Genomic DNA, 72,089 nt, shown 5'->3' on the forward strand with positions numbered 1-72,089 from the left:
ATGTAGCAGATCCGGCAAGTATAATTTTGGTCAACAATTGGCTTTCCCAAATTGGAAGGAACAATAAAAGACGATTTTACCCCTCCTAATTTGGTTCAAATTTTAACTTAAGATTTTCCGGTCACAATTCGCCGGTAATTTGACCGGCGTGACCAAAATTGATAGAAATTGCATAGTCAATGTACTAAATTAACATTTTTGAAAATCAAGTGTTACAATTAACAAAACTCTAAGGGGGCGTTTGGTTCAAGTTATATAACATAACCAAGGGAATGTGACATTCCAAAGCTCACATTCCGGTGTTTGATTCATATTATCTTAGGGAATCTAACATTCCCAAGGAATGTCACATTCCCTCCACATACGATTTTGAAGGGAATGTGATTCCTTTCAAAATCTTAGGTAATGTAAGATAACCTTGGTTATGTTAGTTTATTATATATATATATATATATATATATATATATATATATATATATATATATATCTAAAAACATAATAAGTGTCAATACAAGTTATGTCCTTGATTTTTGTCATTTTTTATATGCTAATAAATATATACATTTTGCTTTAATTGTTGTACATTCATTTGCATTGGACAAAATCACCCTTACACCGTTATAACACCGTTAGTTTTTAATATATCTACCGATTTTACCATACACCTACATCTATCATATCTTTTTCCTATTTTTAATTATCATTTTATTAAAATTATCATATAACAATTAATTTAATTATAAATTATATTTTAATTAAATATTTATATGAATGTTAAATTATATATGCGTATCATATATATATATATATATATATATATATATATATATATATATATATATTATTTGTGTATCTATATATATATATATATATTATTTGTGTATCCATATCAATATATCATATATGTGAGTCTTAGCTTAGTATTATTTGTAAATTATTATTATATAAAAATATAATTTATTATTATTATTATTATTTTTGATTTGATTACTATATTATTCAAAAATATGATAATTCAAAAGTATCATCACTTTAAGAAATTGCAAAACATAATTTTAACTAATTTTTTAAATTTTGTTACTTACAAATATTTTAATATTGGGCATAAGTTTTCGCGCATCGCGCGTACAAAATGCTAGTATATATATATATATATATAATTATTTTTGTAATTATATATATTTTTTATTTTTATTATGTTATGTTAGCATATAAAATAATTTTATTTCTCAAGTTCAAGATTTTAGTTAATATTTTAAAATCATGTAATTATATATGATATCGTTATTTTATTTATTTATTTTAATTTTTAAATTTATTAAAATATATGAAAATATGTTAAGGATATTATAGTGTGTATAAAAGATAACTTTAAACCAAACATGATTATATTACATACCCCAATTTTAACCAAACATATGAATCTAACACTCCCAATTATCTAACATTCTCAACAATCTAACATTTCCTAAGTAATCTGACATTCCGTGAACCAAACGACCCCTAATAGTGAGTGGACTAAATTTGAAATTTTTCTCTGAAGCTTTTTATGTTTCTCTTTATTTCCGCCGCCGTTCAGCTCAACCCTTAACTTCACTCCTCAACTCTGTCTCACGCCTTGACTGCGACACCATCGGCCCTTAGCTGGAGTCTTTTGCGTCTCCGACCCTCAGCTTCTCACACCCTGACACTCTTAGTCGCGTGAGCCAATCTCCAGCTATCCGCTTTCCGGTAAGTCCCCTCTAATTCATTTGCGCTTTCTACCTAGGAAACCATATATTCGGGTAGATCTCCATCGAATCCTCCTAACAGGTGTACTGTACTGTTAATTTTTTTTTTTTTTTTTTTTTTTTTCCAGAAAACTAAAGTTGTGTGACTTAATAAAAGTTATTTGAAAACTCATTTGCTCATTCTCCTCTCTGGCTTTCTAGTTTATACAAAGGAAACCCTAGATTTAGGAAGATATCTTTGGCCATGAAGTAATAGCCTAATAGGTAAACTTCACTGATTTTTTTAATTTTTTTTTTTCCAGAAAAGTTTTATGACTTATAATAGTTTTTTGAAAATTTTTCCTTTTATGACTTCGATCTTAAACTCTATTACTGTATGCGGGTATGACTTATTAATTTGTATGAGTGTATAATCTGTATACAGTTTCATGGAAATTGAAGTTCTTTTTTTTTTTTTTTTTTTTTTTTTTTTTTTTTTTTTCAGAAAAATAATTTAAGAAGTTAACTGTAACTTGTTTACAGAAAATTTGTTTGCACTCAGAAAATTAGTTAATGTTTCCCGAAATTTGTAATATTCTTCTACAGTTTTATAACTATCATTACACATTGTCTCAATGCTTTATTTATAAATTGTTATTAGTGACTGGTTTTCATGGTTTTTCTTTTAATTTATAAAATTTAAGTTTTTTATACTTTGTCAGTCTCAAAAGCATAACTACAAAACTAAAGTTTCGTGTAGTTAAAATTTTAACACTCTCACTTCCCAGGGTTCCAGTCAACCATTTGAGACTCTACTTAAAACGGTTGAGAGGAGTCCAGACTTCCATTAGTTCCAGTTCAGATTGAACAAGGTAAGTATCCTCTATGTGTTTATATGGACACTGAATTGGAGAAATGTGATTATGCGTGTATATATGTAAAAATGTGATTATACGTGAGTATAATGTTAATGTCTTAAGTTTTGCAAAAAAACCTTAATAAATATTTTGAATTTTATGTAATGGATGCAAAAATAAAGGAATTTTCTAGTTAAAAACGCAAGTTTGGGATTTTAACATAGCCTCAAATGAAAGAAAGAACCAGAGTAGTAGTGATCGGGGTTGGCTCCAAAACAAAGACTGCAATTGTGTTCGAATGTTTTATTTATGGGCTTGTGACCCAATGCATGCTAACAATAAATGAGTCATAGGTTAGCGTTCATCAGGTTACCCACAAATAAAACATTTGAACCCAATCGTGGCCTTCGTTTCGGAGTCTACCATTCCACTCTCACCTGGAAGCTAACCCTGATCGCTGTTGCTCTAGTTTCATTTTGGTAATATTTTCTTATTTGATAAGCGTAAAAATTATATGTAGTAGGATTTTTAGGTGTAATTAATATATTTTCAACTTAGTTGATTTCACCGAGCCAACCTTTACACTGAGCCAACCTTTACACCAGTCCAACCTTAAAGCGGAGCTAAAGCTCTCTCCACCGATACAAATGGAGCCGAAGCTCTCTCCACCGATACACAAGGAGCCAAAGCTCATAACCACCGATACAAATTGAGTCAAAGCTCATATCTACTAATGCAATAATAATATAGTTCATAATCAAGGAAATATGTGTACATATACCAACATATATTACTCAATCCAAAACAATCAATATCAAGGGAATAGGATTCAAGATCGATTGACAACTAATAGCTGAAACAAGAGGTTTACAATACTCAATAATAACTCAGAATGCACTGATAACGAATCAACAATGCACAGAACAATTTAGGGACAAACACTGGAAATCACTCCGGACCTCACTGTCCATTGTCGCAGGGTTGAGAGACCTGCTGGCTACAAGTAAGAAGAAAACGGGCGTGGGTGGCCGGCGTGAACTCCCCGCCACTCACCCCTGCCGACCGTGTGGGTCTCTCTCACGGGGATGTCCCACCCGTGCGGCCAAAAACCAAAGCAGAAGCAGTAAACAACAGAATCCGAAGTTCAATGAAATAGTAGCTCAAACTCATCAACAACAAAGGCCAAAGCACATCAAGAACTTTATTCCAACATCAAGATTGTAAACTAGCTTTTTCTTTTCTTTTCTTTCTTTCTCTTTTGTTTTGTTTTGTTTTGTTTTTTTTTGAACTTTTCATTGGAATGAAGCAAACTAAACAGGAAACGAACTTCTTACAAACGATCAAGACCCTCACACTTAAACTTTTCTATCAAAGCTTGCTTTTAGGTATAAGCTCCATTGAGATCTCTTTTACAAGATTATCAAAGACAAAAACAACATTCTCTAAAGGGTGGAAGGATATGAATTTGACTAAAAGCTAAGGGGTTTATGATGAGGGTTATACAAAGAAAATCACAAAGAGGGGATTAAGTGCTTAACACTTATTTAACAATGAAAAATGTTCAAAGGGGACACAAGGGATAAACACATATGAGTTGAGCAGGTTTAAAGGCTTTGGGTATTCAAAAATGGCCTAAATCACTTCTAAACATGCAAAAATTAGACTACACTTGAGGAGTATTGAGACAAGTTCTAGTAAGCCAACAAATGTCGGAATTCCACATAATCTTTCACTAGCAATGCACTAATTACTAGATTAAGAATTTAGTCCAATTATTAAATGGTTAACAAGAATATTGACAAGGGAATAGTTCAATCATGTGTTACACTTTGATTTCATCCATGGCACATTGAGATGCAGCAAGTTCCACCAAAACAAACCACTAACCAACATGAGAGAGCAATTATAACTAAGTGCTATGACAAGTAATTCATCAACCAAAAGAGTCATGAATCATCCAAGCAAACACTCAAGTGGGGTACTTGCAATCTAAAGAGCACATGTTCGAACACTTAAGCACAGATATTTCAAAAACCTAAGGGATGGAAGTTAGGGGTGAAAGGTCAATTATCAAAACTAAATACTAAACAACAAAAAGAAAAGCAAGATTAAATAGCAAAGCAATGAAAAAGCAAAAACATAAGGGAAAATACTCTAATCCTTCCCCCCACACTTAGAGAGTTACATTGTCCCAATGTAACAAAATAAATAAGGGGAAATATATTGAAGGATCTCCCTAAACCTGCTACTGGGGATCGGCATCCGGAGGCGGTGGTGGTGGGTAATGGCCTCGGTAGAACTCTAGAATGAACTGAGGGTCTTGAAGCCAATGTGGTGGTGGTGGTGGAAATTGAGGAGTGAAACCAAGGAATGCTTGGTTTTGCTGGTGCACGGACGTACCCACAAACCAATCAACTTCGTGACTCATCCTTCGTAATTCTTGTTGTTGCCTCCTCTCTTCTTGTTGTAGCCTCATTTCTTCTTGGAATTGCCTCATAAAATCCTGCATGTCATAGGGCTGGGCTGGGGCAGGTGCAGCAAGCTGAGGGGCATTTTGATCTTCCCCCATAGCTTCATCCTCATCATCATCATCCCCTTGGGCAGGGGGCTGACCAAGTTTGTATTGGGTGGCAATGTACCGTGTACTGTTGGGAAAGATAAGATTGCGGTAGAACTCGGGCTTCCTGACTCTCATCGATAGGCACTCCTGCCAACTGACAAAGGTGTGTGATGAGGTAAGAGTGGCCAAGGTAGATCCGCCCTTTCACATCAGCAGTCTCTCGGATGTTTCTGTTTATGATGGCCCCTATGTCAATAGTTTTGTGCTCTTTGATGCAGTAGGCCAAAAGGACCCGATCTCTGCGGACATTGCCTTTATGCGAGTGAGGGATGAGCTTAGCTTTAATGAAATCAAGGATAAGCCCGGTCAGAAGGTTGAAAGTACTTGTAATCCATGTGAGAGACCAGACCGCCCCTGATGTTCCATTCAGCAGTTGGGTTAAAAGAGAGGGCAATATTATTCAGTCAGTCCTTACCTATCCTGCCAACACTCAAGTCCCTGTGATAGTAATCATCCCCATTGTGATCAATGGTACCATAATACGGATTGATGGCTGCACAGGAGAAATCCACTTGAACACCCCTGACAGTGCATACATTATTTTGAAGTCCATTTTTGGCATTAGCATAGAACTCACGGACCACAGTGCCAAATGCATCTCCTTGCTGAGCCAAAAATCGAGGTCCCCAATTCCATCTCGCGGGAACCTCAATTTCTAAGCCCCTCTCTTGTCTAATCGGCCTTGTGGACATTAGTCTTTGATATATGTCAAAGCTCCAGCGGTTTGGAACCGCTCAAATGTTGGGGCTTGGGTAGCTCCCTAGCCTGAAATGTCTCCCCTCTTTGCTGTTTGCTTGATGCTCTTGATTTGGGGGCCATTATGAAAAGCTACAAAGCACAATTTAGAAACACGATATGCAACCATTATTAGATAGAGGAATCTCAGTTAAGATGTCACATTTGAGGCCATGGTTCCCAAATTCATCGAAATTGGGCAAGGAAGAATTATGAACTTCATAGAGGCATTTTAACAAACACTTGACGGGCATGGATATGAACAACAAGATGTGATGCAATTAAGCACTTCCTAAGTATCCCATAAGTGCACAACATAAACCAACACCACACTACAATCTCCAATAGCCATTACAAAAGAAAATTAAACTAAACTCAAGAATAAAAATAGAATAAGTATGCAAGAAACTATCAAAAGGAAGTAGAATGCTAAACTAGTATTCTAGAATCAAAATTCGAGTGCATGGCAATATAAACATGTAAGAACATCAATTTGAGCAATAACAAGTGAAGAAACACTAACCCAAAGCAAATTAATTCTCAAACACCAAAGATAGCATAAATTCGTGGGTTAGGTTTCTTGCCCAAAAATTAAGAATTTTCCAACAAATATTGAAGAATTAGATGGCAAAAATGTTTTTAAATGTTACCTTGAAGTCTTGGAAGAAGTTTGGAGTGAAGAGGATTTGAGTGTAGGAGGGTTGGGAGGTGCTTGTGCGAGAAAGAAGAATGAAAGAGATTGGGAAAAATTGGGTTAAAAACGGACCGGTCAGAGGGTTGACTGTCGTCTCGACGCGTCGAAATTTTTCACCCCATAATTTTTTTTGCGACCTGGGCGACTTGGAGATGATAAAGTGGAATTTAATGTTTTTGAATTGGCTAACAAATTTTCTTGTCTTGATGCTTGTTTTTATGTAGATGAAATCAATTCATGTGTTGATGAAGCATTTGAAAGGAGAAATTGGATTGCCAATGATCCTTTGCACGTTGACTTGGGAGACATAATTGAGAAAGGACACTCGGATGATGGCACAAGTGGTGGTGATGAGCCTTTGGAGGTATATGAATCGCTGGAAACACCACTAGTGTCCACTGCATGTAGCCTTGATGGTAATTCCACTTGTCAAAAAGAAAAAGATCCTCCACAGGTAGAATTGAAACTTTTACCAACAAATTTGAGATATGCTTATCTTGGTCCTAATTCTACATACCCAGTTATTGTGAGTGCTCACTTGCATGATGATGAAACTGAAAAATTGTTTGCATGTGTTAAGAAAACATAAGAGGATCATTGGGTGCACTATTGATGATATTGTAGGCATTAGTTCTTCTTATTGCATGCACATGATTTATTTGGAGGATGGCCATAAGCCTAGTATTGAGCACCAACGTAGGTTGAACCCAAACATGCAAGAGATTGTGAAAAAAGAGATTCTTAAACTGTTGAGGGCTGACATTATCTATCCTATCTGAGATAGTAAGTGGGTTAGCCCTATCCAAAGAAAGGGGGACAACTGTAGTGCGGAATGAAAACAATGAACTTATCCCTACTAGGTTGGTCACTGGGTGAAGAATGTGTACTGATTATAGGAATCTGAACAAAGCCACTAGGAAGGACCATTTTCCTCTTTCCTTTTATTGCTCAATTGCTTGAGAGGATGGCTAAGCAGTCATACTTTTGTTTTCTTGATGTTTTTTCGTGATTTTTTCAAATTCCTATTCATCTCGATGACCAAGAGATGACTACCTTTACATGCCCTTATGGTACATTTGCATATTGAAGGATGCCATTTGGGCTATGTAATGCACCAGCCACATTTCAAAGGTGCATAGTAGCCACTTTTTCTAATTTGATTGAGGAACTGAAGTTTTTATGGATGATTTTTTGGTTTATGGTTTGTGTTTTGATAATTGACTTTCTAACCTGGATAAAGTATTGGGTAAGTGTCAAGAGGCTAACCTAACCCACGAATTTTTGCTATTTTTGAAATGTTGAGAACTAAATTGCTTTGGGTTAGTGTTTCTTTGCTAATTATTGCTATAAGTGTTGTTCTTACATGTTGATAGTGCAATGCACTCAAGTTTTGATTCATGAAATTTGGTTTTACTATCTATTTGCTTTTGGAATTTTTATGTCTAGAAGTTCAATTTTTATTCATTGATTAGTTTAGTTTTCTTTTGTACATGCTATTGTGGATTTGTCTATTTGATGTGGTCTTTGTGGTGAATAAATGGATGAATTGGAATCTTCAATTGCACCAAACCTTTTTGTCCAAATTCATGCCCATAAAATGTTTGCTAAATTGCATAAATGAGTTTCATGTCTAATCTTGAAGAGTTTGGGAATCATGGCCTCAATTTTGACATCTTAATTGTGATTGTGATTGCTTTATCTTAATACATGAGTATATTGCTTTCACCTTGTGCTTTGTAGCTTTTCAAAATGGCCCCCAAATCAAGAGCATCAAGCAAACGGCAAAGAGGGGAGACATCTCAGGCTAGAGAGCAACCCCAAGCCCCAACATTTGAGCGGTTCCAAACCGCCGAAGCTTTTGGCAGATATCAAAGACTGATGTCCACAAGGTCGATTAGACAAGAGAGGGGCTTGGAAATTGAGGTTCCCGCGAGATGGAATTGGGGACCTCGATTTTTGGCTCAGCCAGGAGATGCATTTGGCACTGTGGTCCGTGAGTTCTATGCCAATGCTAAAGATGGACTTCAAAACAATGTATGCATTGTCAGGGGTGTTCAAGTGGATTTCTCCTGTGCGGCCATCAATGCATATTATGGTACCATTGATCACCATGGGGATGATTATTATCACAGGGACTTGAGTGTTGGCATGATAAGTAGGGTCTGGCTGAATAATATTGCCCTCTCTTTTAACCCAGCTGCTGAATGGAACATCAGGAGCGGTCTGGCCTCTCACATGGATTACAAATACTTTCAACCTTCTGACCGGGCTATCCTTGATTTCATTAAAGCTAAGCTCATCCCTCACTCGCATAAAGGCAATGTCCGCAGAGATCAGGTCCTTTTGGCCTATTGCATCAAGGAGCACAAGACTATTGACATAGGGGCCATCATAAATAGAAACATCCGAGAGACTGCTGATGTGAAAGGGCGGGTCTACCTTGGCCACTCTTACCTCATCACACACCTTTGTCAGTTGGCAGGAGTGCCTATCGATGAGAGCCAGGAAGCTCGAGTTCTACCGCAATCTTATCTTTCCCAGCAGTACATTGCCACCCGATATAGACTTGGTCAGCCCCCTGCCAATGGGGATGATGATGATGGGATGGAGTTATGAGGAATGATCAAAATGCCCCTCAGCTTGTTGCACCTGCCTCAGCCCAGCCTTATGCCATGCGGGATTTTATGAGGCAATTCCAAGAAGAAATAAGGCTACAACAAGAAGAGAGGAGGCAACAACAAGAATTCCGGAGGATGAGTCACGAAGTTGATTGGTTTGTGGGTACGTCCGTGCACCAGCAAAACCAAGCACTCCTTGGTTTCACTCCTCAATTTCCACCACCACCACCTTGGCTTCAAGATCCTCAATTCATTCCAGAGTTCTACCGAGGCCATTACCCACCACCACCGCCCCCGGATGCCCATCCCCAATAGCAGGTTTAGGGATATCCTTCAATATCTTTCCCCTTATTTATTTTGTTACATTGGGACAATGTAACTCTCTAAGTGTGGGGGGAAGGATTGAAGTATTTTTCCTTATGTTTTTGCTTTTTCATTGCTTTGTTATTTAGTCTTGCTTTTCTTTTTGTTGTTTAGTATTTAGTTTTGATAATTACCTTTCACCCATAACTTCCATCCCTTAGGTTTTTGAAAAATCTGTGCTTTAATTGTTCAAACATGTGCTCTTTAGATTACTAGTACCCCACTTGAGTGTTTGCTTGGATGATTCATGTCCCATTTGGTTGATGAATTATTTGTCATAGCACTATTGCTCTCTCATGTTGGTTAGTGGTTTGTTTTGGTAGAACTTGCTGCATCTCAATGCGCCATGGGTGAAATCAAAGTGTAACACATGATTGAACTATTCCTTTGTCAATATTCTTGTTAACCATTTAATAATTGGACTAAATTCTTAATCTAGTGGTTAGTGCATTGCTAGTGAAAGATTATGTGGAATTCTGGCAATGGTTGGCTTACTAGAACTTGTCTCAATACTCCTCAGGTGTAGTCTGATTTTTGCATGTTTACCTCAGGTGTAGTCTGATTTTTGCATGTTTAGAAGTGATTTAGGCCATTTTTTGAATACCCAAAGCCTTTAAACCTGCTCAACTCATATGTGTTTATCCCTTGTGTCCCCTTTGAGCCTTTTTCATTGTTAAATAAGTGTTAAGCACTTAATCTCCTCTTTGTGATTTTCTTTGTTTAACCCTCATCATTGACCCTTTAGCTTTTAGCCAAATTCATATCTTTTCACCCTTGAGAGAATGTTGCTTTTATTTTTGATAATCTTGCAGAAGAGATTTCAATAGAGCTTATACCTAAAAGCAATCTTTGATAGAAAAGTTAATGTGTGTGGGTCTTAATCGTTTGTAAGAAGTTCGTTTCTTGTTTAGTTTGCTTCATTCCAATGAAAAGTTAAAAAAAAAAAAAAAGCTAGTTTACAATCTTGTTTGGTTGAATGTTTGAATTAGACCCCCATTTCATTTGAGTTTTGCGCCATTTCTGAGTTGCTTTTTGCTGCCTGGATCAATTTATCTCTTCTAGGATTTAACGATGATAGATAATTGTGTTATTCTCTCTTTTTTTGGTAATATTCTATACCCTTTCTTTGTTTACCCTTGACCCTTAGCCCCATTACAAGCTAAATGAAGACCTATTTGATCTTTGCATGCAAACTTTAGGTCTATACTATGAGGAGTATGAAGGGCAAGCTTATAGAATGTTTTTCTGATGTCAAGTTTTGCATAAACCTAACTGAGTATAAGTGCACACTAGATTTCTCACTACTAATAATCTTGGCGCTTGGATATTGGCTTGAGAATGGATCTTGTGTGCCAAACTGAGATGATTTTTGAAGTATGTTATTTTGTAGCAAGTTAGTTTGTGGTATGCAGGTTGTGCATGAGAGAGTGGGGTGATTTTTGTGCTTGACTTGTGATTTATTAAATTGTTTTGCTTGAGGACAAAAGTGTGGTGGATGATATAATCTCATTTGTACATGTTTTTTTTGGTAACTTGAATCAATTTGAAGGCTTAAGTTCATTAGATTGTCATGTTCAATACCTATTTTCTTTGCTTTCTCATTAGCATATGGTTTTAGACTTTGCTTTGAATGTTTTTAAATGTTTGGTAGTGTTTTTAATCCATTGTAGGACAAGTGCAAAAGTAAGAGAGGTCTTTCAAGCATAAGTGGAGCCAAAATGAAGTGGAATTGAAGGCATCGTAGGTTCGACGCTTCGAGCCTAGGGCTCGACACGTCCAAAATTTCCAGCAACCAAGTCAGAAACCTGATCGAAGGTTTGACGCGTTGAAAAATTTCGGTACGTGGCCCTGAGGACGACATTGAAGGCTCGATGCGTCGAGATCGCGTATTCCAGAATCCTTCTTTGGTGCCGAAGTCTCCTAATTTACCCCCATTTGGTTCTTGGTATAAAAGGACTACCTTCCATCAACCCTAGGAAGTCAGGCTGCGTTTTTGGAGGCAAAAATAGAGCAAAAAGCAAGAAGAACCACATCAAGAACAACAATTGGTTTTGGAGTAGAGAAATCGCTAGGAAAATTTGGGAGAGTTCGTTCTCTTTTTCTTTTACTTCAATAGTTGATAGTTGATAGTGAATTCTCTGAAATGTATTGAATGCTGTTATGGCCGAGTGGCTAAAACACTTTGGAAATTTTTGGTCGAAAGTGTTTATGAATCTATGTGCCTAGAGCTTAATTTCATTAATATATTTACATTTAGATTTATTATTTGTGTTGCAATTGTATTTCATACTGTTGTTGTTAGTAATTAAAGGTCTAAATTACTTGCTTCATTGCCATTTTCATGTCATAACAGGAGTTAGGCATAATTTAGGGTACGTACGATTGCACTTAATTATTGCACATTGGAAAATGACATTTGTTGAGGAATTTATTCTTGATTATTGCACATCGGGAGATGGTAGTAGTTAGGAATTCATGAATGCTTGTTCTTAATCTGTTCCAGTGTTTATATTGCGGGAGCGATTATTCACTTATTTTAGGTTGGAGTTACGAGAGTGATTTCCATCCCTTCTTTGCATTTTCACACTCGTCTAAACCCAAATTAAATATTGTATCTGATGGGGAATATGCCCCGGGTTCAGGCTCTCCGTAGCTCCGTGCTCCTGTTGTGTTTGTTTGACAATTTTTTAAAACATAATTATGGGATTTGATTGCCCTTCAATTAAAAATCTCATTTATAATTAAAAATGGGTATCATTCCATCTTATTTGTAATCCAATTTTAAAGTTTGGATTAGTACTTTTAGATTTTTGTTCATATTGGTACTTTGGATGTCATTATCTTAGGATCAATTGCCTTAATTTTTAATTTTTGTATTTTTAAAATATTTATTCTTATTATAGGGTCATACACAACCAACCATCAATATTGGTAATCATTCCAATTTTACCCTACTAACAAACATGCAAAATACTTTTCCCAAAACTCATTATTATTACCAAATATTTGATTTTCATTCCGATTCCGATTCTCATGTGCGAACCAAACACACCATTACTTTTATGAAAAAAAAGTTAATAATCTTGCGTTGATATATGTCAGGATACCGAATGATACTTTGATAAATTCTAAAACACTATTTTGAAAATACACATTGACCATTGGACTATTCGTGCAATGCGCATGTAGTAACTATTATATATATATATATATATATATATATATATATATATATATATATATCACACAATCGTTATACCCTGCATCACGGCGCGCGCAGTATTGTGCGCCTCGTGCCTTCTAAAATGACGTTGTTTTGAGAGGCGCGAAAGGGAATTGACGTGATTATGTGCATTTGTTTATACAATTATGTTTATTTTTTATACAGTTATGTGTGTCTGTTTATACAATTATGTGTATTGGTTTATACAATTATGTGTATTTTTTTATATACAGTTATATAAAACGAAGTCGTTTTGCAGCAGGGTGCACAATGCAATGCGCGCCCTAGTGCACGATATAAATTGCCACTAGCACATGTGAATTGTTCATTTGGGCCTTTCTTCAGGGTTTCAGGCCCAATAAACCCATTTTGGCAAATTATTGGTCCACACAATATTATGTGGGCCATAACAAAAAGTACATTTTAATATACTAAATGTATATTATTTTTGTAGTGAATATACATTATATAATATAATATATACTCAGAATAAAAATAATGTACATCCCCTTAATAAATTGTACATTATTTGTGTACTGAATATACATTATTTTTGTACTGAATGTACATTATTTTACAGTAGATAAAATATGATCCACATAACTTGTGTGGACCATGTCCACACAATAATGATTGACCCATTTTGATCTAAGTCATCTAACCGCAAATTATGCTGTGCAACCGTGTGTAGGCCTGTGCACGGTTCGATTTCGGACGGTTCGGTTTCTGGATTAGTCCACCCGATCGGATTTCGGTTTTCTGAATCCAAGTCCTATCCGACTATTTTTGGACTATACTACTTTCAGATTTTTTTGATTCGGATATAGGACGGTTCAGATATCGGTTCGGGTAACTTCAGATTTCATATTCAACAAATTTAAGTAAAAAACTAGCTAAAATTCCATATCATTTATGTCAAAGTTACTTAGTTACAACTAGTTACAAATAAAAAAAATGCAAAATGATTTACACAATCATTGAATCATACATTCTGACATTCATACTCATACATGATAAACTGATAAATGATAATGACAAAAAGTTCAAATATCAGCATTCAGCAATCAATCCAATCATCATCTTCCTATGAACAAAAATACCATAATGCCTATTCAGCCTTCATCTTTCATGATCTTCCTGTACAAGTGTGTAAAGACAAAACACAAGTTAAATATAACCAATTAAATAGTTTGGGGATTGGGGTTGTTGGGCAGAAAAATGGAACTATGGAAGGGCTCAGATTGCTATGTTTTCATGTCAAAGTAGGATTGGGGGCAAATTGCTACTTTTAGTATTGGAATGCAATTATGCAAACCAAAACTAATGAGCAACATACCAACCCAAAACCATTTCAGACAATGGTGGAAGCATCATCATAGCCAAATCAGTAAAGACTAAAGAGAAATAACATACTGAGAACTTGAGAATAAGGGACTAAGGTAGAGTGACTGTTATTACCAGATGAGATGACATTCATATAGGCTGTAGGCTGATACAGTTATATTCACTCATACCTGATGGGGTCATACTTATCATAGGCAGCAACAAATCCAACAATTGAATTGTTAGTTAGTTACCAAGCCATTAATCCATAACCTTGCTCCTTAATCCAATTTTCTCCATTGAAAATAAAATCAGAATTAAGTGTAAATAAAACATTACAGGAATGGTAGGAAGGGGAAAACCAGCAACCCCAGATCCTGTGATTCCAAATCGACTTATTCCAGTAGCCAAGCCTGCAAAGTGCAAAGTGCAAATAGAAACAAATAAAATAGAATTTGAATGCAAAGTTAAAAAGGTAAAAACAGAATGAAAAATTTAAATAAATTACCTTGTTCAATCTTTTCAACATCATCAATATTTTCCTCAACCTTAACTGGTTGATTTGATAACCTCATCCAGTCTTGTGCACATACTAAGGCCTCCACAATTTTAGGAGTTAAAGAACTCCTAAATGCATCTAATACCCTCCCACTAGTACTAAATGTACTTTCTGAGGCAACAGTGGAAATAGGAACTGCTAGGATATCCCTTGTCATTTTGGAGAGAGTAGGAAACCTCTCACTATTTAGCTTCCACCACCTAAGGATATCAAAGTCAGGAGTGTCTTACACAATTTTTTCACTTAAATAGACTTGAAGTTCTGTTTCTTTATAGCTTCCACTAGCCTCCATTTTTTGCCTTTTTAGTTTGTTCTTTAACATATTTTGAGGTCTACCAATTGTGGTATGAGACTGGACAAGAGGCACATCTGGTTGGCTACCAGAAGATGAATCAGAAGATGATTGTTGCACATTGACAGAGTAGGTTGCTGCATAGTCACCAAACAATTCTACCATGGCAGCTTGGACATTCTCTAAACACGTCTTCCCATTATCTTTACCATACAGTTCCTCAAACTGGTATGACATATATTCCAACTTATCTCTTGGGTCCAAGATATTGACAAAAAAGATCAAGGAATTCATTTTTCAAGATCTCCCCAATAGTTTTCAAATTTAGTTTTCATTTGGGATCCCATAACCTAAGAAAACAATGAATTAAATACAAATAGCCAAACACAAATTCATAAATAATCAGATTAACCACTGAAAATGATAAAATCATTACCTCTGTAGCACTACCAGCAACAATCATGCTACTCAACATGCAACTCAAATCAGATATCTCACTGAAGAAACTGTTAGAGGTGACATATAGAGAACCATAGATTCTAATTGTTATCTCATAAAACCCTTCAACAGAACTACCAAGCATTCAACAGATGTCCAGTAAAGAAAAGAAGGGACAGAATCACCCAGATCAGCAGCAAATGAGGGCTCATTCAATGAATATGCATCAAACACAACCTTGTATTGTATGGCAGTGCTAAGCATCATGTAGGTGTTATTCCATCTTGTTAGAACATCTAGTTGTAAAAAACTTTTAGCTTCCACCCCAAGTAGTTCTGCAAGATCTCTGAATTTTTTGAGTCTTGCAGGTGAGTTCCTCATCCATCTAACAGAATCCCTCACCTTCTTAACAGAACTATCTGCAAATTTAACCCATCCTGGACCACCAAGTTTAAAATGTGGGCTATGCACCTCATGTGAATGTACTTACTCCTAACAGTGGTTGCACGCCATGACAACAATTTTGACTTAAAAAAACCCATAGCAGTATCATTGGAAGAAGCATTATCTACAGTGACAGAAAAAACATCCCTAATCCCCCAGTCAATCAAACAACTGTCTAATGCCTTAGCTATATGCTCATCCTTGTGAGAAGAAATAGGGACAAAGGATATGATTTTCTTATTCAGCTTCCACTGATCATCAATGAAATGGGCTGTAATGCACATATAATTGATCCTCTGCACAAAGGTCCAGGTATCTGTAGTCAAACTAACCCTTTGAGTGTTAAGCTTAAACAGTTTCTTAAGGTTTAATCTCTCATCAAGGTAAATTTGGTAAATGTCCCTTGAAATTGTCCACCTAGAAAGTATACAAAATCTAGGGCAAGCAACCAAAATAAACCTTTTAAACCCTTGCCCCTCCACAAACCTAAATGGAAGCTCATCATTAATAATTATCATCTCACATAATGCCCTCCTAATGGCTTCCTGATTGAAAACCCAAGTCCCTAACTCCCCAACAACCCCTTCAGAACCCCCCTGTGTATCAAATGTTGTCACAGCAGTGAAAGTAAGCAGTGACTGCCTAGTCTCCTTAGAATGTGAATTTTTTAGACAGGCAAACATATGATTTCTTAAAGAGGTAGTGCCATGCTTTTTACTCTCACATTGATAGACTTTAGCACAGTATAGACATTTCAGCTTTATTACTTTGTTTTCAGAATCAAAGATCTTTTCAAAATGTTCCCAGACTTTAGATCTAGACTCCACATTCTTCCTCTTTTTTGCAGGAACAACAGGATTAACCTCAGGCTGCTGAGGAGCATTTGTCTCAGTGCCTTGGGTTACTCCTCCAAGCCCCTCCTTAGTTGAGGGTGGAAGTCCAGATTGAGTCATTTGAGTGGCACTTTCCATCTACAAAGATGGGTACCAGTTTTCACTTTTCAGTTTGTGTGAGTGTGACAGAGCACTAGAACAACCACATAATAAACAATTAAACATACAAAGAAATCCAGAATCAGACACAGTAGTTTGTGTCATCATTTTTCCAGATTTAACAAATAGCAATTAAGGGTCATACATCCATAAAATGATAAACATAATAACATATACAATTATACAAACAAATCCAGATTCAGGAACACACTCCAGATCATCATTATCTGGATTTGAGTTAATTGTTAAGGGCTTCCACCAATAAATGGAAATTCCAACACTGGAGATTTCACATTTAAGCCTTTAACTCGGATTGGGAGATTACAAACTTACAAGGCAGAAAATCCAGAATTCACAAAATCAACACTCAGAAATCAGTTTCTAAAAGGCTTCCACCAATAAATGAAATAATGGCATAATATATGAATATATCACCAAATATTCATCACACTCTCACAGAGTAACAGAGTTACAAAAGACTAGAAGAGACAGAACACAATACATCTCAGTATCTCACATAAATCAAGATACATAAAACTAGGGTTTTCAATTTCGCAATGCTTTCTCAAAATATTGACCACAGATCATCATAATAATATAATATAACACAAAGTCACAAACATTTCTTAATATAAACTAGGGTTTACGATTTACTTGATTTCTCCCAAATAATTCCCGGAGAACAAGGGCTTCTAATCACCAGTTCACCACGGCTTCCACCACTCAGACTCTCTGAGACAGAGAGTAAGAGATTAGAGATTGCAACGCTGAGATTCTGAGAAGCCTGAGATTAGAGATTAAGAGATTACAGATTACAGATTAGAGAGTAAGAGATTAGAGCTTAGTAGCTTACAGATTTACAGAATCGGAGATGAGACTTGAGAGAACTGAGACTCTGAGAGAGTGAGAGTCTGAGAGAGTGAGAGTCGAGAGATGAGATCTCAAACCCTAGATCAGCTGCGCAAATGGGAGAATGAAGACCAACTTGGTGGAAGGCATATATATATACCTTGATGGAACGACGCCGTTTAGTACATAGCTTTGTGAACCCTAGGATAGTTCGGATATTCGGACGGGTCGGTTGGAAAATTAGCATACCCCACCCGAACCCTCTTAACTGACGATGTTTTGCATAGCGGATCGGGTATAGAGAGTCGGGTTCGGGTATTACCGGGTTGGTCTCTCTCAGTCGTCGGGTCGGACGATTTTGTCGGGTGGGTCGGGTTGTGCACAGGCCTAACCATGGTGCACACGGTTGCAAAACGACACCGTTTTAATATGATGGAGTAACGGTGCCATTGGCACCGTTTAACTCCACCAATCAATTTTTTTATTTTTTTTTTTAAACAAAAACTCCAATCGACGTGCAATTCTGAATATATAGTTATGAAGTTATGAATATATAGTTATGAAGTTATGGATATATAATTATGAAGTTGTGGATGTATAGTTATGAAGTTACGGATATATGGTTATGAAGTTGTGGATATATAGTTTTGAAAATTATGGATATAGTTCTCTGTGAACAATCACTTTAAGAATTCTGAATATGAAGTTATGTAATTATAAATGTCTAGTTGTGAAATTATGAATATATGGATATGAAATTATGAATGTGTAATTATTATTTTTGAATGTACTGTTGTCAAATTATGAATATATAGTTATATAATTCGATCTGGATATATAGTTATGAATTTGTGAATATATAGTTATGAATTTGTAGATATATAGTTATGAATTTATGAATATATCCTACTGTTTGAATACGAAAGGAAACCGTCTAATGCTGTTAACTACAATTCGAACGTGATTTTTTTTATTGAAACGGCGTCGTTTTGCAACCGTGTGCACCATGCATGGTGCACACGGTTGCACAGCATAACGATTCGCCATCTAAGTGCTCTGCACCAAAACCTCTTGGGCCATAAGTGGGTTCTTGTATTCTTCATGTTCCGTGTTCCTGGCAATGACATTTTGGCAAATTATATCGTGCACCGCAGTGCATAATTGATTATGCACCGCGCTTCAAAACAACGTCGTTTTGTTTAATGAAAAGAAACAGTACCCGTTTTGCGCCGTTCCGCAAAAAACACCTGACCCGCGAAAGGCTTCTTGGTGGCTTCACACTCTGGAGTCTAGTACTTCGTTGTGCCAGGAGAGATGTTGATAACACAGCCTGTTGAGCAGGGTTCATCTGTAGAGCAGTGAAAAGTTATTAATACAAAATGTTGGAAACCGATTAGGATCTTAGGTTTGAGCCATTATGCACTCCTATTGTGGGGTATTGACCAGTTTGGCACATTCGAGAACACGTAGTGGCACACACGCCGCATCTGGGGCATAGATTTGGGTTTCATCCCTAATTGGCACGTATCTGAGCACATATGTGCACACATGCTACTCTGTAATTACGAGAGTAGGGCACATACAATGCTCCGGAATTGTACATTAAAATTAGTCGGCACACAGCAGGGGGTGGCGGTTTCCGTCTGTGCACTTTAGTGCCTCAGGGTGTGCCGTTCCACTCATCTGCCGGCTTGCATACCAAAAATCAGCAGTCCAAATTCTATTTAATTCAATAGTCGGATGACAAACACCGTAATGGGGTTTCAGGGGACTTACTTTCGTTGTTGTTTGTTGCCGCCATTGTCTCCAATGAGTTTCTTGGTCGTTCCACGTAGTTTGCCGGGGTTGGATGCAGTGTCCGTAATTCGCAGGCGACGGGTGTAGCGCTGGAGTGGGTGTGGAGAGCGTTGAATTAGAGTCCGAATGTATCGTTGAATTAGAGTCCCAGTAAATTCCTTCTTGTTGGCCTAAATTCTAGGGATCTAATCAATTTTATTATTTAAGTCAAAATTATTAGGGTGCTAAAATTACTCTTAAAACCTTTTGAATCTTTTATATTAATGATTAATTGACTTAGATCCAAAGGCTGGGATGGGTTCTTATGTTCTCACCTATTGAGTAGTTCCTACTTGAAGGCCACCCTAGATTAACAATCGTATAGGAACTCATTGTTAGATAGGAACATGAGAATTAATCTAAGCCATTCATTTAAACCAATCTAAGGTGTTTGTTTGTTTGTTTGTTTTTTTTTTTTTTTTAAAGTTTAGTTTTTACCGTAGATTAGGATTGATTTGGGCGGCTAGGGGTAGTATGGTCAATGTACGTGGGCGCGTGTAGGGGTTTGCCTATATTTGTGCTTGTTTTTCGCTATCTCGCTGAAGAAGCTCCCCGCGCTGTAGCTTTTTTTCGAAAATCTCACCGAACGTTGTCTTGGCTGATCGAAGTCCCTGACGTCGTCCTTTCCGATCGTAGCTTCCTCTGAGATGGCTGGCACCGATGGTCGGAACCCTAAGCGCCCACGGCGGTAGACGAGGTTGACCTCTACTCCAGGTCGGTTTTCTCCTCTTTTATATATATATATATATATATATATATATATATATATATATATATATATATATATATATATATATATATGAGTTGTGTAGTTGTTTGATGCTAGTGTGGGTTTTTTTTAGTTTGATTTTGGTGTTTTTTCGAAGCCGGAGGGATAATATTTGGCTGGGGTTTTCTTGGTTTTGTTGGGTGGTGGTGCCGGGGGACTGTGGTGGTGTTTTGGTGGGATGGCTTTCTATGCCTTTCGGATGGAGGTGGGGTTTGGGAGGGGATGGTTTGGCCGAATAGCTGTTGCGGTGTTTGTTTTTTTGTTTTGTTTTGTTTTTTTTTTTTTTTTTCACTTGATTCGATATCATCTTTCATTTGTTTTACAATTACAATTGAACAACCAGAATGTTAATCAGTGGGAACGAATCTATGGACTTAGTATAATTAGAGGTGTCAAAATAGGCTGAAACCTGCTAACTAACCCGCACCCACCCTGCGATGGGGTAGGTTAGGGCCATAGGAAAGATGGCCCGCGAAAATGCCGTATAATTATATCAAACTTCAGTTGATATGAATCTGGTGAAGTATCAAAACCATTTAAATCCATAAAATATACTCTGGATTAAATAAAACAAAAGAGGAATGGAGAAAATTTCCAAAAGGTTACAATTTTACAATGTGAGTTCTTGATGTAAAGAGCCTATAGTTAGTCATCAAAAACTTTTCTAGCATCAAAAAGTTCTATGAACAGTGAACTTTGTCGAACCTGACTTGAGGAAGTGTTAACAGCTTTTATTTGGTATATGGTGGGTGCACATTTGCTTATTTGTTTGTGCCATCTTGGTTTAGTGGGTTTAGTTGATTAGTTTCTGGCTGCTGCATTCTTTATTTCTTTATAATTTTTTTTTGATATGGCCTCCGTGTTTCTAATTGCGTGATTTTTTGTTCTTGTTTGGTGTAATGCATTGTGTAGGTGATCAACCTCAGGGTGAGGGTGGACTGCCGCATGGGGGTCGTGGTACAAATGCCAGGGGTGGTGGTGCTATGGGTGCACGGGCATTCCTTTGAAGGCTGGAGGCTGAACCTGATTATGAGTGGACTCCAGAGGAGGAGGCCCGCTTTCCAAGCATGACAACTAGGTGTTCTGCTAGGGTCCTTGTCGAGGGGTGTCAGAAGCTAGGTAGATGGCAACGCCGGGCAGTTTGTGAGTTGGGATTTGGGAAGTTGTTGGACTTGGAGATTATGGAGACGCCCGGTAGGTTGGGACGGTGGTTGTTGCAGAATTTTGATCCAACAACGATGAAGTTAGGATTGGGCAATGGGGTTTCAGTGAAAATCCATGAAGAGGATGTGGAGGCTATACTTGGGCTACCTAGGGGTGAGGTGGAGATTACGAAGCGAGGCAATAATGATGTTAGTGACTTATTGCTTGCTTGGAGGGGTCAGTTTTCTGCATCGTCGCATGCTATTACACCCACACGGATATCTGATGAGATGGGTTTGTTAGGTGCGGGGTGTGAGTGGTTCCAGTGGAATTTCACAACGTTGATGGTTAGCACGTTGATGCGGTGTATGCATAATGGGTATGCCTACCAGATGATCTTGGACGATTGTGAGGAGGTTGGGAGGATTAAGAATCTGAATTGGTGTAAGTTTTTGTTGGATAGTTTGGTCGAGACGCGTGAACAGTGGTTGGTAAATACGAAGCAGCGTTTCATTGGGCCTATCTTGTTCTTGACGGTAATAATAACTTTTTTTCCATTTGCTTATTGTGTTGTTTTTGCACTAGCGTGTTTGTTTTGATGTGTGTTCCTTTCTGTTGTGCAGATGTTTTATGTGGATCGTGTTGTGTGGATGCGTAGGGCTGTACCTAGAGCTTCTCCAGCTTTTATTGGTTGGACGAGCAAGATGCTCCGTGAGTGGGAGTTTGCTGAGATCCGTGGTGGTGGGTTTGGGTTGGGGACTTTGGTGCCACGGTTCTGTGCAGTTCCACTACCTGGCGAGCCTAGTGATGATGTTCGGAGGGAGGGTGATGGCGTTGAAGGTGGTCCGTCTGTTGGTTCTGTAGAGGATGATCAGGCAAGGTATCTTATCTCTCTAGCTATTGCATTTTTTCCAGGTTTCTTTGTTTGGGCTGTGTATTGGTATGTGCACATGGTGGGGTAAGATGGCACACCCTGGTATGTGCAATGGCACTGGGGTGCACAACCCGCATTCTGATTGGCTCATGTTTTATTTTGTGGTTTTGGTAGGGGGGGGGGCGGGGGGGGGGGGGAGGTGTTGTGTGTTTGTGCTGGGGTTTGTCTGGTGGAGCCGAGTCTAGTGTACGGACGGATAGCTTCATCCAGGTCATGAGCGCGTCGCTTTTGATGTTAGGGAGGGGCATACAAATGTCTGGTCAAGGTGGGGATTCTCAGGAGTCTACACAGTCGTTGTTCACGCCGACTCAGGATGCTTTTTGGGCTAACCCGGATAACGTGCGTGCACTTGGAGAGATTGAGCGTGCCATTCAGGAGCGTAATGCGATGTTGGACATGCCATCTTTTAGCCTCGGGTTGTCTCAGGATTGGCCTTCGCAACGGTGGGATGATTTTGTGGATGTGGTGCGCGAGTATGATGATGCTGTCGGGGTTGTTGATGTTGCCCGAGTTGATCCGCCGAATGTCCTTGAGAGTGATGTTGATCCACCTGTTGTCCGGGATCGAGCTGTAAGTATGCTTGTCTACAAGCGTAAAAAATTTAGGAAGGCTGTAGTCTAGGCTAGCACTCTTGGATTTTTGGGTTTTGTGCGATGCTGTCGTTGTGGTTGTAGTACAGATATTGTGTATTGAAGGCAGTTTATTTATTTATTTATTTATTTATTTATTTATTTATGTATTTTTATTTTGTTTAGGGGACTGCGTTGTATTAATTGGTTTGGTAAGTATGGTGATGTCTTAGGTTGCTGTGTTATTTATTCCTTTAGGCTGTCACATTATGTAAACTCTAGAAAGATATGATCTTCAGTTGTACGATTTTGGTTGGTTAATTTGCCTTTTCGGTATTGCTGTATAGTATGGCACACGCAGTTAAACCTATGTGCACATCTGTATCTTTCATGTTCTCCGCGTAACGAACTCGGTTTCTTTAGTCGTATGGGTTGTTGGTGCGGTTGTTTAGTTTTTATTTTTATTTTTTTTATTATTTTTTTCATTTTGGTTGTACATACAGATTTTTAGGGTGGTCTCACTATCACGCATGCACACTCTTTGCTACGCAGGTGCACACTGCGAGTTTGGTGAACTTTGCGTTTAATTGTTAAATTGTTTTTTTTGCAGTCTTTGTTGAACATGCCATTGCAAACCCCCACCGGGCCCACACATTTTGGTCGGGAGGTAGCTGAACCTCTAGATGGCAATGCAACTCTTGAGGACGGATGCCGAATTGGTTTCGGGCTGCAGTGTGTGACCCCTGTCCAGGTATTGGTCCTTCTTTAATTGTCAGCGTATTGTTTATGTTATGTTGGTTTTTTGTTGATAAATCCGTGTTCGTAGCCGGGTATGTTGCGAAGTGGGTCGGCGTTGTGTGCGCCTGTAAAAGTGAAGCGTCCTCGTGGAGTTGGGGTTCGAGATGGTGGTACGAGTTTGATGTCTAGGTATTTGCCAACTCCCCTCGGGGACCATGTGTTTTACAATTGGGTTCTGGGCCACCCACATGCTAATACGTAAGTATCTCGTTTCTCCGATTTTTAGGTAGGTGATGGTGTTTGTTGTGTTTAAATTAATGTTGTGTTGTTGTTTCTAGTCATGAGGAACTATTCAACTTCAATGGGTGGGCTGCGACACGTGAGGATATGTTTTCATTTTCAGTTGGGTCTCAGTTGCGGGTGGCTGTAATTGATGTCTGGTGTTGCATTCTGAACGTTAGAGAGATTTATAGGCCCGAGGGTTCTCCTCGGAGGCTTTTTGCTGGAATTCAAACCACAGTATCTTCCCTTTTGTCCCTTTTGCCTTTTGTGTTAAATATAATGTAGTTAGCTATGTGTTTTAGAATTTTACTGTGTTCTTGTCCATTTTTGTAGCTCAATACAGTGGTGGAACGAACTCAGTCGCGTGCACGCCGGTTAGATTGGTTCTCCGAGAGGATGGAGATGGGTCTGAAGATGTCTCCTCATGAGTCGTGGCAAGGTGTTGACATGGTATTCAAAATTGTCGGTTTAAGTTTTTGTATTTGATGTTCATTTGGCGTTTTATAAGAGGTCTTTGGTTGTTATGGTCGTTTGTTTCGTATGTTGCACGTGTGCAGTTTATTTTCCCGATTCTACAAAGTGGGCACTACTATGTTATTAGTCTGGACATGGTGCGGAAACGAATTGACATAATTGACAATTCCTCGGTTAGCATGACTAATGTGGACAATTATGGTGGGGCTCCTGAGGTGTTGGTATGTGGTTTTTAATCATGTGTTTTTTTCACCCACGGGACACTGTATGTTTATTATGGTGGGTGGTTATCCTGTTGTTCTGTCCAATACGGGTCACTCATATTTTCGTAAGTGTACACCTGTATCGTATGATGGCTGCTCGGACAGTATGGCACGCCCGTGTCTACCTGTGTGCACACTTGTCTTGACCTTATTGGTGGTTTATCCATATCATTAAGTTAACCTTGTTTCGTTGTGCTCTTTTTGTGGTTGCAGAAAGATTTGTTGTCTGTGTTCCTTGATGATGAGGTTGATTTGCGATATGGGGCTGTTGTAAGGAGGATTATCCCGAGAAGGATGTAGATGCGCTGGCGTGATGCTCGTAACAAAGTGGATTGTGGGACTGGGGTATTTGCAATGCGACATATGGAGTCTTTTTTGGGCCAATCGGTGAATGCATGGGATTGTGGTCTACAGAGGGGTGATACTAGGGGTCTTGAGTTGTTGAGGATGTCTTATATGCGGCAAATTTTGGCGAATGACATTAATGCTCACCATTCGAAGAACATTCGGAGTACAGTCCAATACCATGATGCAATCGAACAAAGATAGTTTATGCTTTATGTTTCTTAGCAACGAGTTGATTAGTAGTTTAGTTTAGTTCACTTGGTTATGTTCGGTGAATATGTTTGTTGTTACCGTGGCCTATTTTAATTTATATTGTTTTTCTGCGTCTATTTTTCCGTTACGAGTGTTGGTTGATTCTGCCGTTACATGATGGCACACAAATTGTTAAGCCAGTGCACATGAGCTTGAGTGCTCCATCCGTGCTATGACACTAGTTAGAACACTTCATGCTTGTACATTAGTTGAACTCATGTGTATACCAACTAAAGTTTGCTCTGTAGAACTGTTGTGGCTCAGTCAAAACATAATGACACATACTGTTGAATGTGCGGGCACATAGGGTGTGGCTACAACTATACAGCACGTTATGGCACACAAGTTTGGTATCTAGTGCACTCAATACAGTATTAACAATTCTTGGTGGTTGCATTTGGCAGATTGGCACACACACGTATTCTCGTGTGCACACTATAATTTCTATTCCTTGATTATCGTATCAGCCTCGGTCGTGTGGGTATGCGCTGTGAATATGTTCCTTATTAGTGTTTCTGTATACGAAATTTATATTTTTCTGGGTGCTTACTGTTCATTTAAGAGTGGTGCTTGTTTTGGCCAGTCCCACCGAGCACTCTGGCACACGTAGATTTACGCAATAGCACAACTACTGTAGTTTTGGCCGCTTTGGACAGTCTAGCCATAATGGCACATACTGTTGACTTTGGTTGCACAGATGGTGTGGCTACAACTATACAGCAGTCGTGATGGCACACAAGTTTGGTGTCGAGTGCACACGTTCTAGTATTAACAATTCTTGGTGGTTGCATTTGGCAGATTGGCACACACGTGTGTTCTCGTGTGCACACTATTATTTCTGTTCCTTGATTAGCGTATCAGCCTCGGTCATGTGGGTATGCGTAGTGAATATGTTCCTTATTAGTGTTTCTGTATAGAATTTTCTATTTTTCTGGGTGCTTACTCTTCATTTATGAGTGGTGGTTGTTTTGGCTAGTCCGACCGATCACTTTGGCACAAGTAGTTTTGTTCAAGAGCACCACAACTTTAGATTTGGCCTTAACGGCCGTTTTGGAACGGTGTGACCATAATGGCACATACTGTTGAATGTGCGGGCACATAGGGTGTGGCTACAACTATACAGCACGTTATGGCACACAAGTTTGGTATCCAGTGCACACAAGACAATATTAACAATTCTTGGTGGTTGCATTTGGCAGATTGGCACACACATGTATTCTCGTGTGCACACTATTATCTCTGTTCCTTGATTATCGTATCAGCCTCGATCATGTGGGTATGTGCGGTGAATATGTTCCTTATTAGTGTTTACGTATACGAATTTTCTATTTTTCTGAGTGCTTACTCTTCATTTATGAGTGGTGCTTGTTTTGGCCAGTCCCACCGACCACTCTGGCACACCTAGATTTACGTAGTAGCACAACTACTGTAGTTTTGGCCGCTTTGGCACGGTCTGGCCATAATGGCACATACTGTTGACTTTGGTTGCACAGAAGGTGTGGCTACAACTATACAGCAGTCGTGATGTCACAAAAGTTTGGTATCGAGTGCACATGTTCTAGTATTAACAATTCTTGGTGGTTGCATTTGGCAGATTGGCACACAAGTGTGTTCTCGTGTGCACACTATTATTTCTGTTCCTTGATTAGCGTATCAGCCTCGGTCATGTGGGTATGCGCGGTGAATATGTTCCTTATTAGTGTTTCCGTATACGAATTTTCTATTTTTCTGTGTGTTTACTATTCATTTATGAGTGGTGCTTGTTTTGGCCTGTCCCACCGACCACTCTGACACACGTAGATTTACGCAACAGCACAACTACTGTAGTTTTGGCCGCTTTGGCACGGTCTGGCCATAATGGCACATACTGTTGAATGTGCGGGCACATAGGGTGTGGCTACGTCTATACAAAACGTTATGGCACACAAGTTTGGTATCCAGTGCACACAAGACAATATTAACTTTAGTTTTGGCCGTCACGTTTGCTTTGGCACGGTCTGGCCATAATGGCACATACTGTTGAATGTGCGGGCACATAGGGTGTGGCTACGTCTATACAACACGTTATGGCACACAAGTTTGGTATCCAGTGCACACAAGGCTGTATTAACTTTAGTTTTGGCCGTCACGTTTGCTTTGGCATGGTTTGGCCATAATGGCACATACTGTTGAATGTGCAGGCACATAGGGTGTGGCTACGTCTATACAACACGTTATGGCACACAAGTTTGGTATCCAGTGCACACAAGACAGTATTAACTTTAGTTTTGGCCGTCACGTTTGCTTTGGCACGGTCTGACCATAATGGCACATACTGTTGAAGGGGCGTGCACATAGTGTGTGGTTACAACCATACAGCATGTGATGGCACACAAGTTTGGTATCCAGTGCACAAGTTCTAGTAGTAACCATTCTTGGTAGGTGTATTTAGCAGATTGGCACACACGTGTATTTTAGTGTGCGCACTATTATCTCTGTTCCTTGATTAGCGTATCAGCCTCGGTCATGTGGGTATGTGCGGTGAATATGTTCGGTTTTATTGTTTCTGTATTCTAATTTTCTATTTTTTTGGGTGCTTACTCTTCATTTATGAGTGGTGGTTGTTTTGGCCAGTCATACTGACCACCGTAGCACAGGTAGTTTTACGCGATCGCACAACAACTGTAGTTTTGGCCCTAACGACCGCTTTGGCACAACAATGGGTGGGCTGCGACACGTGAGGATATGTTGTCATTGTCAGTTGGGTCTCAGTTGCGGGTGGCTGTAATTGATGTCTGGTGTTGCATTCTGAACGTTAGAGAGATTTATAGGCCCGAGGGTTCTCCTCGGAGGATTTTTGCTGGGATTCAAACCACAATATCTTCCCTTTTGTCCCTTTTGCCTTTTGTGTTAAATATAATGTAGTTAGCTATGTGTTTTAGAATTTTACTGTGTTCTTTTCCATTTTTGTAGCTCAATACAGTGGTGGAGCGAACTCAGTCGCGTGTACGCCGGTTAGATTGGTTCTCCGAGAGGATGGAGATGGGTCTGAAGATGTCTCCTCATGAGTCGTGGCAAGGTGTTGACATGGTATTCAAAACTATTGGTTTAAGTTTTTGTATTTGATGTTCATTTGGCGTTTTATAAGAGGTCTTTGGTTGTTATGGTCGTTTGTTTCGTATGTTGCACGTGTGCAGTTTATTTTCCCGATTCTACAAAGTGGGCACTACTATGTTATTAGTCTGGACATGGTGCGGAAACGAATTGACATAATTGACAATTCCTCGGTTAGCATGACTAATGTGGACAAGTATGGTGGGGCTCTTGAGGTGTTGGTATGTGGTTTTTAATCATGTGTTTTTTTCACCCACGGGACACTGTATGTTTATTATGGTAGGTGGTTATCCTGTTGTTCTGTCCAATACGGGTCACTCATATTTTCGTAAGTGTACACCTGTATCGTATGATGGCTGCTCGGACAGTATGGCACGCCCGTGTCTACCTGTGTGCACACTTGTATTGACCCTATTGGTGGTTTATCCATATCATTAAGTTAACCTTCTTTCGTTGTGCTCTTTTTGTGGTTGCAGAAAGATTTGTTGTCTGTGTTCCTTGATGATGAGGTTGATTTGCGATATGGGGCTGTTGTAAGGAGGATTATCCCGAGAAGGATGCAGATGCGCTGGCGTGATGCTCGTAACAAAGTGGATTGTGGGACTGGGGTATTTGCAATGCGACATATGGAGTCTTTTTTTGGGCCAATCGGTGAATGCATGGGATTGTGGTCTACAGAGGGGTGATACTAGGGGTCTTGAGTTGTTGAGGATGTCTTATATGCGGTAAATTTTGGCGAATGAGATTAATGCTCACCATTCGAAGAACATTCGGAGCGTAGTCCAATACCATGATGCAATCAAACAAAGATAGTTTATGCTTTATGTTTCTTAGCAACGAGTTGATTAGTAGTTTAGTTTAGTTCACTTGGTTATGTTCGGTGAATATGTTTGTTGTTACCGTGGCCTATTTTAATTTATATTGTTTTTCTGCGTCTATTTTTCCGTTACGAGTGTTGGTTGATTCTGCCGTGACATAATGGCACACAAATTGTTAAGCCAGTGCACATGAGCTTGAGTGCTCCATCCGTGCTATGACACTAGTTAGAACACTTCATGCTTGTACATTAGTTGAACTCATGTGTATACCAACTAAAGTTTGCTCTGTAGAACTATTGTGGCTCAGTCAAAACATAATGGCACATACTGTTGAATGTGCGGGCACATAGGGTGTGGCTACAACTATACAGCACGTTATGGCACACAAGTTTGGTATCTAGTGCACACAATACAGTATTAACAATTCTTGGTGGTTGCATTTGACAGATTGGCACACACACGTATTCTCGTGTGCACACTATTATCTCTGTTACTTGATTATCGTATCAGCCTCGGTCGTGTGGGTATGCGCTGTGAATATGTTCCTTATTAGTGTTTCTGTATACGAAATTTATATTTTTCTGGGTGCTTACTCTTCATTTATGAGTGGTGCTTGTTTTGGCCAGTCCCACCGAGCACTCTGGCACACGTAGATTTACGCAATAGCACAACTACTGTAGTTTTGGCCACTTTGGACAGTCTAACCATAATGGCACATACTGTTGACTTTGGTTGCACAGATGGTGTGGCTACAACTATACAGCAGTCGTGATGGCACACAAGTTTGGTGTCGAGTGCACACGTTCTAGTATTAACAATTCTTGGTGGTTGCATTTGGCAGATTGGCACACACGTGTGTTATCGTGTGCACACTATTATCTCTGTTCCATGATTAGCGTATCAGCCTCGGTCACGTGGGTATGCGCGGTGAATATGTTCCTTATTAGTTTTTCTGTATAGAATTTTCTATTTTTCGGGGTGCTTACTCATCATTTATGAGTGGTGGTTGTTTTGGCCAGTTCGACCGATCACTTTGGCACACGTAATTTTGTTCAAGAGCACCACAACTTTAGGTTTGGCCTTAACGGCCGTTTTGGAACGGTGTGACCATAATGGCACATACTGTTGAATGTGCGGGCACATAGGGTGTGGCTACAACTATACAGCACGTTATGGCACACAAGTTTGGTATCCAGTGCACACAAGACAATATTAACAATTCTTGGTGGTTGCATTTGGCAGATTGGCACACAAGTGTGTTCTCGTGTGCATACTATTATCTCTGTTCCTTGATTATCGTATCAGCCTCGGTCATGTGGGTATGCGCGGTGAATATGTTCCTTATTAGTGTTTCCGTATACGAATTTTCTATTTTTCTGGGTGCTTACTCTTCATTTATGAGTGGTGCTTGTTTTGGCCAGTCCCACCGACCACTCTGACACACGTAGATTTACGCAACAGCACAACTACTGTAGTTTTGGCCGCTTTGGCACGGTCTGGCCATAATGGCACATACTGTTGACATTGGTTGCACAGATGGTGTGGCTACAACTATACAGCAGTCGTGATGGCATACAAGTTTGGTATCGAGTGCACATGTTCTAGTATTAACAATTCTTAGTGGTTGCATTTGGCAGATTGGCACACAAGTGTGTTCTCGTGTGCACACTATTATTTCTGTTCCTTGATTAGCGTATCAGCCTCGGTCATGTGGGTATGCGCGGTGAATATGTTCCTTATTAGTGTTTCCGTATACGAATTTTCTATTTTCTGGGTGCTTACTCTTCATTTATGAGTGGTGCTTGTTTTGGCCAGTCCCACCGACCACTCTGACACACGTAGATTTACGCAACAGCACAACTACTGTAGTTTTGGCCGCTTTGGCACGGTCTGGCCATAATGGCACATACTGTTGAATGTGCGGGCACATAGGGTGTGGCTACGTCTATACAACACGTTATGGCACACAAGTTTGGTATCCAGTGCACACAAGACAATATTAACTTTAGTTTTGGCCGTCACGTTTGCTTTGGCACGGTCTGGCCATAATGGCACATACTGTTGAATGTGCGGGCACATAGGGTGTGGCTACGTCTATACAACACGTTATGGCACACAAGTTTGGTATCCAGTGCACACAAGGCTATATTAACTTTAGTTTTGGCCGTCACGTTTGCTTTGGCATGGTCTGGCCATAATGGCACATACTGTTGAATGTGCAGGCACATAGGGTGTGGCTACGTCTATACAACACGTTATGGCACACAAGTTTGGTATCCAGTGCACACAAGACAATATTAACTTTAGTTTTGGCCGTCACGTTTGCTTTGGCACAGTCTGACCATAATGGCACATACTGTTGAATGGGCGTGCACATAGGGTGTGGTTACAACCATACAGCACGTGATGGCACAGAAGTTTGGTATCCAGTGCACAAGTTCTAGTAGTAACCATTCTTGGTAGGTGTATTTAGCAGATTGGCACACACGTGTATTTTCGTGTGCGCACTATTATCTCTGTTCCTTGATTAGCGTATCAGCCTCGGTCATGTGGGTATGCGTGCACTACTGGAAATTATTGAATTTCCGACCACCTGAAAGTGATCTTAAATCAAGTTGAAAGCAAAAAGTGGTCGGAAATAGCAACAAGGATTTTTCCGGATACCAAAAGTGGTCGGAACAAGGCTTTCAACTTGATTTAAGATCACTTTCAGGTGGTCGGAAATTTCAGAATTTCCAGTAGTGGTGGTGAATATGTTCGGTTTTATTGTTTCTGTATTCTAATTTTCTATTTTTTTGGGTGCTTACTCTTCATTTATGAGTGGTGGTTGTTTTGGCCAGTCATACTGACCACTGTGGCACACGTAGTTTTACGCGATAGCACAACAACTGTAGTTTTGGCCCTAACGACCGCTTTGGCACGGTCTGACCAGAGTGACACATACGTGTGCCACAGGGTATGCACAACATAATTTGCCCAAAAATGTTGATTTAATTGTTGGTTGAAATGAATGGTTCATATTATTTTGATTTTAGTATTTTTTTTTATTTTTTCAATTTTACCCTTTATTATATCATTTACTTTTCCTAAATACTCTTGTATTCCGTCAGTGTAAACTTTAGTAACAAAATATTCCGTTTAACTATTTATTATTCTTAACTTAATCATTGATTTTTATAAGGAATGTCTTAGGTTCGAACGCAATCGTTATGTTTTGGAACCGTGTCCACTTTGCAAGGTGGACACGATTTTATATTCATAATTACTTAACTATATGTTCATAATTATAAAGCTATATATTCATAATTTTTGAAGTTCATATTCATAATTAGTGAACTCTATATTCACAATTACAGAATTCTATGTTCATAATTACTGAATTATATGTTCATAATTATAAAACTATATATTCATAATTTTTGAACTTAATATTCACAATTATTGAATCTCTATATTCATAATTACAGAATTATATGTTACTGAACTATATGTTCATAATTATAAAGCTATATATTCATAATTTTTGAACTTCATATTCACAATTATTGAATCTCTATATTCATAATTACAGAACTATATGTTCATGATTATGTTCACAACTCTATGTTCATAATTATAGAACTATATGTTCATAATTTTTGAACTATATATTCATTATTCTGAACAATTTTGGAACTGTGTCCACCTTGCACAACATAATTTGCCAACCCCATCCCAATCAAAATTGATATAATTGTTAAACATATTCTATGAATATGTTAGAGTGCATTAAAAATTACAATATAAAATTTATCATAAACTTTGGTCAATTAATTAGAATCACGCATTGGCATTGATGAAACGGTCACCTAATTTACAGTATATATTCAATACAGATGAGAAACTATGCATATTATTATTGTCTTTTTGGGAAAAGAGGATTTGGTTCTATTTTTTAAGGTGTATTGCGTCAAGGCACTAAAATTGCAGTGAAGCACACCAAGGGACTAGATCAAATCAATAATTCATTTTTAGCAGAAGTGGTAACAAGAGGAAGCATGGATCAGGCCAATTAATAAAATTTTGTGTTGCAAAAACTATGCTTATTATGGTACTATCCAATGGGAGTGCTCCCCTCTAAAATTACTACTGCACCAGTTAATTCAACATTTCTGCCACAGATCATAGTTATGCAGGGTCGGCCCTTAGCATGTTTGCCCAGGGCCATTGCACCGGGCCCCCAATTTTTGGGGGCCCCATAATATTTAACAATTGGCCCCCAAAACTTGGGGGCCAATTGTAAAATAATTTTATATACAAATAATATTGTGATTATGAGGCTAGAGCAGTATTATAGTAACCACACACTCATGCAAGACAACAAAGCATCAACATAATCTTCTATTACTTTGATATTCTGGTAATTCAATCCCTAATCTCTATTTTCCCTAATTCCTTTTCGTATTTTTTAAACTCTTTTCATATTCCTTAATATTAGGGCTTTCTACGTACACAAGGAAGACCAGCTACTGCTTATGATGAGCAAGGGTTTGTTTTTGCAATTGCTTTTGGTGGATACATAAGAATGTTTGATGCACGCAAGTTTCAAAAGGTTTGCAACTAAATCCGAAAATGAGTCACATTTTTCAGTACATTATTTTGCTTCTGAACCTGAACTCTTAGCATTTATTAATTTGTCAAAAGTTGCATTCTTGAAGGGCCCATTCGAAATAATTTCAGTTGGTGGAGATGTATCAAATGCAAATGTTGTCAAGTTCAGTAGTGATGGCAAACTTATGCTTTTGACAACTCTAGATGGGAAAATTCATGTCCTTAATTCATTCCGTGGCACAAGCAAGATATGAACTTTTATGGTCCTGCCTTCACATTTTTATATTATTTGTAACTGTATTGGGCTGTTTGGTTCACAGAATAGGTCTGGAATGACATAACATTCCCAATAATAGGCATATTACTCTGTTTGGTAACCACTTGTATTCCCAGAAACATTGTTCCCGGGAATGACCTATTCCCCTTGCAAGGGGAATAGAGATTCCTTGGGGGCCCCAGGTATTAGGCTATTCCTGAGTTCTCAGGAATAGCCTAAAGTTTTTATTTCCTATTTTACCCCCCAATTAAATTTATTTCCTATTTTACCACCACCACCACCACCACCATTGTCACCGCCGCCACCACCACCATTCCAGCACCGCCACCACTGCCACCAACATCACCGCCGCCACCACCACCACCGCCACCATTGCCACCATCACCGCTACCACCCCAGCAGCACCATCACCACCGCCCACCGCCGCCGCTGCCGCCACCACCGCCCTCGCTGCTGCCAACGCCACTGCCACCACTACCATCGCCACCATCACATATTTTTATAAGGGTATTTATGTCTTTTAAAACATATTTCATTTCCCCCTTAAATCAACCAAACACTGTAATATAATTCCTAAAGTCTATTCCTTCTACGAACCAAACAATAGAATACAATTCCTATTCTATTCCTTGCCTATTCCATTCCTTATGGAATAGCATTCCTATTACCTCAAAATTCATTCCATGAACCAAACGTGTTGTATATGTATTAAGTGTTTCCAATCTACTGATCCTAATTTGCAGAGAGTCCGTAGCCATGAAAGTAGTGGCGTTGAGCTAGATGACTTTGGTTTCAATGATTACCCACGAAGGATTTTCCAAATACCCATTATGGACGGAAAAGTGGTCGGAAAGGGTGTTTCCGACTGGATTTAGGGCGTTTCCGACCACCAGAGTGGTCGGAAATCCTGTGATTCCCTGCCGTGATTCAACCTATAATATATAAATAATAAATGTGTTATTAGATTATCAACTTTACTATTTTAGTTAAAACTACATTCTTTAATTGAGTAAATTTCATTTTTAGTCTTCGACTATTGTGGCATTGCCAAATTTAGTCCTACTCTTTTAATTTTGTCATATTACATCTCTGACTTTAATTTGATTGCTACTATTGATCTACCGTTAACTATAAGATTAATAATATATATATATATATATATATATATATATATATATATATATATATATATATATATATATATATATATATATATATATATATATATATATATAACAATTTAGTATGACTATTATTTGTTATTATTATTTTATATTGTATAGTCATAGTTTGTGTGGTATTAGATTAGTTGACTTAGTTTACTCTATTAGTTAGGATTAGTTAGAGTTTTATTCAAAGATATACTCTGTAATACTATCATTGTGTAAACTATCTGAGGAGACTTTTCTAATCTGGTATCAGACAGGTTATCCGATCCTCTCCAACCTCCACCGCAAAATTACCCCCTTCTCACTGCACTTCCTCTGGCATGTCGACCTCCTCCGAACGCACTGTCTCCACCGGCGGCAATCCTTCACCGGTCGCTGGCAACCCACTTGCCGGAGCGCTTCATTATGTCACAATGAAGCTGACGCTCAAAAATTTTCTATTCTGGCGAATGCAACTCGTCCCCTTCCTCCGCGGCCAGGAGCTCCTTGGTTTCATGGACGGCAGTCTCCCGTGTCCTCCGGAGACGATCCCCGACGTACCGTCCACCGACGATTCCGCGACAACCACGGCTGAGGCAGTGGCGGTCCCCAATCCGGCGCATCACGCCTGGGTCAAACAGGATCAAACGATCCTTTCTCTACTGATCTCCTCCATGTCGGACGAAGTCCTTCTCCTCACGCTCGGCCGGGAATGTCTTAGGTTCGAACGCAATCGTTATGTTGTGGAGCCGTGTCCACTTTGCAAGGTGGACACGATTTTATGTTCATAATTATTGAACTATATGTTCATAATTATAAATCTATATATTCATAATTTTTGAACTTCATATTCATAATTAGTGAACTCTATATTCACAATTACAGAACTCTATGTTCATAATTACTGAACTATATGTTCATAATTATAAAACTATATATTCATAATTTTTGAACTTAATATTCACAATTATTGAATCTCTATATTCATAATTACAGAATTATATGTTACTGAACTATATGTTCATAATTATAAAGCTATATATTCATAATTTTTGAACTTCATATTCACAATTATTGAATCTCTATATTCATAATTACAGAACTATATGTTCATAATTATGTTCACAACTCTATGCTCATAATTATAGAACTATATGTTCAAAATTTTTGAACTATATATTCATTATTTTGAACAGTTTTGGAATTGTGTCCACCTTGCACAATATAATTTGCCAACCCCATCCCAATCAAAATTGATATAATTGTTAAACATATTCTATGAATATGTTAGAGTGTATTAAAAAATACAATATAAAATTTATCATAAACTTTGGTCAATTAATTAGAATCACGCATTGGGCATTGATGAAACGGTCACCTAATTTACAGTATATATTCAATACAGTTGAGAAACTATGCATATTATTATTGTCTTTTTGGGAAAAGAGGATTTAGTTCTATTTTTTAAGGTGTATTACGCCAAGGCACTAAAATTGCAGTGAAGCACACCAAGGGACTAGATCAAATCAATAATTCATTTTTAGCGGAAGTGGTAACAAGAGGAAGCATGGATCAGGCCAATTAATAAAATTTATGCCGGCCCTTGCCGTGGGGCGAACAGTGGTGGTGGCAGACAGACGCAGTTCCCGCAGCAGCGAGGTGGCCGTAGCAGTCGTGGTGGCCAACACCAGGGTGGACGTGGTGGTCGAGGCGCACCGAGATGCTAGATATGCAGATCGCACGAGCACTCGGCTGTGTATTGCTACAAGAGATACACAACGCAACCTCCGCAACCTCAGGCACACGTTGCAGTTTCCGGCGAGATTCCGGCAGACGGGTGGTATCCGGATTCCGGAGCCACCGCGCACGCCACCCTGGACGTGAACATGCTAGGCCAATTGGATGAGTACGGCGGTCCAGACGTCCTCCGTGTGGGTAATGGCGCAGGTTTGGCTATTTCGCGAATCGATCGTGCATCTATCCCGTCTTTGTCTAAATCTTTGTGTTTAAATGATATTCTACATGTTCCGAGTCTTTCCGTTCCTTTACTTTCTGTCCACAAATTCGCAGTAGATAACAATGTTTTTTTTTTTGAATTTCATGATAATTGTTTTATTATGAAGGACTCCACAACCAAAGCAGTTCTACTTAGAGGTCCTACTTCAGGCGGGTTGTACAAACTCCCGGTGTCAAGGTCTAATTTCGCGTTCGTCAGTTCCCGGGCCACTCCCACTACATGGCAGCGCCGGCTTGGTCACCCGCACAAACAAGTTCTAAATAATGTCCTTCGAAATTGTCCCGTCACGCCCAATAAAGCTGAATCTCTCGAGTCCTGCGCATCGTGTCATCTTGGAAAGTCATCTCGATTCAAATTAGATAGCGTACCACATTCTAGTCAAAATGTATTAGACTTGATATTTACTGATATTTGGGGGCCTTCCCCTGTATTGTCGCTTGGTGGGTTTCGCTACTTTTGTTTATTTATAGATGATTACTCCAGATTCTGCTGGTTTTATCCATTACAGGTAAAATCAGACATATATAAAGTTTTTGAGTCGTTTCGTGTATTGGTAGAGCGCCAGTTTGCGCGTTCTATCAAGTCAATTCAATCCGATCTAGGGGTGAGTACCGCAAGTTACATACTATGTTTCAATCTTTAGGCATAAATCACCGGCAATCTTGTGCCTATACACACAAACAAAACGGTCGGGTAGAGCGGCACAATAGACATATTGTCGAAACAGGCTTGGCTCTACTCGCCGAGGGCAAAGTACCCCATCAATACTGGAACTATGCTTTTGAAACACCCAACACTTTAATCAATTACTTACCCTCATCTGCCATAAACTATGAAAGCCCATACACCCGCCTATTCAAAGTCCCTCCCCCCTACAGTTTCCTTCGTGTCTTCGGGTGTCGGTGTTATCCATATCTACGACCGTATAATCGGCACAAGATTGAGTACCTGTAACACCCCCGATTTCCATACCAATTTAAACTTAAACATGCAGATAATTCTAACCATAAAAGCATACACAACGGAAGACTAGATATGGAATATATGGAAAACGTAGAGTGCTATGCCACGCTCACTCAACAGTGAACGCACAGGCGTAAACATCTGCACAAAATCCATTATCCAAAATAAAGTCAAGGACAGAAGGACTAAAGTCTAACATCGGCGCACAAGCCAAAACATAACAAAGTTCAAGGGGTCTAATCTAATAGGCTCTAGACCGCGCTCTCGTCTACTCAGCACCTTAAAGAAACACATAAAATAAGGGACGACGCCCGGTCAGCGAATGATGCTGGTAACCCACCAATATATGTGAAATAACATATATAGATAGTTTATATATACAAAATCATTTGCGAAATGGGATATAGTATATTTAAGTTCAAATCCAAGAGTAGAAGTCAACACAAGACTCTTGCACTCACAATAAAGATAAGGGAACACATCCCAATACACCAAGAAGCAATAACAACTCATAAGAACGGCTCAAGGCATAATCTAACATCACACAGTAGATTAACACCTGACATGCATAACACAAGAGAATAAGGACACAACCATTGCCAACACATGCCTTTGTGACAACACATGTCACAAATAGAGGAATACACAACAACGGCTACACAAGCCTTCGTGACATCACCCATCACGAATTGAGATGCCTTGCTTATGCCCGGTTCCAACCTTATGGCTACTCCCAACCTTATAGCTAGTTCCAACCATTACCTCTAGGACCCTTGTACATGCAAGTCCAACCTTTTCCCTCCGAGGACCGTCGTCCCCATCCGCCGACAAACCGCCAACAAATCCACCAATTTCATAATACACGAGGGTATCGATCACACACATGGAAACACATGCCTCCTAAGAAATACGTGAACCCGACACACAGGTCACAAACTCCATAATCACGTCATGGCCACCACGAGGACCACTGCCATACCTTGGTGACTAATGTCCCATACCATTAATCGTGCAATCCAGGTACAGCCACACACGCCACACCACAATAGGAATCAATCAACGGATCACAACGAATATATGAAACCATACTCAACAAGGAATGGATCACAGTCCAACAACAACGATGATTAACACAAGTCATCATCAATCAATAGGAAAGGACAAACAACACACACGCTAGCATTTAAACACCGAACTAGCATACTTATCAAACGGGTAAACCAAACATAGTTCCAAAGAACACACAAGACTCATCACGGTTCAACGAATCACAATGTTGAACACTTAGCACGATTCAAGACACCAAAACCTACATGGATTCCTACCATATAGTTATAGACATACGAAACATCAAAAAGACGCTCAAATAGTTCCACAAAAGAACATCGGGAAGTCAAAAGACCAAATACCGAGTCAAAAGAATCACGGGGAACAAATCCCCGCCCAACTCCATATATGTACCCGCGGGTGGGGCCACGGGTGGACCACCACCCGTGGTTCCACCCGCGGGAACCCCTTTGTCCCACGAGTGTGGGGCGGCGGGTGGAGCTCTACCCGTCGTTCCGCCCGCGGGTACATACCTGCACAACAAATAATCCCTTCGGGGATTTTCAACACCAAGCTCAAATTCAAGTCCAAAACATGCCAAAACTCACCAAATACAACAAAATGACTTGAATAAAAGGAATAGCCAAGCAATGGCATACAAGAACCCTAAACACAAGCTCTAGATATGCATTTTCACGAGACAATGCATAAACACTCACATTTCATAGCAAAACACATGTAGAATCCAAGAAATCATCATATATGTAAGCAAAATAGATTTTGTAGAGCATGGGTTACCTCTTGTAGACAAAAACCTTCACTTAACACTTCACCAAGCTCCTAATAGGGTTCACCTTCCACACCCACTTCAAGAACACACCAAAAGATCATAAAGATTCTACCTTTAAGGAAAGACACCTTAGAAAACACTAAAAACACAAGATAAACATAGATCTTACCCTCCTAGATCCTCAAAGGTAGGAAAGGTGGAATCTTGAAGACAAACTTTGAGGATTTGGCAAAGCTTCAACTTGGCTTGGAAGAAAAGCTATCTAACTTTTAGAGAGAAGGTGGAGCTCAAATTTAGGAAGTGTAAGGGGAAAGAATGGGGAGTGTCCTCTAGGTTAACTTGCAATTCTAACATAGGGTGAAATGTCTTTATTGCCCTTACTAAAATGAAGAGCTGTAAGGGAACAAGGAAACCACTCACAAAGCTTTAGGTATAACACTTGACTTTTGGGTTGACTAGTCAATTACTAGTCCCCGACTATTGAATTTTCAGAAATTTAAGGAATTAAATTATCAATTGGATTAGGATTAATTACTTAATTAATCCCTTAATTGAATTTGGATTACGGGGTGTCACAGTACCGCTCCACCCCGTGTGTCTTCCTAGGTTATCCAGCTTCCTTCAGGGGGTATAGATCCACTGATCTAACTAGCGAAAAAACCTACATCTGTCGTCATGTCCGCTTTGATGAATCTGTGTTTCCCTTCTCCGCAGGTTGTTCACAACAAGTATCACCATCACCAGCTTTACCTTGGGCAGCTGCACCAATTGTCCCACCGGACCCTACTGTCGCACCGACTCCGGCCCCGTCACCGGCCCCCTCCGGCACTGAGCCGGTACCATTGGCCCGTGAGTCTCCACGACTAGCCATAACATACACGGCCCCAGTAAGGACACGTAAGCCGTGTGCTCAGCCTCAGAGTCGTGATCATGTCATGCGCCTTCGTCACATGACAAAGGGTATAGACGAGCCGTTTCATGCTTTGAACGCAGTTGCGGACCCTACGTGTTACTCACAGGCTGTGGGACACGCACATTGGCGTGAGGCTATGGACCAGGAATTTAATGCCTTGCTGCATAACAATACCTGGCGATTGGTCCCTTCTCAACCTCACATGAACATCATTGGGTGCAAATGGGTTTTCCGCACCAAACGCACTGCCGATGGCTCTATCGAGAGATACAAAGCCCAACTGGTTGCCAAGGGGTTCAATCAGGTAGCAGGCGAAGATTTCTTTGACACCTTCAGTCCCGTGGTCAAACCAACCACGGTTCGGATGCTATTTTCTTTAGCTGTCTCCAACAGGTGGACTCTCTAGCAATTAGACGTTCACAATGCCTTCCTGAACAGGCATTTGGCGGAAACCGTATACATGAAGCAACCACCGGGGTACGAAGATCCCACATCACCTTGGCATGTGTGTCATCTCCAACGGTCACTTTATGGCTTGAAACAGGCTCCCCGAGCTTAGTTCAAGCGGCTTCATGATTTTCTGTTGTCTGCAGGTTTTAAGTCATCCAAAACAGACGTTTCCCTCTTTTATTACACTACAGGGGACTCCCGTGTGTTCCTACTAGTCTACGTCGATGATATAATAATGATGGGCAACGACGCTAAACTTGTGGCCACTCTCCTGCAGCGGCTTTCCACTACGTTCAAGATACGGGATCTGGGTCTCCCAAGTCTTCTTGGGTATCGAGACAATTGCATCAGGCGAAGGGTTTATCCTATCCCAGCGTCGCTATATGACGGATCTCCTAGGACGCTCGGGTATGGTGGACTACAAGCCCCTTACCACGCCTGCAGCTGTCACCAAACCAGTAACACCGTCCGATGAACCCTTTGAGAATCCAACCCAGTATAGGCGAATTGTTGGGGCCTTGCAATACTTAACTATCACTAGGCCGGACCTAGCGTATGCAATCAACCGTCTATGCCAGTTCATGCACTCACCGACAGTTGACTATTGGGCTCTAGTGAAACGTGCACTCCGGCATTCGTCTCTCACCGTCTCCTTCAACCAGTATTCATGCCTTTTCTGATTCCGACTGGCCTGGCTGTCCGGTAGATAGAAAGAGTACTAGTGGTTTTGCTGTGTATCTCGGGACTAATCTCATCTCTTGGCTCTCCAAGAAACAGCGCACCGTTGCTCGCTCCTCCACCGAGGCAGAATACAAGGCTTTAGCTGATGTATCCGCTGAAGTAACCTGGGTTGTGTCTTTGCTTCGGGAGCTCGGGATGCACTCTGGACAGCCTGCGACACTGTGGTGCGATAATCTCTGGGCGACTTACCTGTGTGCTAATCCAGTTTTCCATGCCTGCACCAAACACGTAGAAATTGAATATCACTTCGTCCGCGACAAAGTGGCCTCAAGGGACTTCGTGGTCAACTACGTGTCTACTACGGATCAGTTAGCAGATATCTTCGTCAAACCGCTCCCAGCGCCAAGGTTTGCTGCCTTACGAGACAAACTAAATGTTGTCACTCTCCAATCTTGTGCTTGAGGGGGGGGGGGGGGGGGGTGTTAGTATGACTATTATTTGTTATTATCATTGTATATTGTATAGTCATAGTTTGTGTGGTATTAGATTAGCTGACTTAGTTTACTCTATTAGTTAGGATTAGTTAGAGTTTTATTCAAAGATATACTCTGTATTCCTATCATTGTGTAATCTATCTGAGGAGACTTTTCTAATCTTTAGTAATATCAATGTTATGAATTAAATAGGAATAAAATTAATTATGAATAAAATTAATTAGCAATATCAATATAATGACTTGATTAGGAATATCAATATAATGAATTGATTATGACAATACCTTAAATAAATAAATACACTTTCCTTTTGAAAAATCTTACAAATTTATAATTCTCATATTTTTCACCTATAAATACAATAAGTTGATGACTAAAAAAATTATGTATCTTCATTTACCTTGCATCCCTCTTTTCCCTTGCAGAGATGACTCTCTCATCACCCATTTATCAATTTAATCATTGTGGTTCAATAGCCACTCAAACTAATATGCATATTTCAAAGCATTAAAGGTACAATTTCTCTTCTAGCTATTTTTATCTCTGTGAAAAAAGTTATTATTTTTTCATTTACATTCTTTATTTTGGATTTGTTCGGGTTGATGCCACTCCAGACCAGCTGTAGTTGCTTTGACTAAGCCTATGCAAACAAGTTTAATTTTTTTAGAAAAATATTTTTTTCGTATTACTTTTGTCTATAATTGATCTTCCGTAATTTTTAATTATTGTTTTTTTTAAAAAAAAATTTGCATTATATGTATTTTTTTCGTATTATTGCTTTGTTTAAAATAATAATTTTGTAATATTATTTATATATTTTATTTCCAGACACGGTTTTTGTTATTTATGCGATGTAATGGTTACAGAGTTAGTAGGGGATACTACCTGAGTTCACTGTTTTTTGGTGACTTTGTAGTTAAGAGAGAAGCGAAAGCTGCGGTCGAGAAGAACAGTGCAAAAATGTGGTGGAAAGCGGTTCCTCTTCATATGATGAAGACACTTCTTCTGATTCTGAGAAACAATTGAATGCCAGTAGATTAAAATATCCATGTATATGCATGCTTGAAAGTACCATTTAGTATTTTTTTGCTTTTATTGACCTAAACTTGATTTCCTGTAACTAAATTCTTATAAAAACCAATGTTCTTATATTTTTTTTGTTTTTAGAGTATGGATTATTTGTTCCATTTAATTTTTTTAAAATATATTGTGGGTTGTGTTTTAAGTATTGAGTACCTAATGGTGTTTTTTATTGTTCTCTTTGTGTTATGCAGTAAGAATTTTATTTTTTATTAATAGAATAGATTATCATATGATTAATATTACTAAAGCAAGAAATTTATATATGACATATAATTATGGTAGCATTTATTTAAAATATAATAAAATTAAAATTTTCTATACTATTAATACAAATAAAATTCTCCTGTGCAATTTCTTGCACAAACATTTATTAATAATATGATTATTTCCCTTAAAAAGTGAAAATGGAAATCAATCGGCGTATCAAGAATTTAAAAAGGAAGATTGTGTGAAAATAATAAAACCAAATTGAATATTAATATTAATCATCCAAATGTAATAATAATAAGCTTATTAAAACAATCAGTAATCTATACTATATATACAAACAAAATCCTATATTTTAATTCCAGCCCAAAAGACGTATTAAGGTTTGCATAATATTGTAAAATATATGGTAATACAATTTCTATTCGTACTACAATGGTACAAATATGGTAATACAATCCCCTACTACAAATATTCTTTCATACTTTCCTATTCCTACTACAATTCTAAATTAAATTTGGGGAAAATGACACTTTTTCCCCCTAAATTATATACTTATAGCACTTTTTCCCCCTCAATTATTTATGTAAGCACATTAGCCCCCTCAATTATTTTAAAAGTGGTGGTTTTTCCCTAAATATATTAAATTAACATTTCTACCCTTAAAGCAAACATTTTATTTATTTTACTTCTCCAACAAATTATTGCGTATATGTAGCGATTACCATGGTTCGGTTCGAACTGAACCAGACACTATAGCAATCGAATTAAAAGTTTTCAGTTATGATTCAGATCTAGAACCCAATATTTGGATTTCAAATTATTAAATTTAAGAATAAAAAAAAACGGGATCATGAACCGTGAACCGGTGGTTCCGGATCCAGTTCGCGATTTTGAACCATCTTTATTTTAAAATTTTATTTTTTATTTTAAAATAGTCTATATTCAACAATAAATGTATTTTATTTTTTCAGTTCGGAACATGAACCAGCCATTCCAGTTCACGATTTTAATAAATTCTAAATATTGTGTTTTGATTATAAATTGTAATTGGAATATTTAGGTTTGGTTGCTATAGTATCTGTTTGGTTTGAACCAAATTATAGTAATAATTTGTTGGAGAATAAAAATAAATGAAATATTAATTTTAAATATTTATTTTAAGGGTAAATATGTCCATTTAACATTTCAGGAGGAAAAAGAGCCACTTAAATAATTCAGGGGGAAAAATGCTATAAGTATATAACTTAGGGGGAAAAAGTGCCATTTTCCCTTAAATTTGATATCAATTTACATTATGTAAGATATCATATGGCATCTATATATTCTTTCCTCTTCTATTTTTCTTATTCTTTTTATTTATCTTTTTTTAATGCCGAATAATTACCATAAATAATTATTAATAATTGTAAATTTATATTGGGTAATTGTATTAATAAATAATTATTAAAGCAAGTATAATTTTTTTTTTGTACTATAGATGCATTATTTTTAATAATTTTGATTTAAACTACTCAAGTTTCTATGTTTTTCATATACAAAGCTATAATTGTAATACTTTCATAATAATATTGAATATATATATATATATATATATATATATATATATATATATATATATATATATATATATATATATATATATATAAAAGTAAAATCATCCTAGCCAAGTTTTTCCTTCAAAAGCTAAATCGAATTAAGGGGTGAGAACGTTGTAGATGAAGGCATTTTCTCATCCTACTTTGCCTTTTTGAGGGAGTGAGAATGTGATGCTGAGGAAAGAGAAAAAAGAAATGAAGAGATTTTTTTTTAGCCAGAAATTTCTATGTTTTTCTTATACAAATTTACAATTGTATCTTTATATTAATAAATAATTATTAAGACAAGTATAATTTATTTTATATTGTGGACACGTTATTTTTAATAAATTTCATTTAATAATATTATACCTTAATTATAAAAATTCTACCTAATAATTTTAGTATTAAATGTCATACATTAATTACCATAAACAATGTTTAAAAATTGACAAATTCTATTAGGCAATAAAAAGTACTATTATAAAATCTTTGGTAATATTTACACATTATTTTTAATTATTTCAATTTAATAAAACTGTATCTTATTTATAAAAATTTAAAATAATACTTTTAATACTATTGAATATTGATTGACTAAAAATTGTCTTAATTATTAAGGCAATTAATAGGTATTTAGCTTTAAAAAGTTTTCAAATATATGAATTATACATAGTAGCATGGAATCAATTAGTTGGACAATTATATTAGGTAATCTAATTAATAATTTACTTTTTAAATTATATCCCCTTTTTAATAATTAATATTTTTTTTAAAGTATATACACAGGTTATGTTTATCAATATAGAATTAAAAGTGTATATATATATACACACACTTAATGTATAATATTACTAGTACAAAATCAATTATACTTGCATTAATAATTAATTATTAATATTATTTTTTAATAATTATGTATTGTCACCTTTTGCAGTGTAATTATTATGGTAATTTATATACATATACATACATACATACATACATACATATATATATATATATATATATATATATATATATATATATATATATATATATATATATATATATTATACTTAGTGTATAATATTATTGACACAAAATAAATTATACTTATCTTAATATATAGATTATTTTTTAACATGCATTCAAAAAAAAAGATTATTTTTTAACATAATTTCCTAATTTTTATTAAAGGTAATTATTCTCATAATTTGTCTTTCCTTCTTTTGTGCAATTATTTTGGTAATTTTATGATAATGTATTTAAATATTGGAAGAGAACAAATGTTATAATTAATATAATTAATGAAATTATTATGGTAATTTTCACAATATTTAGTAATTATAATTAATATAATTAATGAAATTGAGAAATATAAGATTTTTTGCATAGAAATATTTGTGACAATTTCATTAAATTATAATTAATAAAATATGAAATATAATTAAATAAATGAAATTATAAAATTAACAAAATAAGAATATTTATAATTTTTTTTAAATATACATACATACACTTTTTAAATTTCTAAATATAATTTGTTAAGTATAAATCTATCAATATAAATTATAATTAATGAAATTATATTACAAAATTTTTCTATATACATATTAATAAATATTATGTGTATATACAATGTATTATACAATCATATAAAGATATATGTGTCCAATTAGAGTTTATATTTATTTATACAAAATTTAGAATTTACATTTTTTTTTATTGATTTCTAACTTTCTAAGTACAATTCTCTTAGTTATTATTATTCATATTTTTAGAATTATAATCTATATGAAATACAATTTGAAATAAATCAACTTAATTATATGATTTTTTTCTATAAATTTATCTAAATATGTACATGATTAGAGATTATATTAACCATACAAAATTTAAATTTTGTATGTTATGAAAATAGATACTTTGACCAAATATATAAAAGTCAACTATGTTATTATATTGTACATTTTAACATCTTTTTATTTTTTCTATTTTAATTTTAAATTCATAATAACAAAAAAATTTCCGCACAATGCACGGGTAAAACACTATATTTTAAAAATTACAATTTGATAAATATCATAAATTAATTAGTACAATATTATTTATGTTTATAATAATTAAAGAAAAAAATAAGTAATTCAAATATGTGAACCAATGATTTGAAAATAAAATTAATATACGATTACAAATAAATATAGCATATAAGATTTATTTTAATTAGTTTTAATTTCCTTAATGATATGACTTTTCTTTATCAGTTTTTTTATGGGAGACTAAGAGAATGCTTGGGTTGCTGGAAATTATTTTTTTAAAAAAATACTTACTAATAGAAAATATTTTTAAAATATTTTGTTAACCCATCATAACATGTGTAAATCTTATATTTTTTAAAAATACAATTTGATAAATATCATAAATTAATTAGTACAATATCATTTATGTTTATAAATTAAAATAATTTTAAAAAAATCAAATATGTGAACCAATGATTTCAAAATAAAATTAATATACAGATACAAATAAATATAGTATGATTAGATTTACTTTAATTAATTTTAATTTTCTTAATGAAATGATTTTTCTTTATCAGTTTTTTATGGGAGGGTAAAAGAGTGTTTGAATTGCTGGAAAATATTTTTAAATAAAAATACATACTAATAAAAAATAATTTTGAAATATTTTTTAACCCCTCATAACATGTGTAAACGTTATATTTTTTAAAAAATACAATTTGACAAATATCATACTTTGTGTTTATAATAATTAAAGAAAAAAATAAAGTTACAACACCGAATGCGTATATCTACACGTTAGCTATTAATTGGACAATTATTTACTCGAATACAAGCATTGATAACATCAGAAAACATAATCGGTGCAACTGAATTCATCAATTATATTATATAATATTCGATGTTATAATTTATACAATTGTATATCGATCTAAATATTTTTAAAATATTATAACAAATTCATTCCGTGCAACACACGAGCTCAAATACTAGTGTAATTTAATACCTTGTCTCAAATACAAATCAAATCCATCTTTTGGCAAACTTGCATTTTTATCATCAGCAACTGTATTCGATCTACTAGTCTCAGCATGATCGAATAAAGTACCTTTTGAACTCTGATCACGATTCCCAACTTTCTGATTCAAAATATAATTTACATTTCTATCTTTAACAGAAGAGCACAATATATTGCCTTGCTTCAAGTTGGTAACATTTACATTCACATCCATTAACTCATTCTCTGTGGAATCTTTCCGCGGCTTTTCTTGAAACAGCCCAGTGAAAAACTTAGAGACACTGAACTGATTCTCGCTTGGATCTTTCTTACCCCTACTCGACTTTTGGTTTGAACTTCTTTCCATTTCCTAACTTTCAACTAGCACAAAGAGAGTTACGAGAGAAGAAGTATAATAAAAAAGATGGATTTTAATTTGTATTTGAGACAAGTTGTTAAAATATATTTGTTGGTTTTAGGGTTTTTGGGTCCAGGGAGGTCCAACACAACCTTGGTCGGTGGATTCACCTGCTTTTGAGGAAAATATAATAGCCAAAATGGTGTCTCTCTATTATCTGGGCACAGACTCGCCTGCTTTACATTCACGGAGGGCCCTTTATATAGTAGGCCCTCCTCTACCGAGTTAAAGCTCATTAAAAGACTACTTTAAGACTAATTATGTTTTGGGGCCGTTGGGTGGCGTTACCAGGCCGGCCAACGGCTCTTTTGTCCTCTCAACGACTTGCTGAGTCGAGCCTCTTAACTGCGGCTATAAATGCCGAGCAACGGATCTCTGCCGAGTCGCCACCTGGGCCTGGGCCGACTCCTGGACTCGGCCCTGGCCCCTGTTGGGCCCTATGAATAGCCTTTTACTCAGTGGGTCGTGCTTTAAATGTTCTGGGCTTCTTCCACTATCCATGGACTCTATCTCTTGGGCCTTGTTCTTCTTGGGCCGGAGTCCACACCCCATCAATATTATTGACCTTATTATTAACGAAAATTTTAACGGAGAACCAATAGTGACAATCAAATTAAATTCAGAGATGTAATATGGTAAAATTAAAAGAATAGGACTGACTGTGACAATGCTGATGGGGAATATACCCCGGATTCAAGCACCCCGTATGCTCCTTGCTCCTGCTTGGGTCGGGATCAAACGGTTCGGATCCCGGTCCACGGGTCAAGGTCAACCAGTCAAACCTTGACCCTTTAAATAGGGCCTTCGCCCTCTAAGAGCATCCACATCCGTGGATATTATGGAGATAATGTCAAATGAATTATCTTGGGTGGGGATAATAACAAATGTGGGGTGGGGTTATTTATCAAAATATTTTTCCTGCAAAATTGGGGAGATTGGCAGAAAAAGAAGAAAAAGAAAGAAAAGAAAAAGGGGCTGCTGTGCGCGTTTCGCGCACAGCAGCCTGCCCACACGGGCCCGTGCAAAGCACACGCCCGAGGGCGCGTCAGGCGCGCCGTTCGGCGCACCTGACCTTTTAGTTTTTTTATTTTTTTTTTTGTTTTTTAATTTTTGATTTTGATTTTTTTATTTTTTTTTCCTCCCCTTCCCACATTCTCTCTCCTAATCACTCTTACATTATCCCCCAATTCTCCCCCACCATTGTGGATGCTCTAAATTAGGGGCCTCTCTCCTCTCTCTCTCTCTCTCTCTCTCTCTCTCTCTCTCTCTCTCTCTCTCTCTCTCTCTCTCTCTCTCTCTCTCTCTCTCTCTCTTAGATATAAGCTCTCCCTTCTCTCTATACAAGGGAGAACAAGAACATCATGAATAAAAGAACTCACTTTGTTCTACATCTTCTTGTCTATTGCACTGTTCATACATATTATATACGGTACATATATTCTACGAGTTCAACCGATAATTATGGGGGTGTATTCAATTATGACTTTCATAGAGTTTTAATGACTTTTATCAACTTTAAAAGTTTGGAGGTATTCAATTCAAACTTTTAGAGTCTTTAAAAGTCAAGCGGTATTCAATCCAAGATTTTTAACGAATCTTTAAAAGTCATGTGGTATTTGATTAAGACTTTTGAAGAGTCTTTAAAAGTCATGTGGTATCCAAAAAGTTATGAACTTTTGTAGACTTTTTAATTTTAGGACTTTCCTAGACTTTTCCTTCTCAAATATAAATAGATGAAATCCAACCACCAACTCCAAGATTTCAAAATTTTCTTTCTAACAACTTTGAATGTTTTCTCTCTCTATTTAAACTCTATTTTTTCTCCCCATTTAAACTTTATAAACCTATCTAAATTTAATAAAATTATTTTTTTCTTCATTATCCTTTTCCTCATACCTAAACTCTACCAATTTTCCTCTCTCTCCTAAACTTTACAATCTTCCTCTAAAAATTCGAAATAATATTATTTTTACTTCATTATTGCTTATTTATATTAGTTTTTATTTTTTCTATGAATTTTTTTTTATCCCTAACTCTCTCTAATTCTCCCTAAATACATGAACAAAGCAAATTTTCGTCGTCAAATTTTAGTATATGTTTCATAATATTCATATAAATACTTATATATTTTGATTTATTCTTTTTATGTTTATATTCGTAATATATATTTTTCCTCTTTTTTTAACAACAGGTTACTACGAATAGCGAACTACTGTTCGCAACAACAATTTGAGATTGCAAACAGTAGCACCTTGTTGTTGTTCGCAGTCTCAAATTGATATTGCAAATAATAGTTCTTTGCGTGATACCTAGCAATATATCAAGTATAATTTTTTATATATATTATTAATATTCGATTTTTTTTTATTTTATGGAACTTGTAATTATATTTTTAAATATTTTATTTGATCAATTCTTTTATTATAAATTTTATTGTTCAATATTGTTATGAATTTCTAATGAAATGGTTTTTTTTTTAATGTTTATTAATAATACATATAAGTAATTAGTATATAATAAGTCTCAGCATACTATGGATAAAATAATAATTTTGAGAATGTTGTTTTGGGTGAAGAACTATATAATAAGAAGAATTTTATGATATATTATAAATGTTTTGTAAGAAAATTATAAATGATATGATAAGAATCAAAATCATTGAAAGTTTGCAAGGATGTGTTCAATTTAGAATTTCAATGACTTTTGTAGACTTTTTAAAATAAAAAAGTTGATAAAAGTCTATGAATGTTTTTTATATAGACTTTTATAGAGTCTTATAAAGTTTTAAAAAGGTTTGAACGACTCTATAAAAGTCAATCAAAGTTTATTAAAATCTATCATTTTAAAAGTTTTTAAAACTCTACAAAAGTCATAATTGAATACACCTCCCTTAGTACTATTATTTTGGCGCCCTCTATGGGGACACGTAACAAAAGGTCTGTGTCCTCCCTTTTTCCAGTCAGCTCCCCGACTGCCACCATCCTCACATAACACTGCCGAGCAAAAAGAAAAGGGGGTTTTAACTACTGCCACCATCCTTACGTAACACTGCCGAGCAACAAGAAAAGGGGGTTTTAACAGGCCCGGCCCTGGGCAAGTGTAGGCTGGGCCCTTGCTTGGAAGGGGCCCACCACTCCTATGACCTCTTATATGCCAATTTATATCCTACACCACGGTGCGCGTTGCACTGTGCGTCTGATGCAAAACGACGTCGTTTTAATTTTTTTTTTTTTTTTGAAATTTCCCGCCCCAGTGAATGACAGTAATTTTTTCTTTAAAAAAAACCGTTGTTCAAAAATGTACATAATGTTATACTAGAATACACATAATTGTATACATGAATGTACATAATTATATAACAAAATATACATACTCTTTTTAAAAGATAATACACATAATCTAACATAATACATAATAAACATAAACTTTTAACATAATACACATCAACTCTTAACATAATACACACAAATTTTCTGATTCGGATGTACATAATTGTATAAAAAGAATGTATATAATTGTATAAAAAATGTACATAACTGTATGAACAAATACACATAATTGTGTGAACAAATACACATAATTGTGTGAACAAATACACATAATTACAGCAACTTCCTATCGCGCCTCCCAAAACGACCTCAATACGACGTCGTTTTGGGAGGCGCGCGGCGCACAATGCTACGCGCGCCGTGGTGTAGGGTATAACGATTGCCTCTTATATATATACCATAGTATTTCGTATAATTATTTAACATATGTTAATGTTATAGATCTTTGTGTTAGCTTAGTTGGTAGGACTTTGCTTTTTTTGTCCATATGGTCAATGGATTGAATCCCCATAGATGTTGTTTTCCATAAAATTTCCCGTATGTACTAGTTAATAGATAAATTAGGGATACTATTATAATATGTTTTTAGTTGGTTGAGTTGGTAAGACTTGTAGTTTGTAATTTTGTATACTCATGGTCAAGAGATCAAATCCCCTCATATATATTTTTACATAAAATCTTTCCTCCCTACTTTTTAGTAGATGAATTTAGGGATGTTATTATAATAAAATTGTAACTTACCAAATTAATTTCTATTTTAAATTTGTATTTTTTTTAAATTTAATTTGTAATTTTGTGATTTTTTTTTTTTACCTTTAGTAGACTTGTAGTGAGATTTATAATATAAATTGATTTGTGATTCATATCAAATTTTGAATCTATTTCTATTCGACTAATTTACTACTTATATTTAGAATATGTGTTATTTTGTGAACTTTATAATGAGTTATGTATATATAATATATTTTGTGATTTAGTTATGAAAATATTTTAAAAGATAATTTTAATTTTTTTTATGAATTATCTAGTCAATGTAGTGGTTTAGAAGTTTTATTGTTTGTCACGTATTCAATTCAATCTAGAAAAATTTGAAAGTAATCTAATTAAAAAAAAATTATAAATATGATATTAATATAGAAGATGTGTGATTTAGTACGTGTTTTTTTTATTCAAACTATTTTATGCAATTAGTTATGTTTCATAATTGAGTGTTTTGATTTATTGTTCTCAATAATTAAGATTTTATGCTATGCTCTTTTTTTGTAAGTTTTATTTTATAAATTGTTTTTAATAAATACTTTATTATTTATTATAATAATAATGTGATTGTCTATAAGGTATATTTGGTTTTAAACTATTTATTCATTTTATAAACTATATAATTCTTTATTTATGAAAACGCGCGATTATTGATTATTTTGAATTCACGAATGCATCTATAATTGTTTTTATGTGTATGTAAAATTGTTAAAAACTTGTAAATCTTATTTAAGTTATTGGACATTACTATTTTTTTCTTATTTAATTTATATTTTAGTTATAAAAATATATATTAATTTAATATAGGGCTTATTTTTGTTGCTATGCCCTGTGCCTATAGAATGATAGGACCGGCCTGGGTTTTAACATTTGGAGTTAGAAAAATCCAAACCCAAAAGTTCTAGAATTAGAAGGACTTGAACCCAGACGTTCAAATTGTCAAGCAAGTGCCTCGACCGCTACACCACTCTGCTCACTATTTCATTTCCTCTGCTTGTTGCCACTTGAAAATCCAGGGGAGGCCATCTTTGTTTCCTTGCGCAATCTAGATAAAGAAGCAGCTGCATGCAGATGATCGTCCATCAAATCGTCATCCTCACACTCCTGATCAATGCGAAGAGAAGAAGAAGGGACCGGAGATTTTATCCCTCCAGGCCGCTGATTTAGTTCGTCGGAAGATGCAGCTTCGCCGCTGCTCCGTCGCTCAGAGTATATTTACAGCGTGTAACTCCAGCCTCCAAGCGCAAGCCAAAGCCACTTCATGAACATACACAGTCACGCTTCATCAACAGCGGCACTATACTGGATATCAGAAATGGCATTGTATAGGTGATGTTGCCTCAGGCTTTCCATATCAACATTATACGCATGCAGTTCCTCCCGTGTCCATTTTATTTGTATCTCCCGCAGTCAACGTTGTATTACTTTTATCAAGAACAGAGGAGAAATCAGGAAGTGTTGCATGCGCAGCTGCCATCTCCCCTGTTGGCGTGCATTTTCTAAGCTCAAGAGTTGTAAATGGTAAAAATGAGGTTTTTTCACAAGATTCTCAGCTTCTCAAGGCTAGTGTTCTGTAGCCAAATCCAAGATTGCTTCTCAGAGCAGATTGCCGATACGATTTTTCCTGAGCGAAGAAGATCTCCAGTTAGCCGTCTCTAGATCCAAATCCGTGGTCGGCGCGATCGGTGATGGCACCGTTCAGGGCCGGATTTTAGGCTGTGCAAGCTGGGCTACCGCACAGGGCCCCCAATTTTAGAGGGGCCCCAAATTTTAGAGGTTCAATATTTAATTTTTACCTAGCTAGTTTAAAAATAAAAATTAAAAAGTTTTCAATTAAACTTTAAAGGTTTCATGAAGAGATGGTAAGAATGTGTATTTATTGTATTTTAACTTGGAGGTCAAAGGTTCGAAACTTGCATGTATTAGTTTTAAAAATTATGATTTTGGTAGGGCCACATTTATTTACTAGAACAGGGCCACCAAAACTTAAAATACGGCCCTGGCACCGTTCACGTGATTTTTTGAATTGCCATGCACGGGCGAACATTTTTAATTCTATAACATATATTACCAATCGTTATGCTATGGACCCGTGTCCAGCATGCATGCATGATGGACACTGGTAACAGTGCCGTTAGGCACTATTATCTTCTTCTTTTTGACCGCTTCGTTATAGGAGTATATGTTTATAATTTTATTACTATGTTCATAATTGTAAGTTCATAATGTCAGAGCTCTATGTTCATAATTCCATAACTGTACATTCATACTTCCATAACTGTACATTTATAATTCAATAACTGTAACTTCATAATTTTCGAAGCTTTATGTTCACAATTTTAGAGCTCTATGTTCATAATTTTATCAGTATATGTTCATATTGTAAGTTCATAATGTCAGAGCTCTATGTTCATAATTTCATAACTGTACATCCATAATTGAATAACTGTACATTCATAATTCCGTAACTGTAAAATCATAATTTTCAAAGCTCGATGTTCACAATTTTTGAGCTCTATGTTCATAATTGTATCACTATATGTTCATAATTGTAAGTTCATAATGTCAGAGCTCTGTATTCATAATTTTATAACTTACATTCATAATTCCATAACTGTACATTCATAATCTCATAACTGTACAATCATAATGGCACAAATGAATAACACCGTTAACGGTGAGACAAAATTAAAAAAAAAAAAAATTTAACTGAAATGACGCGTTTTTCCTGAAAACGACATCGTTTTGGACTCGTGTCCACAATGCATTGTGGACACGAGTCCACTGCATAATTTGCGCATATATTACTGAATGGGCTACATAATATTGGTCACACTCACAAATTAGAGTCGGCTACATATGAAATTTCTAAAGTCCAAATTAGATTAGTCAGGCCACAAATTAAAAAGGGGTCGTAGTATAGTTTTAGATTATAAAATGTATAGGCTAGATTATAATTTGTATAAGTTATGTACTTATACTTAAAAAATTGTAAAAAAAAGTATGTAAATTAAGCTTGGTTAAGTTGGTATATCCACCACCGGTATAAAAAAGTTCGGTCAGGTTGACCCCGCCACCATCGGCATAGTTAAGCTTGGGAAAAGTCTCGGCATCATGTCCTGCCATGTAGGCAATTTTGATCTCCGGATCAATTGGACGAGGCTCCGATCTTACGACCGCAATGTCGCGTAAACTTGTATCGGACGAGGCTCCGATCTTACGATCGCGTGGTTGGTAGCATGTAAATCCTCTATCGTGTGAGAGGTCCGATCCCTTGATCGGTAAGTTTAGATCTAGTTAAGTTCCAAAGCGTCATACAAATTAGGCAAAATCGGTCGGGGTGGTACACCGGCACTGTGAGCTCGATCGGGTCACTTCCCGATCGTCGGCACTATGAGTGTGTCCCGGTGCATTGGCATCGTAAGCTCGATCGGGTCACTTCTCGATCGCAGTCAAAGTTAAAAGGCGAACTCGAAAACCCATCGTATCTACTCCCTTATGCTAATGATTCTCGCACCTAATGGAGTGGGGGGCTACATAGGTAGAGTAGCTCGTTCGTTTCACTAAAGTATTTCCCGAGTAGATCGGTCGAGTAGCTCATTTGTTTCGCTAAAGTATTTCCCGAGTAGATCGGTCGAGTAGCTCGTTTGTTTCGCTAAAGTATTTCCCGAGTAGATCGGTCGAGTAGCTCGTTCGCTTCGCTAAAGTATATCCTGAGTAGCCAAAGCGCTTCCCGAGTAGACCGCCTTAGCTCGTTCGCCAAAGCGCTTCTTGAGTAGACCGACTTTCCTAGTCCAGTCATCACATCCCGATCAAAAGAATAGATCGACCTCCTCGGTCTCGTCATCGATTCCCGATAAAAAACGACCTTCCCGGTCTCATTTTCGTTCGACCTTTGGGTTTCCTAGCGCCTAGTGCATCCCGAGCAAAACGAACTTCCCGATCTCGCTATCGTTGGACCATCGGGTCTCCAAGTGTCCCTCTGTCTAGGACTTTCAATTCGTAAACCGAGCGCATCTCGCTATCGTTAGACCATCGGGTCTCCTAGTGTTTGATTGTAGAAAGCTCGATCCCTAAATCGCAAATTAATCCGACCTCCCGGTCGGTAGATCGGTAAAGTAGACCTCTAGATCGTAGTTAACTCGATCTCCCGATCTTAGCTAACATCACGATCGCCAGATCGGTAGGTTTCGACCTCTCGAGTCACGTTGCAAATTCGATCCCTAAATCGGTAGAGCTTAGTCGACCCCTTATGGTCCAAAAGACTGTGTTTAGGGTTGTATTCTTTTTCCCTAAGCTAGTTTGTTTTTCTCACTGGGTTTTTTCCTAGTCTAAGGTTTTTTAACGAGACAACCGGCGCGTGTCACGGACCGTGTAGCCAATTTTTTCCAGTCCAACCCCTTCTTCATTAACTCATCGTCAGGGCATGGACTGGGGGGACTCTTGATGGGGAATATACCCTGGATTCAGGCTCCCCATACGCTCCGTGCTCCTGCTTGGGTCGAGGTCAAACGGTTCGGGTCCCGGTCCACGGGTCAAGGTCAACCCGTCAAACCTTGACCCTTTAAATAGGGCATTGGCCCTCTAAATTAGGGGCCTCTCTCCTCCACTTTCTCTCTCGAAGATATAAGCTCTCCCCTCTCTCTATACAATGGGGAACAAGAACATCATGAATAAAAGAACTCACTTTGTTCTACATCTTCTTGTCTATTACACTGTTCATACATATTATATACGGTACATATATTCTACGAGTACAACCGAGAATTAGTACTATCAAATGTCATAATAGTCGAGGACTAAAAATGAAATTTACTCTTCTTTAATTTGACATCAAAATTAAACCCGAAGAGTCACACACAAGTAAAGGTCCCACACATATAATAATTATATATATATATATATATATATATATATATATATATATATATATATATATATACACTAGTCTTTTCTATGCGCGATGCGCAAACATATAAGCCCAATATTTATATTTTTAAAAATAGCTAACAAATTTTTACTAATTATAATCTAATTATTATATTAATTTAATATATAATGAATATATAATGTTTTACAAATATTGTTATAATTAAAGAATATAAGAAAAGATGTGGTAGATGCAAGTGTATGGTAAAAGTAATGTAAAAGATAACGGAAGTTATAACGGGGTAAGGATATTTTTGTCCAAAAAATTGTATAGTACAACTCTAAAAGCACAATGTACAAAATGTTTAGTATTAAAAACATGGAAATAAATGAAGGGTATAACTTTGATTGAGACTTATTATGTTTTTAGATATATATATATATATATATATATATATATATATATATATATATATATATATATATATATATATATATATATATATATATATATATATATATATATATATATATATTAAAGCAAAACAATAGGAGCAAAAAGTTCCCGCCCAACATGAACGACGCCGTTTTGGGCAAACACTATGAATTTATTATTTTTGCTTCGGAAAACCAAAGGACTGCGCAGTATACTAGCTCCATGTATATAGGAAACCTAATTTGTTCAATATATCTACCCAAATCATTCTCCCATCCAATGGGATTAGAGAATGTATTTAAGGTAATCACTATGAATTTATTTTTTTTGTTTCGGAAAACCAATCGACTGCGCACTATACTAGCTCCATGTATATAGGAAACCTAATTTTTTCAATATATCTACCCAAATCATTCTCTCATCCAATGGGATTAGAGAATGTATTTAAGGTAATCAATTGTTCATATCGGACATTGAGCCCACTAACCCATACCTATTCTCTAGGTATTTATTGATCAGGATGGTTACGATCAATAACGAAGGTCATCAGACCTTATATATACAACGCATGTACAACTATTAATACAAAATACAATCTCCCTCTACAAAGCCTCTCTGATTCTTCTTGAATAGCAAAAAATGTTTGTTCTTGCTAGCCAGATATCTCCCATGAATACCAGGCAGGCTCTTAAGCTTCGGGTGGTGCGAGCATATAAGATCCCTGAAAGAACTGATACTTCGAAGTTTAGGTCAAAAGAAGTTGTTTTCCATGATGAAGAGGTATGTATTCTTTAAATCTAGATATACAGTTTATTCAATTCTACGGTTCATTTTTTTACTACAAATTTAGACCCAGTACATATTTTTCTACATATTCCCATATTTTATAGTCCCTTTCTTTGTTATTTACACATACATAGGGGTCCTTCTTGCACGCTCATATACCCAAAGAGTACGTGGATAAGTACCTTAACAGTTTTGTGGAAGGTTCAGTGTGTGCTATCAAAAATTTTTGTGTTATCACAAATTTTTACTCCTACAAAACTAGCCCACAGAAGTACATGATCAAATTTAACTATCAGACTGTTGTTAAGGATTTAAAGCATGTTAAGTTTCCTATGAAAATGTATCGGCTCAAGACCTTCAGAGAGATCAAGTCTAACGAAGGCCTGGATGAGAAAAGCTTATTTGGTAATCAGTATTGAAGATACTGAGTAATACTGTGATCCAGTGCCTATGATTTTGAATATATTTTACACTTGGCTTTGTTTCTAATATGTTTCTAATCATTTTCAGTGGAATACAACTAATGTGTACTTTGTGGGATGAGCATGTGAGCAAGATTGAGGCATTCTACAATTCTACTACACAAGAACCACTGTTGGTCCTGATCCAGTTTTGCACGGCAAGGGTGTGCCTAAAAAGTAAGTACAGTAAATCGTATAACTTCTCCTATCGACTATCTACTATCTTATTAACCAAGAAGCTTTTCTAATCTCTATATACAATGTTCTTCTTAAAGGTGGTGATGTAAAGATTTGTAGCTCCTATGATGTAACACAGCTGCTATTCAACCAAGAATCTCCCCCATTTGAAGAGTTCAGGAAAAGGTACCCTGAAATTTTTTTGTTCTACATGAAGTTTTACAACTATTATTGTTGCTCATTTTAGGTTATGTTTTTCCAGTATTTGCCAAGAACAGACTCCCATGCGCAGTATAATTTCCCAGTCAAGTTTTCAAGAATGTAGCTCATATTCTGTTTCCCTAGGAGCTGATATGGAAGTTCGTACTATCAATGACATCTACAGGGATAAGGAGGTAATACTGGGTTTAACCAACATAGATCCTATTCATTTTATTTTACCATACAATTCCTTCTAACGTTGACAGATCATAGCATTATGCACTTAAAAATATAATTCATATGGAAATATAATAGAGTTGTGAGCAACTGTATACTGCTGTGTTATACCTTTATATGCACTGAATATGATTTCAGTCCCTTTTGAAGTTCTGCTGACATGGTGCACACTGTATCCCACTTCTTGGGATATATACCTGTCTTAGAAATTTATTCAATAGTCAGAAACTGCCTAGGGTATACCTAATCTGTATTATGTTGTGATATTAACTCAATTAGGATTTTAAAACAATACCTATGTGGACTCTTTTCATTTCAATCAGCCTTTCAGTTCTGCTCAAAGTTGTAGACTAGGTCCATCTTCTTGGCTTTTTAACCTGTATTTTACCATAAGAATTGTATGGAATAATAGTAAGACAATGTGGTCTATAACATTATAGCTTTAATGCATAAATATTAACAATAATCTGACTACAAACTGTCCCTCCACCACTAAGTACTTATCTCTTTCAGCTATGGTGTTAATTGTTGATAGTCCACTAATTGTTGATATTCCACCAGTGAGCAGTCCACTAATTTGCTTTCAGGTCTTGTGTTTTTGTCCACATACCTGCACAATCAAACACATATTCATGGGTTAATTAGTGTTATAGACAAAATGGTCTTCACCTGGATACTATAAAAATAAGTACTCATATACTGATTTGGTTAATGTTTTAAAGTGGACTAACATTCTTTCATATGATGCAGTTTGGCGATTTTTGGGTGGCAGCTAGGATTGTATTCATTGATGATCCAGAGTGGTACTATGCTTCCTGTAGAACAAAGGGGTGCAACAAAAAACTGAAACTCAAAGGAAAGTGGCTATGGTGTAGTACATGTGATCGAAATTGGGGTGACGGGACACTCAGGTACAGAATTAAGGTTAGGGTTGTGGATTTGGATGGCAATGCTCCTTTCCTTCTATGGGACCGGGAGTGCCTCGATCTACTTGGAATCAGCGCAGATGATCTGAAGGATAACCATACTAAGGTACAAATACAAAGCAACTTATTTTCATCCAAATTTTAGTCTCTTAATCCCAAGATTCTACAGTGATTGTGACCTGCAAAACAACATATATTAGATAAATAAGGTTCATTATTCGAATCCAAAAAAAGTTCAGAAATACAGTTTAGTAGGGAAAAACAAGTAGTAAGAATATCAATCAGCTAATATATTAATGGCACATTACATTAACTATCTGATCAAAACCTTTTAGTATTCCAAAAGCAATTATAATTGACATTTTCCAAGGTTGTCTGCAAATATTAATGGACTAAGTTGCAGCTATATATTTAACAACCACATATTATAAACCTCTGTTAAAACCACATCTACAGAAATCCCTAACTTGGCAATTCATCTCCCCTAGAATACATGAGGAAACTTACATCTTCAACCACCATTGGTTCGAAGCGCAAGCATCCAAGCAACAACCAAGGTAAATCTAAGCACTCTTTTTGCAGTTATACTATTCTGTCTTAGTTTATACAAAAACTATACGATTTTTGTAAACAATACTACAGATATTAAAAACGATTAAGGAAGCTGAAAAGAATTAGGTTTAGAAATCAAAACCCACTTTTTCTTCATCCCAACATTCACCTGACAAATATTATAGTATCTTTTAAAATAAATATGCAAACAACAAATTCAAAGAAAAAATACACACACAAAAATACAGGTTAAAACTTTGAATCCCCCAAGATAGATAGATACTTTGTTTAAAATCCATTTTTTTCTCAGATTACAGATGCATGCGATTAACAATGAAGGATTTCAACATATCTACACTTTAATGGGACTTAGTAGTTAAACAAAGCCTCAACAGTTAGGTTTCACGGTATCTACTCTAATTGTGCATAATTGTTTCATAGAAATGGAATTAACTGAGCGATATTGTAGATAACTTACCGGAATAGGAAATTCATCTAAGAATTTGTAGTAGTTTGCGCTAGATCGTATAGATCCCCACGGACTGGGGTTTGTAGAAATCAAAAATTGACAGAGGATACCAACATCAACGCTGAGATATTAACGTAAAGCCCAGGTAAATCTTTAATTTCGCATGGTCTTCGGGTAGAATTTCTGGAGATGTTGTTCAAACAATTCCAGAGTGAAGAACATGAGCAATGGGAGTGCATCTACGCAATGAGAGACAGAGAGAGTAGTGATGTTGGTGGAAATGCGGGTGCTTAGAACCGGTAGTGCGGTAGTGGTGTCCGTATGTTTGTATTAATATTATTATTATTAATCTGAATATTATTATTATTATTATAATTAATATTAATATTAATTAGGCAGTATAGTTAACACTGCCCAGAAATTGTGGATTTTCTAATATTATTAGGTTTTTTAATATTAGTGCAATTTTTATAATAGTATGTTATTATATTAATTTGTTATTATTGCGATTTGTGTCCATCAAATGTTTATAAACTCTAGACATTTAAAGTAAATCCATCCTTTACAAACTATCATTTAAGGAGTAAATTCGGAATCTGTATGAATTAAAAAAATTGTGACACCAAATATACAATATATATATAATTATATCATTGTTTTTTTTTTACAGAGAATGATAATCGAGGGGTCAGTGATGAATCGTACATGTCGTCCGTTGAATTCGGCAACAATACACACAATCGTACACCCCTACGTGGTGTTTTCCAAAGTTCGTTAAGTACGCCTTTAAGTATTGTGACAAATGGTAATAGTGTTCTATACGATTGTGCAAGATTATAATTAATTGTTGCTAACATGTTTTTAATGTGAAATTGACAGCTTCAAGCGCAATTCGGACAACAATTCGTAATTCCCCTTTGCAAGATTCGGGTAGCAGAACACCATTAAGCAACATATCCAATAGTACGAACCTAAACACACATTTTTATTGTACCATATTTTAAAAAATGTGATAATTAACATTCTAACAAGTGTTATGTACGACTCTTATATAATTAAAGGAAATTCCGCAAGGTTTGACCATGAGCGTGAAAGAGCACCTATTACCCGGCGCCACAATCATTCATTCGACTTAAATAAAACCCCAGACTCAGAACTAGGTATAAAAATAGTATCCAATGATACCTTTTTTTGGAATTTAGGACCCTGGTGTCATTTACATGTTCTAATGATTAATAATAATCGCATCAACCACTAATGTTGTATATCATGAAGTTTTCAATAATTTGTAATTTTGTAATATATTGTTTTTATATTGACAACATCTTTGAACTATTAGTAAGACACAATTTGATTACGTGTCGAAATTGTATTTCCCAATATATAACACAAATCTTAACATAAAACACGCACAACTAAAAATACTTAAATAACATCCCGTGCATCGCACGGGTCAAATACTAGTATATATATATATATATATATATATATATATATATATATATATATATAACTTTAGCGCTATCTCATAGAGAGACGAGTTGGGTTTTCATAAGTATTATATTTTCTCTCATAAATAACAATAAATCAAATTATCTTAATTAATATAACGTTTTTTTTCTTATATGTAACGATTCAACTTCAAAATATTACATTTTGAAACCCTCAAAAGTATTACACTTTCTCCTTATATGTAACATACAATTTATTCATGATTAGTATAACAATTCCAGGATAAGTATTACTTTTCATCTTGACCTGACGAGCATCTTCTCGAAGTCAAATCGGCCCCTTATTACCTCTGTCTTTTACGTAGACACCACTTGCATAAGCATGAAAAAATGGAACACATCTCCGATTTGATGAAAAAATGGAACACATAAAACATCAGCAACATGAGGAGAGTGACCAGTTCTTCCTGTAGAGTTGTAGATCTGCCGTCGGTAAATCTGTTATTGTACAAGGTGGCCTTCAGAGCGATATAACTCTGGTGATTCAACTCGAAGCCCTTGACTCGACCGATCATATCGGACGAGTATAGGCCGGGAATGATGGGCCTTGACTTAGTCTTGTGATCCACCACGGATTTAGCTAGATTAGTTAAAATTTCCTTTGTATAAATTAGTCTTGTACAATTATTACCATAACATGCTCTATTCTTACAATCTACTTGTAATATACTTATATCAACAAGGTAAATACTATTGCAATTCTATTAGCCTTTATATTTTTACCCCTTTTATATTGTATGCCAGCTTATTGATCCATATAATATAATTACATATCCCGTATCAATTTGTTCCATCAAACTACCGATGGATCTAAAAAAATAACTTAAATAATTCAGATTATTGTAAAAAAATAATAATAATAATAATAATAAGATTGAGTGAGATAATGGAGGTTGGAGTCCATAATTGTTTTATTTTTTATTTTTTATTTTTTATTTTTTATTTTTAAACCTCAAGTTGGGAAATAGTTTCTAAAATTAATGTTTTGTCTTCCAGTTGAACTTAAACGTCACGGAGCATCCGAGGTATGGTTGGACTTCATAAGCCATTGCTTTTTCAAGGCATTTGCTTGGCAGCTGCTTAGTACTTGGGAAACGACCCCATTTTGTTCATGTGGAAATTGTAACGTCGTTGGACCACACACTATTCTAAACTAAAGCTGTCAATTACTCATCGCCCTTAACTACTTGGTCAATTCTGGCGTTCTGTCTTCCTTCCGTGTACTCTCCCAATTAATTATTTTTCTTTCCCCACTATTTATATACATTTTGAGGCGGCGGCTGACGCCGTATTATTATTGGACCATATACCCGGTGGTGACTAGCATAATTTGAAATAAAAGTGAGGGTAAAATGGAGAATGTGCCTTCCAGTTGGCTGGACCACGTATAGGACGTGTAAAGAGGCCGGCGGACTGATTCTATTCCTCAAAGAAAGTTTTTTAACCTACAACGGCGGGGCCCACCACTCCACTCGCATTTCATCACTCACGTGCGACTGGGAAACCACGTCCCACTATTTCTTCTATTATTATTATTATTATTATTATTATTATTATTATTATTATTATTATTATTATCATTATTATTCCTTACAACACATTATTCAGATTCTCTGATTCTCTTTTAGGTTTCGATTTCCACTTAAAAATGCTTACAAATGTTATCTTTGGATTGTTGGGTTTGGAGCCTACGTGGCTCTATATTACTATGTCTACTTTATATTATTTTAAAACAAAATTTTTAAAACAAGAATATTAAGTTAATCGACTTTAAAACATGTTAACTTCTTATATTTTTTAAAGAGACATGTTAATTATGAATAGACTTACTTCATAGACGTGGTAGCACGGCGTTGGTGGATGTCTTTCGTGAGTAAAATTCTGTTGCTGACTTTTTAGCTACGTTCGCTGCTAACAAGGCGGAGTCCTGTATTATTTTTGTATCCTCTCCCCTGGATGTAATACTCTTGTTTATAATGATCAGATGGGGGCTGTGAGCGATCGTCTCATGCTTGAGACGGAGTAGGTTGTTTCGTTTTTGTCCCACAGCCTTGGGTTCCCCCTCCCTTTTGTATTTTCAAAAAAACAAAAAAAAGACATGTTAACTTCTAATAGTTACCACGATTAGAATTACTTCACTTTCTTAATAATTTTATATTAATTAATATCTTATTACTTGTTACAATGTAAAATTTTGGTCTTCCATTAAAGGAATCCAAAATAAAGAAAATAAAAAATATCTTTTTTTTAAAGAAAATTCATTAATTCTAGACCTAAGAAAGAAACATAAAGAGAATGGAGAACCCAAAATGTCTTAACAAGCAGGTCAAAAGAAGATGTCAAAAATAAAAAATAAAAAAAATTCTTTAATACATGAGAAAGAATCCAAAATTAAAGTCCTAAATCATTAGAAAGAAAACTGGAAATTAGTCAGAAGCAATGGACTAATGCCAATAATAGACACAAAGATTACAAAATATTTTACTCCGTAATATTTATATACTCTCAATATTACACCCATTGTATGACATGGCGACATATTATTGGATTATTTATTTATTTATTTTTATTCAATTGTTCGAGGGCACGTATTTAGACTAGTATTTGTATAATCTTTTTGCAATCAATTCTGATTTAAATTCAAATAAAAAAAAAAGGAAAGGAAAATAAAAATCCCATTGAGAGATCAAATAGGACTTCAACACGCGCTTATGGTTTCTATAAAATGACCCTATCTTCTTCTCTGTTTCTCTCCACATCTTTGAACCCTATCTTGAATCAGCTGTCTGTATATACATACAGTCATAGATATACGTTTCTATAGAGCCGAACGGCCGGCTGACGATCTGAAGTTCTTTATTCTTTTCTCCTCCGATCTGATCTGTTCTTAGTTTTCTGTTTTGATTTTCGTTTCTTGTCGGAATTTAGGGTTTTATTTTTCCGATGGGTTCAGTGGAAGTTCTTCGTCCACAAGACGCTTTGCAGAAACAATTTGATTATCGTGACAGTGGTTTTGTTAACTCGGTTATGAATTCCAAGAGGAATTTCTCTTCTTACCCTAACCCGAACCCGAACCCGAAACCCGGCCGTGGATTTGGGAAGTTGGATCGGCGGAAGCGCAGCCCGCAGAAGAAGGGGAATAGTAGTGGTAGCGGAAATGGAAACGGCGGTGTCAGTTTCTCTAGTTCGCCGCCGGAGACGAGGGGGGATTTCATGGTGGGGCAGGTGAGGATTTTGAAACGCGGTGAAGGGTTGGGTGAAACGGCGCCGTTGAAGAAGATCGGGGAGAAGGTTGAGCCCAAGGGCTGTGTTGAAAGAGTGGAGAGTAAAACGACGCCGAAAAAGTTTAACATCGCCGACTTTTATGCCGGATCGGCCTGCGATTCCTCTCCGCCGCCCAGTTCCCTGCCCGTCCCAGGCTTCTTCAAGAAGAAAACCATCCTTGTTGAGAACAACGACTACGCAACCTGTGATTTACGCCGTCTTCTGAGGCTCGATCTGTCTTAAGTTTCCAGAAAAGAAAGGGTCTGTAAATGGTTTCTTGGGATGCTATTACTGTGAAGATGAAGTAGTTAATGGAAAGGAAAGTTTGGTTGATTGCTCTGTTTCGCAGTAATCTTCCCTTATTTTTTCAAGGGGAAGGTCGAATCAGCACTGCAATCGTCTGAAGTCTCTTTATTCCTCTTGCTAATTTCATTCTTGGATGAACTGATAAGCTAATGGTAATTTGTGTAGTCTGTAAGAATTTGGTATTGCTTTCTAGTTTTAATCTAAGGTAGTAAATTTCTTAGTTTGGAAGTATGGTCTTTCTTAGTACAATTCTGATTAATATATGGGTAGTGTTAGTTGGTTGTAATCCAGTAGTTGTGATTGTGTCTACTTGTCTGGTGTAAGAGGGCTGATGGCCTTCACTGTTTAATTTTTGTTTTTTTATAGTTTATATTATATAAATATTGTTGATATTCATGCATGCCATTTACTTTGATGATTCTTCAGCAGCAGATAGATTTAATTGGGTTTGTTTTCTTGCAAAATCTCAGTAATCTTGAAGTTGATTGTACAGGAATTCTTGTGAAAATATTACTCTATTGAATCTTTCAAGTTCTAACTGCAACCAATTGTAAGACACTAAACAGAGTAATTAAGGGGGTGTGTTCAATCAAGACTTGTAAATTTTTATTGATTTGAAAAGTATTTGATCTAGACTTTTTAGTCTATCGTTATTTAAAAAATTTATTGAGTTTTATAGATTTTCAGATTTCAGATTATAATTTATGTAGATTTTTCTTCACAAATATAAGTAGTTGATATTCTTCATTCAATTGTTGTCGATAACCATAGTTTGGTGCAAAAAAAAAAGAAAATGGTTAGATAGTGATCCTTGTTTCAATGTTTTGGAACGATTGAACATGAAAACAAAGAAGGATATATTTATAATAACTATGTTATGATAAGATCTTTGGATAACGTTCAATTTGTCAAAATGCAAGTTCATACGTCAAATAAATTTGTAAATTTTACTTAAAAAGTAAAGTGTATTTAGTCCTAGATTATCGTTTTTGTCAAAAGACAATTTCAAATTTAGTCCTAGACTATTGTTTTTGTCATTTTACATTCTAGACTATCGTTTTTGGTACACTTTTAGTCCTTCGTATGATTTTTTATATTTTTAGTAAGAACATTTTTGTCTTTTCATATTTTTATTTTTTGTTATTTTTTCAAAATTTCAACCAGTTTAATTAATTTAGAATTTTAGGTAACCTCTGATTTTTAGTAACTATATTTTTCAACCAATATTTAGTAAAGTTTCAAACCAATTAAACTAGTTGAAATCGGAAAAATAACAAAAGAAAAATATGAAGAAACAAAAATGTTCTTACTAAAAATAGAAAAAATCATGAAAATGACTAAAAATATTCAAAAAAGGATAGTCTGGGATGTAAAATGGCAAAAACGATAGTCTGGGATTAAATTTGGAATTGTCACCAAATACAATGGATTTCCGGTAGAATTAACTCAAAAGTAAATTAGCTCCTTAAATTTTAAAAAAATGTAATTATACCCTTTAACATGGTATATTGAGGCGATAAAGTTAAAAAAAAAATCTGTAAATAACCTGCTATTAGCCTACTATTATATTCTTACTATTATATTCTTTCATTCGGGTTCTGACATCAATTTTATTCATCTCTAATGATGGTCGAACTGCTTCCGGTTGCCATCTACGAGTTGATCGCCTTCTCCAGCGGAAGACGACCAACTGGCCATATTCCCCGATAAAGTGATTAGTTGGTCGCCTTCCGTAGAGAAGGTGAACAATTAGCCTTCTCATCTCAAAGAAGGTAACCACCTAGTGGTCGCCTTTCGCCGAAGAAGGCAACCACCTAGTGGTCGCCATCTCTAGGTGACCAACTAGTTGCTCTACTGGGGAAGGCAACCAGTTGGTCACCTTCTCTGGTAATCGGCAACAGTTTGATTGTCGCCGGCCGCCAGAGATAGATAAAATTTATGTTGGAACCTTAATGGCAAGTAACAGTAAGTCATTTACCGATTTTTAGACTTTATTGCCTCAATATAACATGTTAAAATGTGTAAACGTGTAATTGCACTTTTTTAAAAGTTTAGGGAGTTAATTGACTTTTCAGGTAAAATTTATGAATTTATTGGATCATTTTTCTTTATTATTATTAGTTCATAAATTTTGTTTTATGTTTTAAAGGTAATTGTTAAGTATTTTTTACTAGAAGTATTATTATTAGTATTATTTTTTTAATAGATCTTTTCTTTATTTTACTTTTAAAAAATATATATTTTTGTATTGTTTCATATAAATAATTTTGTTTATAGGTATTATTTAATATATGGAGTACCGTTTAGGTAATTGACATAATGCAACAATAATGAAATTGAAAAGGTTGTTGGGGAGGAAGAATAAGTAGATGATGAATTTGAAGTAGTAGAGTTCTATAAAATCATTAAACATTTATTGGCAAACTTAGTTGTTTGCTTAGTTCAAAGAAATATTTTTATTAGTTATATCATGAACTTTTATAGATATACGAACAAAGTTTAAAAGATTATATAAAAGTCATTTAGATTATATAAAAGTCATTTAAAATTCATCAGTTAAAAGTCTTTGAAAGTATATAAAAGTTTCAACGGAAAACACCCCGAAAAATTTGCTTGTTTACATTATGGGAGGAAAACCACCTTCTATTTCAAGAACCTTTGAAGTAGAAATTGTTTGAGAAAAGCCTGGGAAATTTTCTAGTCAGATACCACTGTTCGGAGAGGAAGTGAGCTTTCAACCTCCTTCACTTCAGCATTCCTTTCGGCGACAACTTTTGACATTCCAAACATCTGTGAGATCGCGTTACCATTAACAATGAACGAATTTATAACGACGAGAATGACAAAAAGGTAACTAATAACTAACCTTCTTGATAGTCTTCTGGAAGCACGTCTTGTGTTCATCCATGGAAGCATTTATGAATTCGTCAATGTGATCTCGCACATCCTCTACAAAAGTAGCGTTTTCAGACTTCTTTCTCCTGCATGAAGATGTTGCGGGATTCCCAGCAGCTGCTGAGCTTTGCTTCTCAATCGCACCTCCTTCACTACCCATTTCTTCTTGGCACCACAAGAACTGCACAGATAAACTATCAGCCCTAATTCAGTTACTGTATTTTCATGCATGAGCAAAACAAATAGTATGACAGAATTTATTCCCCTTCAAATGCATGCATGGGATATGGAGTTTCCTTGAAAGGTATTTGATCTCGACATCAAGAATATATATATATATATATATATATATATATAGATTCCTATTGATGGCAAGCTTTATTAAAGGAGAACTCTTAGAAGCTCCGCTAGTTGCACTAAAAGGTCAGGAAGACATGCCTCAAAGGACACAAGGCAATTACCTTAGAAGAATTCTTGAGTTGAACTACGCCCGAGGGGGATCAATTAACAAACAAACTTTGGGACCCTGTAAACTAGTTGAGGCACATCCCGCGATTAACTTAACAAACAAACCAATTAAATGGAGTGCAAATGACCGATCTCATTCTTGGTACTAAAGAGTGTAAATGTGTAATTATTAGAAGAAAAAAAAAGGTGATGAAGTGAAGATGTTTAGTTCTAAGAAACTAAAAATGGAGTGAATTATAATCAATCATCTGCAATTGCAAGAAGATAGAAATTATAAACAATCATCTGCAATTTGTCACAAGAAAATGGAAATCAAAAGCATATTAAACTATAGGAATGATACAGTTATTGAATTTGCTAATTATGAATAGACTAATCAAGTTTCCAACAATTGAAAGAGACAAAAAGACCTCCAAACAATCACTTGTACACCCCCTGCAATACAAGTATACAACTGCAAGAACATTATCCATTTCTCTCGAAATCCCTCACCCAAAGGCCCTCACACCCCGACTCGAATAAGATGATGAAAAGGTAAATTAAGGTGATTTAGCAGCTTCTTAGGTTGTGCCTACAAAGAGCCCATCACATAGGGTGTAATTCTCTAAATCCAATGTCTAATAATGGATCAAGATTTCCTAACAGTGATAATTGGATTATTAGATTGAGCTTGTAATGCAAAGTACAACCATCCATCCCCAAATCTCACCCAAAAATCAAATGGGTCTTTGAAATACTTGCAATATGAGAAAGGTTACTCAATACAGCCCTCAGATTTCAAAACTCCATAAACAATTTCAACAGAATACAAGAAAGGCTTGAACTATTTAACAATGAAAGATGAAAAATGAAATGTTTTCCAGAAATTAAGAGAGTCCAACATCATCTGCACCAATGGAGAAACACCCAAAAATAGAAATATAAACAAAAAAAAAATATATAAAAAATTATCTATATATACATATGGGTATGGGTAAGGGATTTGATACCTCCTTATAAAAACAGTTTTAGAGCTTCTTCTCTAGGATGTAACCAGGAGACGATGGCGAGTTGGCGACTAGCGAGGAGGAACAATCAAGTATTAGGGCTCCAATTTCATGGTTGATTTTATTCCATTAATTTCCAATTTAGTTAAATTTATATTGGGTAATTATTAGTTAATAAATATAAAATATTATAAAGTTACTCAGTATTATGTAAATTTATGCGGGAAATTTTAAATATTGTTATAAAATTACTGTGTATTATCGTTTAAATCTTGTATGATCATACACATGGTTGTAAAAATTACGCCTAGACGCTCACCGGCCGTCGCGAGAAAGGTAGGAATCGGCCTCTTCCACGGTCGACCGGTTAGGCGGTTTAGGCGGCCACCTAGACCGCCTAGCCGGCTAAATCGGCGTTTAATTAATTAATTTTTTTTTTTTTTTGCGTTGTAAAGTGTGAAATTGTGTATTTTTTTGAAATCTATCCACCGCAAACTGCTAAAGGCGGTTTGACCCTCTAATTTCTTCAAAAAAAATGCTTCTTTTGCTCTTAATTTTAATTTTTTTTTTTAT

General features: G+C 36.3%; 4 protein-coding genes and 2 long non-coding RNA genes across 12 annotated transcripts in view; 3 read left to right on the forward strand and 3 right to left on the reverse strand.

Annotated features, from left to right (window-relative positions):
- The first annotated feature begins 1,554 nt into the window (after positions 1–1,554).
- LOC109169324 lies at positions 1,555–11,861 on the forward strand. 5 transcript variants are annotated; one of them, XR_002052213.1, is made up of 5 exons: positions 1,555–1,731; positions 2,498–2,581; positions 6,840–7,101; positions 8,356–9,551; positions 11,267–11,861. XR_002052213.1 is itself a non-coding variant. In XM_019318198.1 (4 exons), exon 4 carries the CDS (start codon positions 8,365–8,367, stop codon positions 9,229–9,231), a length of 867 nt encoding a protein of 288 aa, XP_019173743.1. In that variant the 5' UTR covers positions 1,555–1,731; positions 2,498–2,581; positions 6,840–7,101; positions 8,356–8,364; the 3' UTR covers positions 9,232–11,858. The 5 variants fall into 5 exon arrangements, 4 of the variants coding, with proteins under 4 accessions (XP_019173743.1, XP_019173744.1, XP_019173745.1 ...); XM_019318198.1 differs by having other exon boundaries at positions 8,356–11,858; XM_019318199.1 differs by having other exon boundaries at positions 6,840–7,069; positions 8,356–11,858.
- Positions 11,862–13,931: 2,070 nt separating this feature from the next.
- LOC109169376 (zinc finger BED domain-containing protein RICESLEEPER 3-like) lies at positions 13,932–19,517 on the reverse strand. The gene is made up of 11 exons (XM_019318259.1): positions 19,493–19,517; positions 17,721–17,824; positions 17,568–17,651; positions 15,970–16,846; positions 15,617–15,850; positions 15,430–15,554; positions 15,001–15,218; positions 14,651–14,901; positions 14,505–14,555; positions 14,156–14,213; positions 13,932–13,956 (listed from the first exon to the last, which is right to left on the reverse strand). Exons 1-11 carry the CDS (start codon positions 19,515–19,517, stop codon positions 13,932–13,934), a joined length of 2,052 nt encoding a protein of 683 aa, XP_019173804.1.
- A 39,131-nt stretch (positions 19,518–58,648) lies between these two features.
- Positions 58,649–61,075, reverse strand: LOC109169535. 3 transcript variants are annotated; one of them, XR_002052254.1, is made up of 5 exons: positions 61,055–61,075; positions 60,871–60,954; positions 60,435–60,749; positions 60,251–60,336; positions 58,649–59,007 (listed from the first exon to the last, which is right to left on the reverse strand). It is a non-coding gene; the product is annotated as an uncharacterized LOC109169535 (long non-coding RNA). The 3 variants fall into 3 exon arrangements; XR_002052255.1 differs by lacking the exon at positions 61,055–61,075 and having other exon boundaries at positions 60,251–60,340; positions 60,871–61,044; XR_002052253.1 differs by lacking the exon at positions 61,055–61,075 and having other exon boundaries at positions 60,871–61,038.
- A 4,402-nt stretch (positions 61,076–65,477) lies between these two features.
- LOC109169534 (transmembrane 9 superfamily member 11-like) overlaps positions 65,478–72,089 on the reverse strand; it is a 14,614-nt gene continuing 8,002 nt past the window's right edge. Inside the window, exon 3 of the mRNA XM_019318398.1 lies at positions 65,478–65,488. The gene's annotated coding sequence lies outside the window, so the exon portion shown is untranslated. The remainder of the gene's footprint in view (positions 65,489–72,089) is intronic.
- On the forward strand, positions 66,541–67,104 carry LOC109169377. The gene has a single exon (XM_019318260.1). The coding sequence runs from the start codon at positions 66,541–66,543 to the stop codon at positions 67,102–67,104; it is 564 nt and encodes a 187-aa protein (XP_019173805.1).
- Positions 70,285–70,931, forward strand: LOC109169536. Its single transcript, XR_002052256.1, has 2 exons — positions 70,285–70,366; positions 70,450–70,931. It is a non-coding gene; the product is annotated as an uncharacterized LOC109169536 (long non-coding RNA).

This window comes from Ipomoea nil, unplaced genomic scaffold (assembly GCF_001879475.1).
Source record: "Ipomoea nil cultivar Tokyo-kokei standard unplaced genomic scaffold, Asagao_1.1 scaffold3314, whole genome shotgun sequence".
Taxonomy (NCBI): Eukaryota; Viridiplantae; Streptophyta; class Magnoliopsida; order Solanales; family Convolvulaceae; genus Ipomoea; species Ipomoea nil.

Coding starts and splice junctions, on each gene's coding strand:
- LOC109169324 (XM_019318198.1), top strand. CDS start 8,365: ATGGCCCCCAAATCAAGAGCATCAAGCAAACGGCAAAGAGGGGAGACA.
- LOC109169376 (XM_019318259.1), bottom strand. CDS start 19,517: ATGGCGGCAACAAACAACAACGAAA. Junction 17,825..19,492: donor GGCAACAAACAACAACGAAA/GTAAGTCCCCTG, acceptor CCATTTGCGCAG/CTGATCTAGGGTTTGAGATC. Junction 16,847..17,567: donor GTGGAAGCCGTGGTGAACTG/GTGATTAGAAGC, acceptor CCATCTTTGTAG/ATGGAAAGTGCCACTCAAAT.
- LOC109169377 (XM_019318260.1), top strand. CDS start 66,541: ATGGGTTCAGTGGAAGTTCTTCGTCCACAAGACGCTTTGCAGAAACAA.